Here is a 72,089-nt window from a genome sequence, read left to right on the forward strand (position 1 = left end):
TGTTCTTGCCACCTCTCCTTAATATCTTCTGCTTCTGTTAGGTCCAGACCATTCCTGTCCTTTATCGAGCCCATCTTTGCATGAAATGTTCCCTTGGTATCTCTAATTTTCTTGAAGAGATCTCTAGTCTTTTCCATTCTGTTGTTTTCCTCTATTTCTTTGCATTGATCACCGAGGAAGGCTTTCTAATCTCTTCTTGCTATTCTTTGGTACTCTGCATTCAGATGCTTATATCTTTCCTGTTCTTCTTTGCTTTTTGCTTCTCTTCTTTTCACAGCTATTTGTAAGGCCTCCCCAGACAGCCATTTTGCTTTTTTGCATTTCTTTTCCACAGGGATGGTCTTGATCCCTGTCTCCTGTACAATGTCACAAACCTCCGTCCATAGTTCATCAGGCACTCTATCTATCAGTTCGAGGCCCTAGATCTCACTTCCACTGTATAATCATAAGGGATTTGATTTAGGTCATACCTGAATGGTCTAGTGGTTTTCCCTACTTTCTTCAATTTAAGTCTGAATTTGGCAATAAGGAGTTCATGATCTGAGCCACAGTCAGCTCCTGGTCTTGTTTTTGCTGACTGTATAGAACTTCTCCATCTTTGGCTGCAAAGAATATAATCAATCTGATTTTGGTGATGACCATCTAGTGATGTCCATGTGTAGAGTCTTCTCTTGTGTTGTTGGAAGAGGGTGTTTGCTATGACCGGTGCATTCTCTTGGCAAAACTCTATTAGCCTTTGCCCTGCTTCATTCCGTATTCCAAGGCCAAATTTTCCTGCCACTCCAGGTGTTTCTTCACTTCCTACTTTTGCATTCCAGTCCCCGATAATGAAAATGGCATCTTTTTTGGGTGTTAGTTCTAAAAGGTCTTGTAGGTCTTCATAGAACCGTTCAACTTCAGCTTCTTCAGCATTTCTGGTTGGGGCATAGACTTGGATTACTGTGATATTGAATGGTTTGCTTTGGAAACGAACAGAGATCATTCTGTCATTTTGAGATTGCATCCAAGTACTGCATTTCCGACTGTTGTTGACCATGATGGCTACTCCATTTCTTCTAAGGGATTCCTGCCCACAGTAGTAGATATAATGGTCATCTGAGTTAAATTCACCTATTCCAGTCCATTTTAGTTCGCTGATTCCTAGAATGTCAACCTTCACTCTTGCCATCTCCTGTTTGACCACTTCCAATTTGCCTTGATTCTTGGACCTAACATTGCTGATTCCTATGCAATATTGCTCTTTATAGCATCAGACCTTGCTTCTATCACCAGTCACATCCACAACTGGTTCATTTTCAGTAAATCTTTAATCCAGTTTTCTGCTGATGGATCGGGCTGTGCTCCCTCCCTATTAGTTGTTTGGCCTGAACTGGCCCAGTTGTGGAGTCTGCAGTGTCTATGGTAGGGCAGAGGTTAAAGCATCTGCCTGTAATGCAGGAGACCTGGGTTCGATCCCTGGGTCGGGAAGATCTCCTGGAGAAGGAAATAGCAACCCACTCCAGTATTCTTGCCTGGAGAATCCCATGGATGCAGGAGCCTCGTGGGCTACAGTCCACGGGGTCGCAAAGAGTCAGACATGACTGAGCGACTTCACATTCATTCATTCACAGGCTCTATGGTAGACCTCCAAAAGGACTTATGCCAACACCCCGTGCCTCCCAGGGCTGCTGCTGCCAGTGCCCCTGTCCCCTCTCTGCTTGATTTGTTCAGTCCCAGATTTAAAAAAAATATATTATTGGAGTATAAATGCTTTACAATGTGGTGTTACTTTCTGCTGTACAACAAAGTGAATCAGCAAAAAAAGAAAAAGAAAGAAATACTCATGGAGATTTTGCTATATATGATTGCCAGATTATTTATAGGATGATTAAATTAAGTTCTAGTGTTAATCCTGGACTTCTGCCATTTACTCTTTTCCACATCTGTTCTGATTCTTTCTTTGGTCTTTAAAAAATTACTTCTCATTATTGCTAATTTGTATTTACTCTACAGATATCCTTTCTTCTAATAATTTAAAGATTATTAAAAATAGTCTATTTCAGCGACTTTTGGAAATATGTTTATTGTTGTATTTGTTCCAATTATGACATACAAAAAAATAAATTTGGGCTTGTAGGGGGAAAACAATGGAAGAGCCCCACTTTTAGACCTGTCTTATGTTGGTTTGTACAACACTTTATATTTGATTTGGTGACAGCAGACATCAAATAAAGTATACAGAGATGGAATCTCAGAGAAAGATTATGTTAACAGCAATTTCCAACTCTATGAGAAAGTGCATAAATTCATGGGCTGGCAAGGAAAATTGTCTCCCTTGACTCTTTTGTGGTATAATGAGGACCTTCTACATATTTTAAAAATGAAGCCATTAGAAGCTAGCAACAAAAAGGGATCATTTATATTTTTATGAATGGATATTTTAAATTATTTTTCAAGTTATATAGGATTTTAATATTTCTGTACCTTCATTTTTCAGCCTCCTCTGGAGGAGATGTACAGTTCTTTGTGAATTAAAGGGTTGTATAGAAATGCAAATATTGCAGATTGTAAAATGGTACAAAAAGACTGTCTGGAAATTGAGTTCAAGGCTATAGGGTACATTGTCTGTATGCTTAGACAATAGAGAACTGGAAGCTAACAAAAAAAGAAGAGAGATTTAGGTAAAGAGCTTAATACAGAGAGGCAGGAATGGATACATAGTTTAATAAAAATGAATTTGTATAGAAGTCAGACATCAGATTGTTCAATTTAATTATCCACAAATGGTATATACATTTTTTACTTTCAAACTGTACCAGCTGTATAAAACAGCATTCTTTATTTCAAATGTGGGACACTGTGAGAGATCCGAATATAGGCTATAGTACAGGAATGAATTCATGGCATATATAATATATTAAGAAAAAATTCAGTGTCAGTCAGGGTATATGTACTGATTTAGGAGTTCTACATATGTAAATCAGGCCTATGTTATTAGAATTATTAAGATTATGCTAACAGAGGAAGATAATTTAAAAACTTGTCAGAGGTCTCATTTGAAGGGAGAAGGTGAAAACATGGGTTAGAAGGAAGAGTGATTAGATCTAGGGAGTGCTGATAAGGTTTGGAAAGAGTTCAGTTCAGTTCAGTCGCTCAGTCTTGTCTGACTCTTTGTGACCCCATGAATTGCAGCACACCAGGCCTCCCTGCATCACCAACTCCCAGAGTTCACTCAGACTCATGGCAATCGAATCAGTGATGCCATCCAGCCATCTCATCCTCTGTCATCCCCTTCTTCTCCTGCCCCCAATCCCTCCCAGCATCAGAGTCTTTTCCAATGAGTCAACTCTTCACATGAGGTGGCCAAAGTACTGGAGTTTCAGCTTTAGCATCAGTCCTTCCAAAGAAATCCCAGGGCTGATCTCCTTCATAATGGACTGGTTGGATCTCCTTGCAGTTCAAGGGACTCTCAAGAGTCTTCTCCAACACCACAGTTCAAAAGCATCAATTCTTCGGTGCTCAGCCTTCTTCACAGTCCAACTCTCACATCCATACACGACCACAGGAAAAACCATAGTCTTGACTAGATGGACCTTTGTTGGCAGAGTAATGTCTCTGCTTTTCAATATGCTATCTAGGTTGGTTATAACTTTTCTTCCAAGGAGTAAGCATCTTTTAATTTCATGGCTGCAATCACCATCTGCAGTGATTTTGGAGCCCCAAAAATAAAGTCTGACACTCTTTCCCCATCTATTTCCCATGAAGTGATGGGACCAGATGCCATGATCTTTGTTTTCGGAATGTTGAGCTTTAGGCCAACTTTTTCACTCTCCACTTTCAGTTTCATCAAGAGGCTTTTTAGTTCCTCTTCACTTTCTGCCATAAGGGTGGTGTCATCTGCATATCTGAGGTGCTTGATGTTTCTCCTGGCAATCTTGATTACAGCTTGTGCTTCTTCCAGCCCAGTGTTTCTCATGATGTACTTTACATAGAAGTTAAATAAGCAGGGTGACAATATACAGCCCTGACCTACTCCTTTTCCTATTTGGAACCAGTCTGTTGTTCCATGTCCAGTTCTAACTGTTGCTTCCTGACCTGCATATAGGTTTCTCAAGAGGCAGGTCAGGTGGTCTGGTATTCCCATCTCTTTCAGAATTTTCCATAGTTTATTGTGATCCACACAGTCAAAGGCGTTGGCATAGTCAATAAAGCAGAAATAGATGTTTTTCTGGAACTCTTTTGCTTTTTTGATGATCCAGTGGATGTTGGCAATTTGATCTTTGCTTCCTCTGCCTTTTCTGAAACCAGCTTGAACATCTGGAAATTCATGATTCAGGTATTGCTGAAGCCTAGCTTGGAGAATTTTGAGCATTACTTTACTAGCATATGAGATGAGTACAATTGTGCGGTAGTTTGAGCATTCTTTGGCATTGCCTTTCTTTGGGGTTGGAATGAAAACTGACCTTTTCCAGTCCTGTGGCCACTGCTGAGCTTTCCAAATTTGCTGGCATATTGAGTGCAGCACTTTCACAGCATCATCTTTCAGGATTTGAAATAGCTCACCTGGAATTCTATCACCTTCACAAGCTTTGAGTGAATGCTAGTTTATCTAGTATTCTAGATAAACTTATCTAGAATAAGTTGGGAGAAGGAGCTAGAATAACAGTGCCTCTGTTTCTATTGTCTCAAGTAGTTTGATGGCTTTTGTTGGTTTTCCTAGACAATCGCTGGAGGCAGTTTAAAACTGTGCCTAAACACAGTACATATCACTTGGGGATAATTTGTTGTAGAAAATGAAGGCAGTATGAAATGTACAGTAAGACAAATGGTCCATGGACTTATTACCTGAAGGAAAAAAATAAATGGGAAGTCCATCCAGGAATCTCATTCTGCATTAATGTCTTTAAGATATGTGATCCTTCTCATCACAAGGAGAAATTTTTTTCTTGTCTTTCATCATGTCTATCTGCGATGATGGATGTGTTTGGGGTCATCATTTCATAATATATGTAAATTAAACCACCATGCTGGATGCCTTAAACTTATACAGTAATGTATCTCAATAAAATTAGGGGAAACGATATTATGCAAACAGTGCTACTCACTTAACAAAACTCTATTCTAGGAATCATACTACTCTAGGATTGATAAAGGATAGCTTGTTAGAGTGAATGAAACTACACATGCAAGTGATACAATCTCTCAGCTTTGTGGGACAATTTAGCTATTTTATTAAAATGGTAATCAACAGAAACTTTGGAACAACTCATCTTGGGGTCATTTGGATTTGAACTAGTTGATCCATCTAAGAAGTAACATATAGTCTTAGTTTCTAATCATAAACTTTCTGCAATATATTTAGAGAGATATAGTCGAGATTCAAACCACTGATCCCCATATTATTCAACATACACTGGACTTCTGAACTGCATGAATTATTGTGCTAAGAACAGTGGGATAGTTTCTTTTTTGTGTTAATATTTTTTATTCCTGATTTTAATACTATAGTAATAATCGATCATTCGTTTGAAACTATTTTCTGTGGGGCAGAAGGAAGCAAAAAAGGAAACAAATGATATGGTGAATTCCAGTCAATCAGCAATAAAATAATGACAGTGGGATACTCTCTTAAGGGCAAGAAACTTGCCTATTTTTTCTGACATTGTATCTCTAGCATCTGGCATAATGTATACAATATATACAAAGTACAAAGTGAAGTCACTCAGTCATGTCCGACTCTTTGCTACCCGTGGATGGTAGCCTACCAGGCTCTGGGTCCATGGGATTTTCCAGGCAAGAATACTGGAGTGGGCTGCCATTTCCTTCTCCAGGGGATCTTCCCAACCCAGGGATTGAACCTGGGTCTCCTGCATTGCAGACAGACACTTTACTGTCTGAGCCACTCGGGAAGACATACAATATATAACATATACTTAATATATGCTTGTTGACCCATCAGTGAATGAATGAATGAATAAGGGAGGGGGGTGGCAGACAAAGAGAACTCATTATAATGCTCAGTCGTGTCGACTCTTTGCAACCCCATGGACTGTGGCTACCAGGCTCCTCCATCCATGGGATTTTCCAGGCAAGAGTACCGGAAGGGGTTGCCATTTCCTTCTCCAGGGGATCTTCCCAACCCAGGAATCGAACACAGGTCTCCCACATTGCAGGCAGATGCGTTACCCTCTGAGCCACCAGGGAAGTCCTAATTAAAATGCCAGACAAAGTGAAATAATTGGTGTAAGCTTAGTACTGTGGATACCGAGAGAAAGGTACAGTTAGTCCCAGCTTGGGTGACATTGATCAAGAAAGGCTTCAGGTATAACATAACATTTAAATTAATTCATTTGGAACAAATAAGACAGGAAACACACACACAGAACAGGAGGTGCACTCGAGGCTATAGTAACATCACAAAGACTGTAGCAGTGTAAACGTGTATGCCATTTTTAGGAATGCTGAGAATGCAGGGTGGTTGGAAGGGTGTGGTGGGATGCGACTGGAAAAGAAGGGCAATGCCAAGTCACATAAAGCTCTAAATGTCCTACTAAAAAGTTGCACTCCATTGAAGATTTTAGAAGAGAGCAAGGGTTTATTAAGCACTCAGTAAGTGCCTATGTTTTATACTGTAGGAATTATTTGCCTTTAAAGAAAATACAGAATTTGCAGGTAACTCATTTCCTTCAAGAATTATTTCTTAACCCAAGCCCATCAGTTAGTTCAGCCGCTCAGTCAGGTCCGACTCTTTGTGAGCCCATGGACTGCAGCACATCAGGCTTCCCTGTCCATCACCAACTCCCGGAGCCTACTCAAATTCGTGTCCTTTATGTCAGTGATGCCATCCAACCATCTCATCCTCTGTCAGCCCCTTCTTGTCCCACCTTCAATCTTTCCAAGCATCAGGGTCTTTTCCAATGAGTCAGTTCTTATATCAGGTGGCCAAAGTATTGGAGCTTCAGCTTCAGCATCAGTCCTTCCAGTGAATATTCAGGACTGCTTTTCTTTAGGATGGACTGGTTGGATCGCCTTGCAGTCCGAGGGACTCTCAAGAGTATTATTCAATACCACAGTTCAAAAGCATCAATTCTTCGGCGTTCAACTTTCTTTATAGTCCAGCTCTCACATCCATACTTGACTTCTGGAAAAAACATAGCTTTGACTAGATGGACCTTTGTTGGTGAAATAATGACTCTGCTTTTGAATATGCTGTCTAGATTGGTCATAGCTTTCCTTCAATCCAAGCCCATGGCACTCTGTATTTTCTTCTTCATAGCATTTATCACAATGTGTTACAATTTCTTGCTTAGTTTTTAGTTTCCTGCACTGGACTGGGAGCTCACTAAGTGCAGGAGCAATGTCTACTTTGTTCATCCTTGTAATTCAGTGCTTGTTCATCAGTGCTTGGAACAGTGTCTGGCATATAGTAGATATTCAATAAATATGTATTGAAAATGAAAAAGAAATAAATGAGTACTGAATCATATGATTGTTAATTTGCTGTATCTGCAAAATGCAGGGGAACCATTTTTAGAGCATTTCTATGGTAAGATGAAGGGAACTCATTTGTGAGACTGGAGAGTCTGTGTCCATTAAAGGTGAAAGACTCTTATAAAGATCAGATCTCTGTAAGATAACAGGGACTCAGTTACAAACCCTGAGTTTCTGTTTAGTGTTGGGACTTCTCTGGGATGCTTTAAGTCTCAGAGTTACAGCTCAATAAATGTTGGTAAATGGACTAGATCAGTTACCTACACAAACTGGAGGATTCTAGTAAATATTTGTTGAAGGCCTACATTTATTGTGGCAGATTATATTTTCCAGAATGACCCAGCCCACATATTTATTCCATCTCCTTTGCCGGTGAGAGGTAGAGTCTGTTTTCTCTCTATCCTGAGATTGCGTGAATCTTTATAACTGCTTTCATGGATAGAATACATTAGAAGTAAAGCTATGGGAATTCTGGCTGGGTCACAAAAAATGATATGGCTTCTGCTGGCGTGCACTCTCTGTCTCTCTGGGCTCTTTCTTGGAATGATCACTTGTGGAGGCCAGCTACCATTGTGTAAGGAAGCCCAAACCTGCCCCTAAAGAGGCCACACAAAAAACGCATGTGGAGAGGAAACAAGGGCCCTAACCAATAGTAAGAATGAACCACTGGACGTATGACTGAATGAACTTTCAGGTGACTCCCAGTTGTGGAATCTTCCAGCTGAGACCTCAGATGCTGGAGCAACTACAAGCCCTCCACACTGTACCTTGTCTGAATTCCTGACACACAGAAACCATGAGGGATAAGTTATTATCATTGTTATAAGAAACTAAGTTTTGTGCTAATCTGTAACTCAGCAATAGATAATGAATAATGGGCTTCCTTATGGAATGGTGGCCTGCCTCCACAGGTGATCATTCCAAGAAAGAGTCCAGAGAAACAGAGAGACAGAGAGTACACTCAGCAGAAGCCACATCATTTTTCTGACCTAGCTAGAATTCCCATGTGGCTTCCCTTGTGGCTCAGGTGGTAAAGAATCTGCCTGCAATGTGGGAGACCTGGGTTTGATCCCTGGTTTGGGAAGATCCCCTGGAGAAGGGAAAGGCTACCCACTCCAGTATTCTGGCCTGGAGAATTCCATGGACTGTACAGTCCATGGGGTCGCAAAGAGTTGGACACAACTGAGTTACTTCCACTCACTCTGTAGACCAGATCAGTGGCTTATAACTTAAAAAAAAAATCTTATATCCATCTGAAGATCTGAAAAGATAAGGTGGCCTCCATTTTCCCTGCCTCTTGGTATTTGCTGCCTTGTATATTCCCTTCCTTTTGAACGTGCGTAGTATATGCGGCTTTTGTATAACCAATAGAATATGGCAGAGTTGATGTGCTATCACTCTATGTTTTATTATAATTTATTTTATTATAAGACTCCTTCTTACTATCAGACTGACTCTAGGGTCTTTCTCTTCTTGTTGCTTTTGATGAAGCCAGCTGCCACAAGTCCTACAACCAGAAGGAAGTGAATTCTGCTAGTAAGCAGAGTAAACTAGGAAGGGGACCCTTCCCCAGTCAAATCTGGAGATGACAATGAAATGTTGCGTGATACTTTGGTGGCAACTTCTCAGAGAATCCTGATAAGGCATGAATACATTTGACCAACAGATACAGTAAGATAAATGTGTGTGCTGTTTTATTCCATTGAATTTCTGATAATTTGTTATATGGCATACAAAATGATTACCTTTCTGAAAAAAAATGTACAGAGACTCATATTCACATAGAATTTTTATGCAACATTTTAAGTTGATTATGGACCCCTGATTCCCATGAATGGATCCGAGGTTAAGAACCACTATTCTAGATTGTTTGCCCTATAGTCATAGGCAGAAGTGTGCAAAGCTTAGAAGATTTTGTTTGTAATGTTTTATATTAAACATTTTAATTACTTGACTAGTAGTTCTCTACCTTATACTTGAGCATTATCTACTTCAGGATTGAATTTTCTCTACTTCTGCATCTTTGGAGGTGGATCATTTGTACAGTTTGATATTATTGTTCCACTCAGAAGGAATCCACCCCCCAGTCACTCTCTCCACCTTTTATCCCTCACTTAAAAAAAAATTATTTTTACTTTATTTTGCTTTACAATACTGTATTGGTTTTGCCATACATTGACATGAATCAGCCACGGGTGTACATGAGTTCCCAATCCTGAGAGGCAAAACCAAGAGAAGATCAACAGATTTCAATAAGCAGTAAACAGGGATGGCTGATAGAGTTAGGCTAATGAGCTAATCATTGAGTAAAGGCTAATGAACACATTTCAGTAAATGGTTTACATTTTTCCTATATTTCATTGGGAAGTAAAATGTAAGATACAACAAAGTTAATTCTTTTGATCATAATTAAAATGCAATACAAACAAAATATCTCTCTTTAACCTCATGGTTTAAGCAAATATTTTCTTTACCGTCTTTCTTCATTAATAATTGCTATGCTCTAATAAAATTAGAGGATGTAGAAAATAATACTTATTATGAATTCTCTACCATTGGCATGCAAACATCCTCATTAAAGCCAGTGATCTATGTTTTGTTGTTTCAAAAAATGTCTTTAATTCTTGCCTTTTTTTCTGACTATCCATTTCTTTCCTGAAGAAGCACAATCAAGCTCTGACAGTGTCAACTCCCATCTTTGACGGTACTGAAAGGAGGGGTCAATTTTTCTAAGGGACAAATAGAATTGTAGGGGGAGCTCCAAAGCATTGAGAAGCATAGGACACGTGTCAACTGCTTTCTGTTTTCTCTTCCCCTTCAATTATACTGTTAAGGGTTAATCCAGGGAGAGCAGCAAATAAGTGTCTACAAGGCTCCCTGGAACCAGCTTCTGCACTCGGAACATCCGGCTCATGGAGATGTCCCATCTGCACCACACATGGGAAAGGCAGCGGGCATCTGGGCCAAGTGTGGTTGGCATGGAAGGGTCTACTCGCTTGCTTGCTTGGTAAAATGATGGAGACGCAAGTCACATGTAGGTATGCCAAGTGACTTAATCTTTCTCTACTTCCCCAATCACAAACAATTTGGCTTTGCCTATTAATTTTTGTAGGTACCATTAAAAGGAATACCATAGCTAATGTTATATCAGACCCAATTACGCTAGTGAACTGCTTCTATTTTTTTTCTTTCATGCTGTGGCATTTCCTTTCCCCTGAAAACACTCTTTCACTCAGTCTAGCAATTAACTGCTTGAACAGTATAATAAGGAAGCAATTAAGAGGTGACAGAGAAAAATTAACACTCCATTTCACATTAAAGGCTAAGTGAGTATCCTTGCCATTGTGAGTTAAATGTGTCTTTGAAAACCTGTAGTTTGGATGTATTTTCCTTTTGAATAAGGAACCCAGCTCCATGTTTTTTGTCTAGCATCCCAATCTGAAAATGGATGATAACTAATTGGGTGCTGTCTGCTTAAACAGGCTATATTAATTGCAGTTTGTTCTCCTGTAAGTGTCAAGGAAAACAAAATCTTTGTAATGTGTAGGCATAATGTACGGCTGCCTTCATTTGAATATGCAGGCCATGTCCTAGCGCAAATAAAGCAAACTCCTGGATGCAATGTTGCCATGGCAGGCTGTATTTGCATAATAAATAACAGCTATCATGAGACTTTCTTTATGAAGTTCTCTGTTGTGTTGTCAGCTGTAAGAGCCTCCACTAAAGCAGCCAATATTGAGGAAGTAGAGTGTGTTTTGCTTGCAAATGCAACATCCAAACTGGAGTCACTGTCAAGAATCCATTATTTCAGTGTTGCTGGCTAAATGGGATGAATTGTGTTAAGTGCATATAAGGGATACATGGTGAACTGTATCAACATACATCCACAAGATGACAAGAATATGATTTAACTCCCAGACATTTGGTCGGATTAACTCAGAAACATATTAGCTTGGTTTTCTGCGTCAAGATCTTTCAGCACAATTGTGGTATCCACCATCCTAACAGAGGATGCTCTGTTATCACTTAAGTCTGGGTCAAACAAGTAAGAAAATCTCTCTTGCTTCTGGTGATAGTGATTGAAAAGGTATTTAAAGAGGAGTGGGGTTCTCAATAGTCTTATCCTGTGAGATTCTATTCTTATGCTATATTAAGGCTACTAGAAGTTCCTTGATACTTATTTGTAGGCTTTTCTTTGGGCACTATATTAATTTACTTTAAGTCACACAGGAGACTGGCAAATAAGCAGTTATTTTTCCATGGATTTTATATCTTCCTTCCTTTTCTCTACTTTCAGAAACTTTTCTTCACTGCATATTTCCTGAGACTCAGAAAGATGGAAGGTTCATTGTGTATGTGTGTGTGTTCCCCAACCATTAACTGAAGTTCATGAAATGTGATTAATAAGAGCCTTCCCTGACGTTGACTTACAATTCTGCCAATCTTTTTGGCCTAGATGAGACGCTATAATGTTGTTCCCAAGAAAAGAAATAATGGCCACCATCATCATCACCTTGGCTACTATTTATGGTGTGCTTACGGCACTGGACACTGTGTTAGGTGATATTGTGTGCCTCAGCTCATGTGATCCTTACAATTCATATAGTCCTCATTTTAGGCTTGAGAAAACTGAGGCTCTGAGCCTGGAGTCAGGATTTGAATTTTGTGCTATTTTACTCCAAAGCTCCTGCTCTTTTTACCACTTAATGCCCCAAGGGCAGAATTTTTTTAAGTGAACATTAATGAGACCTTCCTTAAACAATGTCTATTTTAATGACTGCAAACAGCACTGTATTTTTTCTAAGGCCAATGAAAATAGCAATATTCATGACTCTAGGAAAGAAAGGTGCAACAAATCTGGAGCTGATTCTCACCTCTTTATAGCCTGATTTATAAGGGCAAAGAAGTTAGAAGTCTGCTCTAGATGGAGGCCTATTAGGTTGTCTTTATTTCCAAAGAAGAAAAAGAGAACGAAAACTGACAGCAAAACCTCAACAACTCATTTTCAACTTTTAAGAGCTCAGAAAGGTAGTCTAAGCTATTAAAGACTATTTATTGTCTTTTTTTTTTTTTAACATTTCATCATCCTAAATTTTCCTTGATCATGTGAGAACTTGCTGTTCAGGTGTCTTTATAGAGCAATTTTCTATAGCCAAGTTACACATCTTAAAATAATGACTTATAATGGAAATTGGGCATGAGGTGGCTGCAGCATTAGCTAAAGAGCACCATTAGAATATGCTGTATTACAAAAAAATAAACACTTGGGTACTTCAGCTTTTAAAATAAAATCCTTAAAAGCAAGGCATCTGTGACAAATGCAGTCATAATATTTAATAATTGTGGAGAGAGTGGTGAAAATGGCAAAAAGTGACCAACCATTGGAGAACCTGGAAATGTTGTATAGTTAAGATCTGTCCTGAACCTCCCAAAAGGATTTAGGTATAAAAGAGAATCTCTTGCAACCTAATTTTCTTTTTCTTTGTGCTGCTATAATGTCTGATGTGCTGTAGGTTGGGAAGCAAGGTTTTTTCTTCTTTCAATATTTCTTTTAAATGAACACATTCTTTAAGTTATAGCATTGCCTATCCAATGAGGTCATTCTTGGATTATTGAAATTTCTTTCCTCTGCACATTGGTGGAGTTATATTGCCAAAGATTCTGACTTTTTACTCTTGGAAATAAATCTTGCAAAAATAAAATCGCTGTTCCTTTTTATTCTTCTGATAACATGCCAGTCCTTTGATGTGAAGCAGTGACAAATTCATGTTTCATTATTAGGAAGTAGCTAGAATCTTTTACCACTAGTGGACTGGGCAGCATTTTCCCCAGTGTGGGCTCACCCACAATCAATTTCAATGAATGCTTTGAAATTTAACTGTAACAGTACTCATATTTAGAAGTATTGCTAGCCAGTCAGGAGCTTGCACAAATAAGCCCTTGATCTGAATGAGTGGAGGTAGAAAGGATGGAAAATGGAGAGCATCTATGTATGCTCTTATCAAGTGACCCCACTTGTGTCTGAAATCTCAAGTACCATATGCTTGTAGAGGTGTGTTTGTGGAGGGTGGAGTATTTAAAAATATGTGCCTAATAGCCTTTCAAATTTTTCAAGAGAGAGAAAGATCAGGATTCTGTGAAAAGGTCACGGTTGTGGACTGAACGTTTGCCCCTGCAAAGTTCATGTGTTGAAATCCTAATGCCCCATGTGACATATTAGGAAGGAGGGCCTTTGGGAGGTAATTAGGTCATGAGGGTAGAGTCCTCATGAGTGATTAGTGTCCTTATAGAAGAGACCCCAGAGACTCCTCATTTCCATTCCACCACATAAAGACACAGAGAGGACATTCATCATTGAATGAGGGAGTAAGCTCTCACCAGAACCCAACAAAGCTGGCACCCTATATTGGACTTCCAGCCTGCAGAACTGTGAGAAATATATTTCTTTTTGTTATAAGCCACCCAGTCTATCAGGTATGTGTTAACAACAGCCCAAGCAGACTGAGTCACCCCCATGAATGCCAAGTGGCAGAAGCTTATGGGACCTAACTCTTTTGTACATTTAATGCCTTCCAAAGAGGAGAGACTACTTTCTGATACTTGTTCTCCATTTGTCTGCAGTCTGTGGCCCTTGGCAATGCAGGGAGCCCCCAAGTCTCTTACTGCTTCTCACATTCTCTGTCTGGCTCTGGAGACAGCAGACACTCAAAGCTCACCATATCCATCACAAGAGGTTCTCTAAGAAATTCTCTCCACCAGTACCCCCAACTTACCCGAATTTGTCAAGGAAGTTGTTACCAGGACATTTTCTGTTAGCCTTGTCCATTGCCACCATCTAAGACATTAAAGGTGAGGTCCCAAACACTTGCAGGTTAAAGATCCCCTTTTAAAAATGTCAGATAACTCCGCATGATTTTATGATTGACAAAGTACAAAACACCTAAGTAAAACTATGACTTGTGAGTGTACAGCTGATCCTTGAACAACACAAGTTTGAACTGCACAGGTCCAATTACACACTGATTTTTTTTCAGTAGGAAATACTACACTACTACATGACCTGCAGTTGGTTGCATCTGGAGATGCAGAACTGCATTATATGTAGAATTTTGACTGTGTGGAGGGTTGGCACCTCTAACCCCTGTTTGTTCACAGAGAAACTGTCTTTATCTAAAGATGGAGTTTTGTTTTATTAATCACAAAGTGGCATGCAGTTATCTGGAAAAAAAAAGTTGTGGGAAATGGTATATATGTGAGCAGCATTATATATGCTGCTCACATATAATGCATGATGAGGTTTTCTTCCAAGATCCCTGGTCCTCAGGTTAAAACTCTTGAGATTAAAGGAGTTTTTCTCTTTAGCCAAAAAACCATGAGACTCTATTACTTGTCTCTTTTCCTAAATGCCACTTCCCTAGTCATTCAGTACCCTCCTGCCCCTCCAGCCACTTACAGAACAAATTGTATTTCAGTGCAGGATGACCATTCTGAACCTCAAATATGATCTGAAAGTGAAAGTCACAAAGTCGTGTCTGACTCTGTGACCCCATGGACTATATACAGTCCATGGAATTCTCTAGGCCAGAATACTGGAGTGGGTAGCCTTTTCCTTCTCCAGGGGATCTTCCCAACCCAGGAATCGAACCCAGGTCTCCTGCATTGCAGGTGGATTCTTTACCAGCTGAGTCACCAGGGAAGCCCAAATATGATATAGATGGATATATGTGTAATTCACCACTCTGTGATATCAGTCCAATTTGCTCTGGCTGGATGAAAAAAAAACTCTAGCTTTTCAGCTCGTGTTTTCCTCAGCTACTAGTAGAGAGAAAAAGCCAGGTCCTTTCTAGTGACGTTTCTCCACAGTCATCTACTTGCCCTACTTCCTTCCCCCATCACACTCATCCATGCTAGTCACTTTCTCTCCTAAATCCCACATTCTTTGGCATGTGCTCAGCCTAGGAGAGGTTCCATTACCTTTTTTTCTCTTGATGTTCTAAGGTGAATTTAATTCTTTCAGACACTCCTTCCTAATCAAATAGCTTTAAAAATGCATCTCATTGTACTTGCAACATCTCTGCTACCAGATCTGCTCAGTCCCCTTGGGGTGAGTGTGTGAGGGCAGTAAGGCCGAGGAAGAAGTGTTCGTGCTTCTACCCCAGAGCCGTCTTTAGGGCCCTCAGATCTCCTCTTCCCCTTTGTTCTCTTTCCTGCCAGTCAAATTCTGTCTCATTAAGATGAATATTTTCAAGTACCCACATTTACATAGAACATCCATAAGACAACTTTTGTCTACTGCAAAATAAAAAAGGAGGGTGATTACATTTCACATATAATTGAAAATGCGGTTGTTCATCACACACATGAAAACCTCAATCAATTATTTGTAATTTGTCTTTGGTCCTCACATCAGTGCCTCGTTGAAGCCTTTCATTGAATGTGAATGTTACTTACCTTGTGAAAGAACTTTCTGGTGATATATTAGTATTCATTATGTAATTATTGGGAAGAGTATAAGATATTTAGCTCTCTAATTCTGCTGCTGTCAGTAAAGCCTCATGGGGAGCTAAAGCAGAATTTAAAATGTGAGTTATAGAGACTTCAGATAGAAATCCAAAATGCCACTGGGAAAAACCTGAGTCAGCTGGCCTTTATGCTGTAATAGAGTCTTACATTGTATTATCACAAGTTTAAGAAGATCTTAGTGTTTTAGAGCTGGGTGACACTTTGAGATCACCTAGTCCAGCACTCTAATTTGGCAAGTGGGGAAACCATATGATCTAAGCTGCTTTCCTAGTGAGAGAAAGGAAAGTAACTCAGGTCATATGGTCAGTGGCAAGATTCCCAGACACGGAAAGACAGGAACCAAGGTACTCAACATGGCTAAAAATTAGCACTAGAGATGTGGTTAAATTACACAATTTCAACATCCTTTTTGCTCCCAACAAAGTAAAAAACACAGGAGAAAAGTATGAATAGTAGGTTTGTTACTTAGAGCCAGTAGTAATCACTTCTGTACAAAAACGTTTCATTAGATTTGTGACCCCCGGATCTAATCTGGAAACACAGCATGCATCAGTTCATGTGACATAAAGCTACTTAATATAAACTGACTTAGACTGACATTTCCATTGCACTGCATTGCCGTAGAAAGAAATTACACTTTCATTCACAAGTGGATAATTATCTTTGCCAGTTGATACTGTTTTGCTATTTGCAGATATAAATGAAAAGAGGTATGTTCTTTGAGAGTGTATCCTTAAAATAGATACCAGGATAAGGAATTTGTGGGCTATCTATTTGATAGGGTCAAGGGAGTGCAGGCAACAGGAGTGAAAGAAAATACTACGTTTAACAAAAGATTATGTTTGCCTTGAGAAGCCATTTGATATAATATAAAAACTTCCATGGGAAGCAACCTTAAAGTAGAACAGTGATTACAAGCTAAGAGGAGCTAGCTGAAAGTAAAAGACAAATATCTAACCCTTCCTTATAGAGATATCTACAAGGAAGTTACTTGGATGTAGAAAGATAAATGGTTTGACAGAAAAAAACATATTAGTAGCACACACTTACTTACCTTTTGAGCATCGCTCTAAGCAGCTTTTGGGTTTTAAGTCTTTTGTTCATCACAACTACCCTATAAGGCAGTTACTATGATAGTCATTTTACGTTTGGGTTTGGAAACTGAAACCTGAGAGGTGAAGTATGTGAGTTTTCCAGGACTGCTGTAACAAAGGATCACAAACTGGGTGGCTTAACCAAAAGAAATTGATTGCCTTACAGTCTGGAAGTCTGAGGTCAAAGTGTTGGCACAGCTGGTTCTTTCTTAGGGCTGTGAAGGAAGAATCTGTCCCAGACCTGTCTCCTTAGCTTATAGGTAGCTGGTGTTTCATGCATCTCTTCATATCATTTTCTGTCTGTGTATGATCTTCAAGAAAATTAGAGATACCGAGGGAACACTTCATGCAAAGATGGGCACAATAAAGGACAGAAATGGTATGGACTTAACAGAAGCAGAAGATATTAAGAAGAGGTGGCAAGAATACACAGAACTATATAAAAAAGATCTTCATGACCCAGATAACCATGATGGTGTGATCACTCACCTAGAGCCACACATCCTGGAGTCTGAAGTTAAGTGGGACTTAGAAAGCATCCTAACGAACAAAGCTAGTGGAGGTGATGGAATTCCTATTTCAAATCCTACAAGATGATGCTGATAAAGTGCACTCAATATGCCAGCCAATTTGGAAAACTCAGCAGTGGCCACAGGACTGGAAAAGGTCAGTTTTCATTCCAATCCCAAAGAAAGGCAATGCCAAAGAATGTTCAAGCTACCAGACAATTGCACTCATTTCACATGCTAGTAAAGTAATGCTCAAAAATTCTCCAAGCTAGGCTTCAACAGTATGTGAACCGAGAACTTCCAGATGTTCAAGCTGGATTTAGAAAAGGCAGAGGAACCAGAGATCAAATTGCCATCTGGTGGATCATCGAAAAAGCAAGAGGGTTCCAGAAAAACATCTACTTTTGCTTTATTGACTATGCCAAAGCCTTTGCCTGTGTGGATCACAACAAACTGTGGAAAATTATTAAAGAGATGGAAACACCAGAGCACCTTACCTGACTCCTGAGAAATCTGTATATAGGTCAAGAAGCAACAGTTAGAACAAGACATGGAACAACAGACTGTTCCATATTAGGAAAGGAGTATGTCAAGGCTGTATATTGTCACCCTGCTTATTTAACTTATATGCAGAGTACATCATGCAAAATGCCAGGCTGGATGAAGCACAAGCTGGGATCAAGATTGCAGGGAGAAATATCAATAACCCCAGATATGCAAATGATACCACACTTATGCCAGAAAGTGAAGAGGAACTGAAAAGCCTCTTGATGAAAGTGAAAGAGGAGAGTGAAAAAGCTGGCCTGAAGCTCAACATTTAAAAAACTAAGATCATGGCATCTGGTCCCATCACTTCATGGCAAATAGATAGGGAAACGATGGAAATAATGACAGACTTTATTTTCTTGGGCTCCAAAATCACTGCAGATGGTGACTGCAGCCATGAAATTAAAAGATACTTGCTCTTTGGAAGAAAAGCTATGACCAACCTAGGCAGCATATTAAAAAGCAGAGACATTATTTGCTGACAAATGTCCATCTAGTCAAAGCTGTGGTTTTTCCAGTAGTCATGTATGGATGTGAGAGTTGGACCATAAAGAAAGCTGAGCGCCAGAGAATTGATGCTTTTGAACTGTGGTGTTGGAGAAGACTCTTGAAAGTTCCTTAGACTGCAAGGAGATCCAATCAATCAGTCCTAAACGAAATCAGTCCTAAATATTCATTGGAAGGACTGATGCTGAAGCTGAAATTCCAATACTTTGGCCTCCTGATGCAGAGCTACCTCATTGGAAAAGACCCTGATGCTGGGAAAGATTGAAGGCCAAAGGAGAAGGGGATGGCAGAGGATGAGATGGTTGGATGGCATCACCAAGTCAATGGACATGAGTTTGAGCAAGCTCCAGGAGTTGGTGATGGACAGGGAGGCCTGGTGTGCTGCAGTCCATGGGGTCGCAAAGAGTCAGACACGACTGAGCGACTGAACTGAACTGATGCCTTCTATGCATCTTCTGTGCATGTCTGCCTCTGGGTCCAAATTTGCCCTTTTCATAAGGACACTGCTTATATTAGATTAGGGCCCACTGTAATTTTATCTTGATTGTCTCTGTAAAAAACCCTTTCTCCAAATTAGGACACACTATATGGTACTGAGCGTTAAGACTTAAACTTATGAATTTAGGTGAGGCACAATTCAACTCATAACACTAGGTAATGGTTCTAACGAAACCCAGGCTCTGCCCCAGATTCTGCTCTGAACCACTACTTTATCTCTCTCAATTTTGACATCAATATCAATGTTATGCCAAGTGGAACATAACTTGAGAAATTCATGGGGCTTAATGATATAAAGGTGCTTCCTTTCAATCCAAAAGTTACCTGAAATTGAAGCCGGACATTGTCCATGCCTAAAGCAGCATGTGATGGAGATCTCAGCTGGAGGTCAAGCCCCAAGCTGACTTCCCTCCCCTGACTGATCTCACATTATGCACTGCCCACAGCCTATGTTCTAAGCATAGTCATTGCCTTGCCCTGAATGCTTTTATCTGCATTTTCCCACCTCTAGGCCTTTGCCTCTGCTATTCCTTCTAATGGTTTCAAAATTTGATTTGAAATTTTTATGATCCTTTGAGGTTTATCTCCAACCTCACCTCTCTCTTGAGATCCTCAGTGTCAAGTCTTTCCCTCTTTTGAACTCAAAATAACTTTTTGAGGCTATCATAGTAATTCATGTCATAATTTCTCTTAGGACACTTATATCTGTGAATCTTAACCTTCCACTCTTACCTCCACTCTATTCATACACTCCTATAGACAAAACCTTTCATTATCCCTAGTACTTGTTGTTTTTTTTTTTAGCAATTCCAGATACTTTATTTCTAAAAATTTTCCCCAAACATTATTGAGGCATAATTAACAATAAAAATGTATATATTTAAAGTGTAAAATGTGAATTGAGATAGTAGCATTGACATATATACACTACCATGTATAAAACAGATAGCTAGTAGGAAGCAGCTGTATAGCACAGGGAGTTCAACTCAGTGCTCTGTGATAACCTGGAGGAGTGGGATGGGGGGTAGCGAGATGGGAGGGGGGTTCAAGAGGGAGGAGATATATATACACACATAACTGATTCACTTTGTTGTACAACAGAAACTAACACAACATTGTAAAGCAATTATACTCCAATTAAAAACTATTAAAAAAGTGTACAACATGATGTTTCGATATAGGCATTTATTGTGAAATGATTACCAGAGTCAACTTAATTAACACACCCATTACCTCACACAGTTAACTTTTTTTGTGGTGAGGACACAAGATCTACTCTCAACAAATTTCAAGTATACAATATAGTTTTTATTAACTATAATCACTATGCTGTAGATTAGATCCCCAGAGCTTATTCATCCTGCATGACTGAAATTTGGTACTCTTTGACCACTGACTTCCCATTGCCCTCGCCCCTCAGTTCCTGGCAACCAGCATTCTACTCTCTATTTCTGTAGGTCCAACATTTTTAGATTCCACATACGAGTGAGGTCATATGGTATTTACCTTTCTATGTCTGGCTTATTTCACTTAGCATTATGTCCTCAAGGCACATCCATATTGTCACAAGTGATAGGATTTAGATGTTTTTAAAGGCATCCCTACGAGCAAAGCTAGTGGAGGTGATGGAATTCCAGTTGAGCTGTTTCAAATCCTGAAAGATGATGCTGTGAAAGTGCTGAACTCAATATGCCAGCAAATTTGGAAAACTGAGCAGTGGCCACAGGACTGGAAAAGGTCAATTTTCATTCCAATCCCAAAGAAAGGCAATGCCAAAGAATGCTCAAACTACCACACAATTGCACTCATCTCACATGCTAGTAAAGTAATGCTCAAAATTCCCCAAGCCAGGCTTGTAATACGTGAACCGTGAACTCCCTGATGTTCAAGCTGGTTTTAGAAAAGGCAGAGGAACCAGAGATCAAATTGCCAACATCCGCTGGATCATGGAAAAAGCAAGAGAGTTCCAGAAAAACATCTATTTCTGCTTTATTGACTATGCCAACGCCTTTGACTGTGTGGATCACAATAAACTGTGGAAAATTCTGAAAGAGATGGGAATAGCAGACCACCTGACCTGCCTCTTGAGAAATCTGTATGCAGGTCAGGAAGCAACAGTTAGAACTGGACAGGGAACAACAGACTGGTTCCAAATAGGAAAAGGAGTACGTCAAGGCTGTATATTGTCACCCTGCTTATTTAACTTATATGCAGAGTACATCATGAGAAATGCTGGACTGGAAGAAACACAAGCTGGAATCAAGATTGCCAGGAGAAATATCAATAACCTCAGATATGCAGATGACACCACCCTTATGGCAGAAAGTGAAGAGGAACTAAAAAGCCTCTTGATGACAGTGAAAGAGGAGAGTGAAAAAGTTGGCTTAAAGCTCAACATTCAGAAAACAAAGATCATGGCATCTGGTCCCATCACTTCATGGGAAATAGATGGGGAAACAGTGGAAACAGTGTCAGACTTTATTTTTTGGGGCTCCAAAATCACTGCAGATGGTGACTGTAGCCATGAAATTAAAAGACACTTACTCCTTGGAAGAAAAATTATGACCAACCTAGATAGTATATTCAAAAGCAGAGACATTACTTTGCCAACAAAGGTCCATCTAGTCAAGGCTATGGTTTTTCCTGTGGTCATGTATGAACGTGAGAGTTGGATTGTGAAGAAGGCTGAGCACCAAAGAATTGAAGGTTTTGAACTGTGGTGTTGGAGAAGACTCTTGAGAGTCCCTTGGACTGCAAGGAGATCCAACCAGTCCATTATGAAGGAGATCAGCCCTGGGATTTCTTTGGAAGGAATGATGCTAAAGCTGAAACTCCAGTACTTTGGCCACCTCATGTGAAGAGTTGACTCATTGGAAAAGACTCTGATGCTGAGAGGGGTTGGGGGCAGGAGGAGAAGGGGATGACCGAGGATGAGATGGCTGGATGGCATCACTGACTCGATGGACATGAGTCTGAGTGAACTCCGGGAGATGGTAATGGACAGGGAGGCCTGGCGTGCTGCGATTCATGGGGTCGCAAAGAGTCAGACACAACTGAGCGACTGAACTGAACTGAACTGAACATTTTTAGATTCCACATACGAGTGAGGTCATATGGTATTTACCTTTCTGTGTCTGGCTTATTTCACTTAGCATTATATCCTCAAGGCACATCCATATTGTCACAAGTGATAGGATTTAGATATTTTTAAAGGCTGAATATCATATATATATAATCTTTTTCCATTCATTAATTAATCTTTATACAATTATATTGCTTCCAAATCTTAGCTATTGTGAAAACCACTGCAGTGACTATGGGAGTACAGATATCTCAAGATACTGATTTCATTTCCTTTCAATATACACCCAAAATGGGATTACTAGATCATATGGTAATTCTAGTTTTAGTTTTGTTTTTTAAAATTAATTAATTAATTTTAATTGGAGGCTAATTACTTTACAATATTGTAGTGGTTTTTGCCATACATTCACATGAATCAGCCATGGGTGTACATGTGTTCCCCATCCTGAACCCCCCTCTCACCTTCCCTTCATACTGTTTTCCACAGTGGCTGCACCAATTTGCATTCCCACTAGCAGTGTGCAAGGGTTTCTTTTTCTCCACATCCTCTCCAACATTTGTTATTTGTAGTCTTTTTGATGATAGCCATTCTGACAGGAGTGAGGTGACTTCTCATTGTGGTTTTGATTTGTATTTCCCTGGTAATTAGTGATGCTGAGAATCTTTACGTAACTACTGGCCATTTGCATATCTTCTTTGAAAAACTACCTATTCAGGCCATTTACTCATTTATTTAATCAGATTCTTTCTTTTTCTTTCTTTTTTTTGCTGTTGAATTGATTTCTTTATATATTTTAAATATTATTCTTTTATAAGATGTATGGTTTGTTAAGTATTTTCTCCCATCGTTTAGGTTGTTTCTTCACTCTGATGTTTGCTTATAGTTTGATGCAATCACACTTGCTTAGTTTTGCTTTTGTTGTCTCTGTTTTTGGGGTCATATCTGAAAAATTTACTGCCCAGACCAGTGTCAAAGAGATTTCTCATATTTTTTTTTTCTAGTAGCTTTACAGATTTAGGTCTAACTTTTAAGTCTTTAATCTATTTTGAGTTGATATTTATATCTTATGTGAGATAAGGGTCCAGTTTCATTCTTCTGTATGTGAATATACAGTTTTCAAGCACCATTTGTTAAACAGACTGTCTTTTTGTTGTTTGTTCTTGGCTTGTTTGTCAAATGTCAGTTGACTGTAAACGCATGGATTTATTTCTAGACTCTCTATATTGTTACATTGGTCCATATGTCTGTTTTTATGACACTGCCATACTGTTTTGATTACTGTAGATTCTTCTTTTTGACTGTGCTGGGTCTTTGTTGCTGCACCAGACTTCCTCTAATTGTAGCGAGCAGGAGCTATTTCGGCTTCTCGTTGCAGAGACCAGGATCTAGAGTGTGCAGGCTTCAGTAGTTGTAGCACATGGGCTTAGTTGCCTGGTGGCATGTGAACTCCTCCCAGACCAGGAATCAAACTCATGACCTCTATATTGGCAGGCAGATTCTTAACCACTGGACCACCAGGGAAGTCCTGTAGCTTTTAAATATATATTGAAATCAGGAATTGTGATGCCTCTAACTTTGTACTTGCTCAAGATCGTTTTGGCTATTGAGGATCTTTGGTGGTTCCATACAAATTTTACGATTGTTTTTTTTCCTATTTCTGTGAAAACTACCATTTGGATTCTGATAGAGATTGCATTGAATCTGTAGATTAATTGCATTGAATTTGTAGGTGCTGTGGGTAGAATGAACATTTTAACAATATTCATTCTTCTGATCCATGAACACATTATATCTTTCCATTTATTTGTGTCTTCTTCAATTTCTTTCATCAGTCTTGTAGTTTTCAGTCTACAGATCTTTCATCTCCTTAATTGAATTAATTTCCAAGTATTTTATTAATTTTGATGCTACTGTAGAAGAGATTGTTATCTTAATTTCATTTCTTTTGGCTAGTTCATTGTAAATGTATAGAAACATAACTAAGTTTTGTGTGTTGATTTATACCTTATAACTTTACTAAATTTATTAGTTCTAACAGTTTTTTTGTTGAGTCTTTAGGGTTTTCTACATATAACATCACGCCATATGCAAATAGAGACAACTTTACTTCTTCCTTTCCAATCTGAATGCCTTTTTTTTTCTTGCTCTAATTGCTCTGGCTAGGACTTCCAGTACTATGCTAAATATAAATAGTTAGAGTGAGAATCCTTGTGCCTGATCACAGAAGAAAAGCTTTTAGTTTTTCCACATTGAGAATGATATTAGCTGTGGGTTTGTCATATATAGCCTTTATTATGTTGAGATACATCCTTTCTATGTCCAGATTATTGATGGTCTTTATTATGAAAGGATGTTGAATTTTGTCAAATGCTTTTTCTGCCTCCATTGAGATGATCATATAATTTTTATTCTTCATTCCATTAATGTATCATAGTATATATCATATATTAGATTCATATGTTGAACCATCCTTGCATCCCAGGAATAAATCTCACTTGATCATAGTGTATAATCCTCTTAATGTGCTGTTGAAATTGGTTTGCTAATATTTTGTTGAGGATTTTTGCATCTGTGTTCATCAGGGAGACGGTCTGTAATTTTCTTTTAGTGTTCTTATTTGGCATTGGTATTAGGATAATGGTGGTCTTGTAAAATACATTTGGATGTTTATCCTCTTCTATTTTTCTGGAAACATTTGAGAATGATTGCTCTTCATTCTTTTTTAACTGGTGACATTCACCAGTGAAGCCATATGGTTCAGGACTTTTTCTTTGTTAATTTTTTGATTCAATCTCTTAACTTGTTATTAGTCTGTTCAAATTTTCTATTCATTCATGTTTCAGTCTTGGTAGGTTGTATGTTTCTAGGAATGTATACATTTCTTCTAGGTTATCCAATTTGTTGGTGTATAATTATTCATAGTAGACTCTTATTTTTTGTATTTCTATGGTATCAGTGGTAACATCTCCTCTTTCATTTCTAGTTTTATTCATTTGAGTCTTCTCTTTTTATCTGAGTCTAGCTAAAAGTTTGCTAATTTTGTTCATCTTTCAAAAAACTAGCTCTTAATTTCATTAATCTTTTCTATTCTAGTTTCTATTTCACTGAATTCTGCTCTAATTAATCTTTATTATTTCTTTCGTGTTGTTAACTTTGAACTTACTTTGATTCTTCTTTTTCTAGTTTCTAGAAGTTTAAAGTTAGATTATTTAATTGAGGTCTTCCTTTTCTTAAATGCAGATACTTTTGCCAAAAAATTCCATCTTAGAAATGCTTTGGCTGCATTCCATAAATTTGGGTGTGTTGTATTTGTATTTTCATTTGTCTCAGTAAATTTTTAAAAATTTCCCTTTTGATTTCTCCTTTGATCCACTAGTTGTTTTGGAGTGTGTTTTTTAGTTGCCACATATTTGTGAATGTTTCAGTTTTCTTACTGTTACTGATTTCTCATTTCCTATCATATGATTGGAAAGGTATGATTTCTATCTTCTTAAACTTTTTAAGGAGCTTCCCTGGTGGCTTAGATGGTAAAGAATCCACATGCAATGTGGGAGACCTAGGTTTGATCTCTGTGTTGGGAAGATCCCCTGGAGAAGGGAACAGAGCTACCCACTCCTCTTGCCTGGAGAATTCCATGGACAGAGGAGCTGGGCAGGCTACAGTCCATGCAGTCACAATTTTGACCTAACACCTGCTATACCCTGAAGAGTATTCTGTACACTTTAGAGGAATGTGTATTCTATTGCTGTTGAAAGGACTATTCTACCTGTGTTATATCCATTTTGGCTATATTGTTGTTCAAGTCCTCTGTTTCCTTCTTGGTTTTCTGTTTGGATGACTAATCCAGTCTTGAAAAGGGAATATTGAAGTCTCCTACTATTTCTGTATTGCTGTCTGCTTGTCCCTTCAGTTCTGTTAATATTTGCTTTATCTATTATTGTTGCTGTTAAGTCATTATGTCATGTCCAAACCCTTGAGACCCCATGGACTGCAGCATGCCAGGCTTCACTGTCCTTCACCATCTCCCAGAGTTTGCTCAAACTCATGTCCATTGAGAAGGTGATGCCATCCAATGATCTCATATGAGCAGGAAGGGGCTTCCCATACTCTAAAGGAGTATGTGAAAATTGGCATATATAAAGAGAAACAGAACTGGAAGAGTGGGCAGTATTATTTCAAAAAGCCCTTGTCCTATACTACATGACATCCCAGATTGTCATGTGGATCAACTGTTTCAGAAAATGTACACTATAAACTTAAAATATTTTTTTCATTACAACACAAATGGCATCTGTAACAAAATCCGCTATTGCAAAGATCCTAAAGGCCCTTCTTCGTAAAAGGATACTGTCCCTCCTGTTTGAGAAGCCCTATATACCTTGAAATATTTCTCCATTTGATTTATTTACAACCAGTCTTGAAGCTTCTTGAAGAAATGATATTTCTTATTTTTAAATATTTACTTCCTTTATAGTTCCCAATACATAGAATTGCACATAATAAAAGTTTTAGAAATTCCCATTGAGTGTAACTGAAATATAACTCCTGCTCAAGGAATCTGATACTGGTGTGTTTAAAAATCCCAAATAAATTCTTTCCTATAAATGGAATAGTTTAATTTCCCAGTTATACGGGTTGATTCTTTAGTGTGGTAAAACTCGCTGCTCAATATTTTTATGCTAAATTTTTCTTGCTTAAATAATTTAGGCCACAACTTTGATCATGACATGAACTAGAATAATCATTTGTGTTTGAGTTCATGAGTCAGACCTTGCCTGGTTTGCATAGTACCAAGGTCTTCCAGAAGGTGTAGTCTGACCTCGTTGTGTTTATAGGTATATGGAAAATAGCTCAAACCAATTCCTTTGCTTGTAGATTAAACCAGTGGAAAGTGATTTTCAAGGAGCTACAAATATATGGGGAGATAGAAAGGGTACTTGAACCAGTTGTGGAACATTGGCCAGTCACAACTGCATCTAGACATTCTGCAATTCTACCCCTTGAGGTACACTGTATTTTGGATTAAGAACACCCCTGATGAAGTACATCAGAATTTTGAGATCAGAGCAGGAGTGTAGGAACATGCATGTGTAGGTTGAAAAAGTCCCCCAGGTGATTCTGATACCAAGCTCACTATATGCCACCGTTGAGAACTGGCAGAAAACAAGCCAAAGAGTAAATACTGTACTGAAGGATCAATGGATTGTTTGCCCACTCTTCGAAAATTATGCCGTTGTTTGCTTTGACTCATCCATAAATATGATCTGGGGATACATAAAAGGCCACCACACATGTTTGCACATATTGTTCACTGCACAAGGGCTTCTGGTCAACATGGTGAATGGGGCCTGAAATCCAGCCCATGCTCTACTTACCAGACTTCCCTGGTGGCTCAGACGGTAAAGCGTTTGTCTACAACGTGGGAGACCTGGGTTTGATCCCTGGGTCTGGAAGATCCACTGGAGAAGGAAATGGCAATACACTCCAGTACTATTGCCTGGAAAATCCTATGGACAGAGCTCTACTTACCAAGCTACCTAATCTGGTTAGGGGGCTGTAATTACCTGATGGAAGGATCCCACGTGGGTTAGGGATGGCAGTCCTGAGCATGATATAATCATTTTTGAGTATATTACATCTTTCAGGGAACCATAGTTTCTCCTAGGATAGTAAGGAGTGCTTCAGTGATCTCTAGGTTATTTGATCCTAATGTGATCGAACTTACCTCCAATCAGAAGCACTGGTGTCTCTTGTTTATTTGTTTGCTCATAACTTTTATATTTTTAGAGATCATGTGAAATCCAACTACTTTTTGTCATAGTATCTTGAAATTCCCTTATGAAGGGCATGTTTGCAGTAGATATGAATATTCATTTAATCCTATGACAGGCTCTGTTTTAGACATTGAGGTAAATAAGATATAGTCTCTGCCCTCAACAAGCTTCTAGGCCAATGATCAAAGCAGAGAAGTAATCACATCATGGTAGGAAGTGTGACAAGTGCCATGACAAAGAGATACCCTGAAGATACTGAGAGTACTAAGAAGGAGCCCCAGCCTTGACTATTTTGGGTGTGTATATGTGAACATGCGCATGTATACATGTATGTTGGGGAGAAGACTGAGGCTCACCAGAGGGAAGGTGATGACTGAGCTGAGTCTTGAAGGAGGGGAAGTTTGAGCAACCCTTTAAGTATGGAAGTGAAGTAGGGAAGAGTCATCCAAGCAGGAGATGTCTGAAAACAAGATCTAGGAGACTAAAGAATGTGTGTATGCAGGAAAACAAACATGTTGATCTCACTTGTATGGGATGTCTAAAATAGTCAAGGAGAAGGAAATGGTAACCCACTCCAGTGTTCTTGCCTGGAGAATCCCAGGGACAGGGGAGCTTGGTGGGCTGCCGTCTATGGGATCGCACAGAGTCAGACATGACTGAAGCGACTTAGCAGCAGCAGCAGCAAGAGAGTCAAATGTGTAGGAGCGGAGAGTGGAATGGTAATTGCCAGGTGCAAGTGGGTTTGGGGGAAGAGGGTAAAGGAGAAATGTTGATGAAAGGGCACCGATTTCGATTATGCATGATGAATGAGTAACATATAGCATGCTGATGATAGCAGGATTATATTGTATATGTGAAATTTGGTAGGAGGATAGATCTTCAATATTCTCACCATAACTCCCCCCACATGGTAATTCTACAGAGATGATGGAGAAGTTAGTTAGCTTGACTGTGGTGATCTTTTAACAATGTATACATATATCAAAACATCAAGCTGTACATTTTAAATATATCCATTTTTATGTGTCAAAGATGTGTTAATAAAGTTGTTTAAAATATAAAGATGTGAAAAAAGGATGCATGTGGTGGGGGGCATACCTGTTGGGGTTAATGATTGGAGTCAGGTTTGGAAACATAGTGAGGATGAGGAGATGATGGGAAACTATGGCCCAGTTCTAAGGAGGGAAACTGTTACTATTGATCTATAAGGGGCAGAGTGGAGAGATGACAAGTATAAATGGAAGGAGATGGGTAAAAGGATTATAGGAGTACTCGTACTCTGTGTTAGAATGGATGAGTGCTTCAGTTAGAGCAGGGGTCAGCAAACTATAGCCCATTGGCTAAATCTGGCTGATCACCTGCTTGTTTATATAAATAAAGTTTTATTGGAAAAAGTCACACCCATTTATTTACATATTGCCAATGGCTGCTTTCGTGCTACAATGGCAGAGTTGAATAGTTCTTACAGAGAATATACAGCCTATGTACTCTAAAATGTATACTATCTGACCCTATATGGGAAAATTTTGCTAACCTGTAAATTAGGTCAATGGTTGGGAATGAAGAGAAGTAGATGATTCTAGAACTATCATAGATGGACTTTTTACCCTCTGTTTATTCTCTTTCTTTATTTTACTTATTAAAATTTTCAAACAAGAAGAAAACTAGAGAGAATAGTACAATGAATACCCATCATCTAAATGTAAAAATTCTTAATATTTTGTCATAGTTGTTGTCATTTAGTCAGTAAGTCGTGTCTAACTCTTTTGCGACCCCATGGACTATAGCCTGCCAGGCTCCTCTGTCCATGGGGTTTCCCAGGCAAGAATACCAGAATGGATGCTATTTCCTTTGCCAGGGGATCTTCCTGATGCAGGGAATCCTTGGCCCTTGCATCTCCTGCATTGAACAGGCAGATTCTTTACCACATAGCCGCACTTTGCTGACAAAGATCCACATAGTCAAAACTATGGTTTTGCCATTCGTCATATATGGATGTGAGAGTTGGACCATAAAGAAGGTTGAGCACTGGAGAATTGATGCTTTCAAACTGGTGCTGGAGAAGACTCTTGAGAGTCCCTTGGACAGCAAGGAGATCCCTCCTAAAGGAAATCAACCCTGAATATTCATTGGTAGGACTGATGCTGAAGCTGAAGTTCCAATACTTTGGCCACTTGATACAAAGAGCCGACTCATTGGAAAAGATTCTGATGCTGGGAAAGACTGAAGTTAAAAGGAGAAGGGGACAGCAGAGGATGAGATGGTTAGATAGCATCACTGACTCAAGGGGCATGAATTTGAGCAAATTCCAACAAAATTTTGTCATATATGCATCATCTATTTTTCCCTGGAAATACAAAGTAAATTAGATATTTAGACCATAAATACATCCATATGAATCTCCAAAAAATTTAAGAACATTTTGTCAAATCTCCATAATGTACTTTACACACCTAACAAAATTAGTTTCCTGATATCATGTATTGGGTTGGCCAAAAAGTTCATTTGAGTGTTTCCGTACCAACTTATGGTAACAAGGGCATCATTTCCTATGCATAGGTCCCAGCTAAATCAGTCCTTCATCCGTTCCTGCCCAGGCACTAGATACGTGAGCGATGAAGGCAGCTTTGAAGTGCATCCCCCAGCCCCAGCTATTGTAGCCCTCAGCTGTTCATATTGCTCCACAAGTCATTTGGATCATGGAGCTGACCCTCAAGCCATCATGAAGTAGAGAGAAATTAACCCTGCTGTCTCCTTTCCAAATTCTTGACCCACAGAATCAGTGAGTATAAGAAAATGGTTGCTGTTTTATGCCACTCAGTTGTGAAATTGTTTCTGACACAACCTGATAATCAGAATAAGTATAAATATAAAGATGTATAAGATATGGCCTTTGCCTTCCAAGATCTAACAATACAGGGAGGGAAGTGAGAGAGATACAAAGATGAAAAATAGAGATGAAAGATAGAAAAGATGCAAAATAAAAGTCATATATGCATGTTAATAGTTGTATAAGCCTCACTTTTTGAAAATACTGGGCAAAGGCACTTCCTAATGGCAATAGCACTTTCTGCCTGTGCTCTGTAAGTATTTTACATACCAAATGAATAAAGTCTCATGCGGTTACTCCTTTCGACAGGCCTGTGAGACATAGCCACTTACTGTGCCTGTTTTTTAGATGAGAAAAATTAAGGCACCGAGAAGGTAAGTACCTTGCCTAAAGTCTCAACAGTATGGATTTAAACCCATATACTTTGCCTTCTGAGTCCTTGCCTAGTATCCCTATAGTGTATAGACGTCTTCTTTTAGTCATGAGATATTAGTCATGGACTAATAGGGAATCTGAGAACCTGTGCTCACACCCCAGGTTATCTTCCATAGAAAATTTTGATTGGTTTTTCATGGACAGGGGATTATGGAAAACTGCAATCCTCAAGGTAATTCGATAAATTACAAATTCTCAAAATTCCCCTTTCTTCTTTTCCTCTGCATGGCTTTCCTCTTCACACATTTTGTCTGTCTTTGGTTAAAACTCCATGTTTTCTTTCAAAATAAACTTCATTCCACACTCCTCTCAGTTTCTGCATACATGCAGAAATGAATGGAGCGTTTCCTGGGACCAGCATCCTACAGCTACAAAGCAGCAGCAGCATCTTGTGGCTTCTAAAGAGAAAGGCACTTTGGGATTATTCCACACACCTTCTCTTTTGCTGGATCACACCTGCAAACTTGCCTTCTTAGAACATTCTCCCTGATTGTGGATTTAATTCTATTCTTGGCCCCCAAATATACTTGACTTGAGCAGAGATGGTCAGATAGAAATATGATTACTTTATTCCACCAGGACTCCCACGGCTGCTCAACAATCTTTTTGATTAATTTGGATTTCTTAGGACACTCCTGCTCATAACATTCCAGACTCCCTTGCTTTCTTCATGACTGCAGCCCCATCCCTAACCTCCTATTGCATGATTATATGAGCTTTCTCTTCTACTTCAACACAGATCCCCATGTAGCTGTTCTCGTAATCACTTCTCAACTCATCTCAGAGATTGTGCTTCCTCCCTCCCAGTCTCCCTGTGCCTCTGGGTGTTCCTAATCCCCCTGTGTGTCACTACCTTCAAAACTGTGCTTCTCTGGTTACCCCTTGGTCTGCTATATTCCGTATCTCTGACAAAATAAAATTTAAAAGACACAGGTCACCTCTGTCTTGAAATAGACAAGCAATCCTACCCCCCAGGTTAGTATCAGGTTTGTTTTGGTTTATTTTTCTCATTCTCTTTCAACCCCTTTCTGTATAAGTCTGATTTCCCTTCCAGCCCACTCCACTTCTCCTTGAAGCCTATTACTGAGCACTCTACTCTGTTTGTCAGACACGGCTTAGTGTACTCTTCAAAGTCCAATGACCTCCCAAACTCCAGTCAACTGGTCTTGTCCTTGTTCCCTTGAATCTCTCGCAAGCTCTTTATAACACTTCTTAAAAACTTTCATTCCTTGCAAATTTGGGATGTACAGGCAGGCTGAATCTCCTCCTTTCTCAATCATAGCACTTTCTGTGATTCCTTTGCTATTGTCCCTCTGCTTCCAGCTCAACTTTTCCCCACTGTGGCCATTCCCTGAGATTCATTTTACGTTCTCCATGGAAGACAGAGAACTCCAGTGCTCAAGACTGGGCATTTTCACTGCGTTCATCCTTCTGCATCAACTCCAAATCAACATGTCTAAAGCTTTGTCCTCCCTTGAAGCTACTTCTCTTCCTAATAATGACTCTGAACTTCAGAGTGGCCTTTGACTTCTCCCTCTTTCTGCCACCGATTATGTGCTTGAGGCATAGAAATCCACGCGAATATTAGCATAAGAAAAAGTAATTAGGAGGCTACACCTGCCACACATACACACAAATCACATAGTGAATTCTCAGAACCAAATCTAAGTGATTTTTGAATTATTTACTGTTTCAGCATAATGTGTGCTCAGGCTTGGATTGTTGAGAGTGTACATTAACAGGCCCTTCCAGAGTTACAGCCTGGCATCCTAATAGGGTTACATTGTGGAACAGCCATCTTATTTAATGGTTTGAAATTTGGGATCTTCCTTTCTTCAAACCCAGAAGAAAGTAATGTTCAAACCATGTTAATTGATGTGTTTTGATCAAGAAGAAACCAAGGTTAGTATAAGGCTTATTTCCACAGTGACTAAGTGGAAGAGTCAACACATCAGTCTTTCCGAGCCCACCACAGAACTCTCATTTCCATTCTTCTGTCCAACAACTGACACTCTAAGTAGCTCAGATTCAAATGCAAATGCAAGCCCAAGAATGCAGACACACTTTGAAATCAATAACATCGTTTTGTCAGGCAATTCATTTAGTATTTCTAAAAACCAGTGAAGTTTAAAAAACAAGGGAGTTGAAAGCTGGCTCTCCCGTTCCTCGAGTTTTAATGAGCCTATTCCTCACTCTGGGACAGAGAAGCCCTCATTATAACTTGTCAATAGAACATTAGCACCCAAGATGGAGGGAGCCCTGTGATCCCAGTTAATTTTCTTTCTTTTTTCCCCCATCTGGATATAGTTGAAAACTCTTCTAATGGAAAAACTCACCATTTATTTGAACTGCCTCTTTCTAAACCATAGATTCATCTCCTTAAGCATAGCATGTTACTCTTACCATGTTGGTAAAAATGTTTTTGACTGAGACTTTCTATGCGGAGATATTATGTGCTCATAAATAACAGGCAGCTTTCTCCTCTCTCAAATGAGCTCCGGGAGGCTCTATGGAGAGACTTCAGGCAGAACACAGAGCACTCCGTGCTGTCGGAGCACTTTGCTGCCCTCCTCCCCCATACCTCGTCTCGGCCTTCAGAAACGGGGAAATCAGATTTCAGATTCCGTGTTAGGGAGACTCTTGGAGTTAGAGGTGAACACGGGGAGAGTGGGCAGCGGAGGGAGCAACTCACCTATTCCCTGATGTTTTCACTTGATGTTGCAGCCCTTGAAACCGTCAACAAATGTGAGACAAAGAAAAGTCACCCTGGTTTCCGTTGCTGTGCCTCATAGGTGGTTACATGTGCTACCAAGTTATATGAGTTAGGTTTGGCTGTTTTTAATCATGAGATCTCATTGATCATTGTGTATTGCTGTGATATAAAGTTTTAGGGGAAAAAATCTTGCTGCTTTTTCTCCATCTGTTGTATAGTCCCTGATTCGTGTAACAGACCCTTTAATCACATCGTGCCCTTTTGCTCCCCAGATACTGCACTTCTAACAGCCAAGCCTAGTATTCAAAACTGAAGCAACCAGGCTCATGTTCTGTGTCTTCAGGTGGAGTAGTCTAAGAGACTTCTAGAAATTGAACTGGCTGTCCTTGTTCGTTTCCAACAGTTGAGTCTTGTTTTTAATATTTTTTTTTTTTATTTGACTGTACCAGTTCTTAGTTGCGACACACTTGAACTCTGATTTCAGTTGAGGCACGTGGGATCTAGTTCCCCAACCAGGGAATGAACCCAGGGCCTCTGCTTTGGGAGTCTTAGCTACTGGACCACCAGGGAAGTCCCCCAACAGCTGTTTAAAGTAGTCAAATAATCCCAGAGACTAGAATTTTCATGGTCATTCATTTTCTACCAAAGTCCCCATTTGGTTTGGTTTCTAAGATGGTCTAAGTCCTGCCAATATAGCTATAGGACATTCACTCAGTAAACAAGCATTCAGTTCCACAAGTCTTTTAATGAGCATCTATTTATGTCAGGCACTGTGCTTGGCACCAGGAATATGAAGGAGAAAAAAAACAAGATCCTTACTCTTTAGGGAAACTATATTCTGTTTAAAAGGAAAGATTTATGAACAAAAATCAATTACACTAAGGTGTGCTAAGCATTCAAATAGAAGGAGAAAACAAAAAACTGGGTGCCATGAGGAATAACTAACAGATAACCCAAGGCTATCTTGGCTCAAGTTCTTTTCTTTTCCATTAGTTCCTTTTGCCCTCACTGACTTTAGACAATTGTGTGTCCAAAGCCCTTTGCATGTATCTTTGCAACAAAAATTTCTGACCAACAACTGCTGCTGCTGCTGCTGCTAAGTTGCTTCAGTCATGTCCGACTCTGTGTGACCTCATAGATGGCAGCCCACCAGACTCCCTTGTCCCTGGGATTCTCCAGGCAAGAACACTGGAGTGGGTTGCCATTTCCTTCTCCAGTGCATGAAAGTGAAAAGTGAAAATGAAGTTGCTCAGTCATGTCCTACTGTTAGCGACCCCATGGACTGCAGCCTACCAGGCTCCTCCACCCATGGGATTTTCCAGGCAAGAGTACTGGAGTGGGTTGCCATTGCCTTCTCTGCTGACTAACAAAGGGATCATCAAATTCATGGAATTAGCCTGCTTAATGAGGCAATATTCTCCACAAAAATATTGAATTATGTTTACTTCATTTGGAGAAGCTTTTTCTCCTTATGAGACTCCAGGTTCTACAATGTTAGTCAAAGTTTCAAATACAGCCTGGCAGGATGCTTAAGAGCATACTCCTGACTCAGTACTTTCATCTTCTTCACCTCATTCTAGAAGCAGGATGAAAATATGCTTTACAATCACATTGGTCTGCTTTAGAATTCGGGCTCTGATTCTTGCTCTTTGTGTAACCCTGAGCAAGTTACTTTGTCTCTCAGTTTCTGCATCTGTAAAATGGGAATAATAATAGTATGAGTTAATGCATGGAAAGGGTTTATCTTTGTACCTGAGGTATAGTGCTCAGCAAATAACAGCTCTTACTTTTATAAACTCAGCATTCAAAAAACAAAGATCTTGACATCTGGTCCCATCGCTTCATGGCACTTAAATGAGGAAACAATGGAACCAGTGAGAGACTTTATTTTCTTGGTCTCCAAAATCACTGCAGGTGGTGACTGCAGCCATGAAATTAAAAGACACTTGCTCCTTGGAAGAAAAGCTATGACAAATGTAGACATCATATTAATAAGCAGAGACATTACTTTGCTGACAAAGGTCTGTCTAGTCAAAGCTATGGTTTTTCCAGTAGTCATGTATGGATGTGAGAGTTGGATCATAAAGAAAGCTGAGTGCTGAAGAATTGATGCTTTTGAACTGTGGTGTTGGAGAAGGCTCTTGAGAGTCCCTTGGACTGCAAGGAGATCCAACCAGTCCATCCTAAAGGAAATTAGTCCTGAATATTCATTGGAAGGACTGGTGCTGAAGCTGAACCTGCAATGCTTTGTCCACCGGATGTGAAGAACTGACTCATTGGAAAAGACCCTGATGCTAGGAAACATTGAAGGCAGGAGGAGAAGAGGACGAGAGAAGGGGACAATGAGATGGTTGGATGGCATCACTGACTCGATGGACAAGAGTTTGAGCAAGCTCCGGGAACTGGTGATGAACAGGGAGGCCTGGCGTACTGCAGTCCATGGGGTTGCAAAGAGTTGGACACGACTGAGCGACTGAACTGACTAACTGACTTTTATAATCTCTGATACCTAGGTTCTAGGCCAGGTTGGGACTAGCCCCATGGTTTGGAGTCAACTGCTAGTGTTTATGTTCCCACCTGCACTATAATGACAGTCCCGCTAAATGAGTTCCTCTGTTCCTTTTCGTGCTGACAGTCTGCTCTGGGCTCCTTGCTTGGAGTAGCATTGTGAGCTCCTGGGCATGACTGTCACCCTGGATGTCCTGCAGGGTCTAGGAGCACCCCACTTCCTGAGCAGTATCAAGATAATGCTCTGCTTCCAGAAAGAGGTTCCAAAGGCAGCAAAATGATGTCCCAGAAGGCTTGGTAATGATTTGTTACCCAGAGTTTTAAATGGAATATGTAACTGCTGAGGAGGCAAAGTCTTCTATTAACCCCATAGGGGTTCTCTTAACTGTGTAGAACTAAAGAGACTGTCACTCAAAAGAGATCTTAATTCTAGGGTTTATTCAGTTATGCTTTTTTTTTTCTAGTAAAGACGATGAAAATGAAAAAAGAAAGGAGGAAAGATCGAGTATTTTGCTATTGTTGTTCAAAATTTCTTTGAACTTGTTAACCCTGTGGTATTTCCCAGAATCATTTGAGTGCTTGTTATAAACCTCCCCCACATTTCTTTTACACCTTGAGTATAAGCAACTCCAAGCACTTTACGATATCATGAAATCTCATCCTATCTCTGAATTATTTCTTTTTTTTTTTTGAGGCAACAGTATTTTTATTGTATCTCTGAGGCAACATTTAACTCCTGTGGGAAATACATTTGCAATAACTGTCAATATATAGTATGGTCATTTCTTAATTATCATACAGACAATTGGACTCAGAGACAAAGTCCATTGCAGATGCTTTTCTTAGAGAACATTTCTTGAGCGCTTTCCTTGGTCCTCAATCTGAGCGCTTCCTGCAACAGATGGCTTCCTTTGAAGCAGCCTTCTTCTGTGTCCTCTTTGACCAGTCAAGGACCAGGGTGTGTACTCCTTGGTTGCTAAAACTTATAAATAACTGCTTTATCTTCTTTTTGGAATTCCAGATGAGGAGTTCTTGCCGAGGGTCTCAAGTCAAAACTGCTTTCATTAAAATTCACTTTTATTTTTAACCTGCTCCTTTTACAAAATTCACTTTCTATGTAGTTTGGAGGCAGTCTAATCCACTCATTTGGAGTCATTAAATGCCTTGAATTAGAAATTCCTGGGAATCTGGAATGCAGTTTGGCCTTCTCAACCTCTTTAAATTCTTTCATTGTATATATTTTGCCAGTCTCACACTGAAGAAGAATTCTTTTCCCATCATCTTTGTCATATTGTGCCTTTTTCAAAGGGTCACGAAATGGTGGGATGGTAACCTTAATTATATAATTTTCTCTATATAATATTGATTGAATAGCTGCATCAACATCTTCCTTAGCTAATACCTCCATAAAAGAAAGTGGTTGTGGCTCTAGCCATTCTCTTGAGCTCTTGAGCTTGGGAAGCTTGTCAGTTACCAGATCATTCTCATAACTTTTCATTGTGGTCCCAAGTAACAGATTCCCCGGTGAGCAAGGTGCGCGCGGCCTCCGCCGCGGAAAAGTTGAATGGCCGCGACTGGTACCTCAGCGCCCTTCAAAAGTGGCAGAGCCTTCGGCTCCTCTGGATCACACGAGAGCCGGACCCGACAGCCTACAGTGCCAGAGCTGTCGGCTGAGGCGGGAGAGCCCGCCGCACCTGCGGCTCAATGAGCTAGAGCCCTATCTCTGAATTATTTCTGTGCAAAGAAGCAAGTGCCATGTCAGCCATGAGTCAAATTAGTCACTTTACACTGCTAGCCACAGAGGATCACATCTCAGTGACCCTTCTCTCTATTGCCAACACTCTTTGATGTTGTTTGAATTTCCACGAGGTTTGAGTCAAGGTGTCATTTACACTAGGATCTATTTGATGACACTCCTCTGTCTGCCAGCGTCAGAGTGAGCTGACCCTCATTTGGCTTTTTCCTAGACCAAACAAGAAACAAAAATGAGGTATGGTTGGAGGGTCTCCAAGGTGGAAATACCTTGTTCCACTTTCATAGTTCAGCCCATGAAAATCACTTCCATATGGTTTTATTCAGAAGGTTCACGCTTTGGAATTATGCAACTGAATGATTGTGCTAGATCATCTCTAAAAGGTGCCACTCCCAAGCCAGTTAATTCCCAGGCTGTGTTCTGTGTAGCCATCATCTAACTAGTTCCTGTTTTTTTTTTCCTCTCAAAGCTGCTTCCAGCTAACAAGAATGTTGCGATGAAACGCTAACAACAACCTCAGGACTCAGTCAGACTTTATCAGTATGGTTTCCTCTATTGCCATGACCCACACTCACAATCCATATCCTAACTGTACTGAAATTTTGGTTTCTAGGGATGACTTATGCTCTCTAAGCAAGATGCACACACACACACACCCCATGAATAGCACTTGTATTTTAGATCTCAAGTTAAATTTAACTCCAGGAAGCATTCGTCTCCCATAAATGACTCTGCTCTGTGCTCTATAATGTCCTGTCCTTTGTCCAAACTTAGCACCAATCATATAGTTACCATTTTGCTTTCTTCCATTAGACTTGCAGGCACTCTGCAAGTAAGGATGTTGTCCACCCAACTGTTGTACCACCAATGCCTAATGCAGTGCATCACAACTGTCTGTTGAGTAAATTAAGGGATTGATTATTTTACTTTCAAATATTTATTCTGGCATTTCACATTTAACCTCATCAAATACCACAGCATTTGTTAGATAATCACTCAAAGATCTTTAAGTCTTTTATAAACCATACCTGTAGATTCCCAGTCTTTTGGGGCCTTCATATCCTAATCACATCACCATGAATGTGTGGTGCAAACATTTAGCTCATTTCAATCCCTTCTACTTCCATACTGAAACGTTTTCCAGGTTAAACTGCTATGATACTAAATGGTTGCATACCCAGCTCAGATTACAACTAGTTTGCCAAGGGAAATCATAGAAACTGGCTACTAAATGTCATATGTAAATGTCTATCTCTCTATAGTAATGATGGATCTGAACATTAATAAATCTCCCCACTTTTCTATCACCACTACAAACGCTCTGATGAATGTAAAATTTTGCAGATGAACTAGCCAATTGAAGATTAAGATATGCTTGCTGTCGGTTTTGTCACCTTGCAGTTGACTCTTCTAGCTTTCTAGAATGAAACTGCATGAAACTTGTTTTTTTTTTTTTATTTAGAGGAATACCTGTTCATCCAATTATCACCTGAAGTATTTATGCTTGAGCATATTGGGAACAGTTGTAATATTTGTTGGGCAAAGTGTGAATAGAAGTGAATAAAAACATAGGCTCCAAACTGTATGCTTATCATCCATCCATATCATTCTGTACAAGAGAGTGAAGAAAAATGTTGGCATGTCACCACCTGCTCAGTTGGGTCACCCCACCTGGCTTTCTCTGCCCCTTACTCCTTATTTCTGCCTACCTAAATTCTATCTTTAAAAGATATACTTAAATTTATCCTCACTGACAACCTCCTCTCCCCACCACCACCAGGGAAAGGGATCTCATTTTCACAAAGGAACTTGAAAATCAGTTAACTCAGTGGTTCTCAACCTTGGCAAAATGTTAGAATTGCTGGAGGGAATTTATAGAAAATACCAAAGTCTGGATTCCAGATGAGGTCAATTAAATCAGAATCTCCTGGTCTGAGGTGCAGCCTGAGGATCAAGACGTCTCAGTGTGCCCGGTGATTCAAGTGTGTGGCCAGAGTTGATAGCCACTGCCCCGCAAGTCCACTGTGGCTGGATCACAAAGGGTGGGGGTTTCAGGTGGCAGCAAGGAGGAGAGAAGGTTGGAAAAGCTCAGCTATGCAGGCCTTACAATCCATGCCAAGGAGTTTGGCCTCTGTCCTGGAGGCCATGGGAGCCCCAAAAGGGTTTTAACTGCGAAGCAGTGTAGTTACTTTGGTGTTCAAGGAATTAAAGTTCTTTCATTTCTCTGAGCTTTCTTTCAATAATCATTTAAGCTGTGAGTGGAGTAGCTGACTTCCAATGACCTTTCTCATCTAACAGAAAATTATTGGCAGAGTCATCATTCCTAATAGAAATGCTAGAACTAATGCCTCCTATAAACAGACTCTTCACCTTCACCTGCCTGCAGGTTTGTGCAAAACAGTAATTCTTTTAGAGGGAAGATGCTTCTAAGGGATTTTTAGAGGGCTTGGCTGCTAGCAATCAGCTTCTGCATCACCAAGGAACTGACCTTGATGGGATAGAGGGCCTGTTAATTAACAGACAAAGCCGTGCAGGCCAAAGCTTACAGAAAGATCTCTCCTTGCTCTGGAAACAAAACTGGCTGCTGTGGGAAACTAGGTCCAGACCCTTCTTTGCTCTTATAAGTATGGGGCAAGAGTCCAACACGGATATTTGTTGAAATGAATTGAACACTGCTTTTTAACATCACACTTGAAATAATTGTGAGCAGACAGGCCTTTGTTTGCTGATTCTCTAATTCTTGGCTATATCATGGGTAAGTGAGGCTCCCAGAGAGGTGACCTCTGAACATGACATTATGTGTACATGCATATAGAGACATTTACAATTATGGTCAGTGATTCATTATTGTGATTTTTTTTTGAAGGGCTAGGGAAACATTACCAGCTGAAATAATGTAAACTGAATCTGGATAAGCTCTCTCCAGTGGCATTTCAGGTCACCTTTCCTAATACTAATAATGCCTGCCATTTGCACTGGGCTGGGAAACAGTCTGTGTGGTAAGTATTGGCGGTGTTTGTAGGTAGCTGCTTGGGCATGGGCAGACTTCATTGTGAGGCAGAGCTGGACATGCATGTGGATCAAGTTCAGAATACGCCCTACAGATCCATGCTCTGTGCATTGAAGTGCTGGAGTCTCATCTTCCCTGCCTTCAGCCAATGCCAGCTTTTTTCCCCCCCTTTCAGATTCACAGAAAAACCAGCACATCTGTTTGAAATTATATTTACTTTTCATTGTCATCTGGAAGAAAAGGCTTTTGCTAATGAAACTGGTGAATTAATATGGAGTGCTTGGGACTAAATATGATAGATACTCTTTGGCAAACACCTGCACCATTAAAGGCAATTTTCTGAGACCAAATGCTGTTTTAGGGAAGATAGAAGCTACTGTAATTGAAGTCTTAGGGAAACGTGACCCTTTATGCCTTCCGTTGCACAGAAATCATCACATGTTGTTATGTTGTGGTAAGCATAAAATTTCAATTACATTTTGGGATCTGAAAATGAGAATGCCCTAGTTTGCCCCCATTTAATTCTCTGGCTATATCAGCTGTTTATCCCTTCCTTTGCTGGGTAAGAAAGAATTAGGGATTAAAAAAAAGAAACCACCAGAAACAAGAAATCTTAATCCATGTAATTACTCTAATTGGCTAATGGGAGTCTTTTCTCAATAGCAGACAATTCCTTGCAGTTTACGGACACGTGTTTACATTTCGAGAGGATTCAGTAAGAGGGGTTCACTTTTCTGTCTCTTGCGACATGGATGAGTAGAAACCATGAACGTGCACGGTGCAAATTCTTGGCAAACAGACACAGCCCTTGAAATTTTCCTCCAAACAACTTATTTTTCTTAAGTTCCCACTCCAATTGTTTGTTGAGATGATGCCTAATGAAGTATTCACTGATGGCAGCATCACCAATAAAACATAAATCAAATTGGGCTCTACATAGCATTCATATGCTAGAAAGAAGCAGCAGTGTGAGCTGGCGCCTGTTTCCAGCTGTTTTCTTGTCATTAGCTTTTAATTTCAACAGCTACCTACTTGGGCCGCCCCTCTCTTTTCTCAGCTCAGGTATTTGTGCTGTTAGTGTGATTGTCAGTTCTGTTCTGCTTGAAAGGTTTCAGTGTACGTTGCTATGGTTACAGGTGCCAGAATTGGAAAGAAATGAAGAGGGTATCAAGGGTTTGACGTAGCGGTGATGAAGGCTTAGTGCTGAAATGTTAGCTATTACTTTGGTGGATTCTGTGTTATTTGACAATGAATCCGTTTTAATAGAATATTTAAATGCATCCTTGAATATATGGTACATCAGAATGGAAATATGGATAACTGGATTTAAAGTAAATGAATATTTTAAAACAGTTTTGAGTGCATACCCTATGGGACACTCAGGAACTAAATGAACACTGTTAATGTAATATGTAGTAACACCTGAGTAAGTAACATGGGCAATTTTATTAGCTCCTGCAACTCCTTATCATACCACTGTCTTCTTGTTTTCTCTTCATTTGTTTTCTTTCTTTTCTCAAGCAGAGCTTGAATTCTGTGATTTGATATTTTGGAGATGAGTGCTGCAGTTGTTAAGGTACCTGGGGAGAGGTACTGGTTCTGAGGTTTCACAAAAATCCCTTTCCAGTTTGCTGCTGGAAATGTTAGAGGAAGGTTGGCGCCGGGGGTGGGGGTGGGTGGGGGCTGGCTGTCCTCCTTCTTTCCAACGGGAGACACTCGGGAAAGCTGACTACAAGATGTCACCCTCGATCTGGCTGTGATACTTTCTCTATGTGACCACTTTGCTGTTGAAGGTGATCATTCCTTCCTTTTAAAGCTGTCAAAGATGCTGTTGTTCCCTCTCGCCAATCTTTTCCCCAAACCCCATCCTTTGTGTCTCGGGGCATTGCTTCTCTTCTCTTTACTTCCATGGTCTCCAAGGGGGCCTCCCCAGCTTCCCACAGCATTCACTCCAAGCTTTTGCTGCCCTACTGTGTTTGGTATCCTTTTCCATTTGCTCAGAGATTTCAGGGAATGAAGACCCTTGTTTCTTAGAAAATAATTTTGATTTGGACAAACCTTGGAGTGATCCTACTGTTTTCTTACTACCTTCCACATGAGGAAAACCACCCCATTACCATTCTTGATGTCTACAACATGCTTGGAATAGAGCGTGGTGGGTAAGAACATGGATAGGACATTGGAGCCCAATGTCTTGTTTCAAATCCCATGTCACCATATACTAGCTCCGTGGCCTTGGGGAAATTGTTATTCAATGTCTGTGGGTCTCAGTATCCTCATCTGTAAATTGGGATTAAAAATTGAAACTAATCTACACAGTTTTCATTATATCTATATACATACACAGAGAGAGACATAAATAGAGACACACAGAGAGAGAGACAGACAGTCTTAGAATATTAGACAGGCACACCTTAAGTATTAATAGCATATAAATAATTGCTTTTATTCAATAAGTGTTTATTTCCTACTATGTGCCAAGCTCTGTACTTGATCCTGGGCATAGAACAGAGCAGGGAACAAAATAGATGTGGTCTCATAAAGCTTATATCTAGTGGAGAAGGCAAGCAGGAAGGAAATAATTATAATAAAAGATGATAAGAGTTAACAATTCTTGCAACCCACAGTTTTCAGAACTGTCTAAACATGTCATCTCATGAAAAACACCTGTATAGCCATGACAAGGAGTGCTCTGCTCTCTGAAGTGTTTTGGGTCTACCTAGACAGATTCGTGAATGAGGAAAGGTAGTTGGATTTTCAAGAACTCCCACAGAGGGTTCAGACTGGAGGGGCCGTGTGACTGACAGCAATAAAAGTTTCACTTAAGCCAGGGTCTGGCCGGGACTTTCTCGCTTTTACAAACAACACAAAGGACCTAATTCTCTAATAAGCAGAGCTACCAACAGCAGTCTGTACAATAACTTTTAGAAACCTGACCTTGTGACCCAGGGGCCATCCTGAAACCACTGCACCCGCCTCCCCTTCTTCCCCCCTCACTCAATAAACGTCCAGCCTGATCTATTGTCCCGTGCAAGAGAAGGCCCATGAAATAATGAACAATTCTCTCTCTGTTCTGCAATACTTACTCCAAACGTTGACCATTCAGAGGCTCTGGAAAGACTAAGCAAAGATGATGTTCTTACCAGGTGATTAGATGACAAAGAGCCCGCTGCCAGTCTTCCGGAGCCCCGTTGAATACAGACCATGCCTCAGCATTCCTGGAAGCAGTGTAATTAAGAGCTGGCCCTTGTTAAAGGACTAACTTCTTCCCACCCTAGAGGCTTGTCTGGTTACAACAGGACTACTAAAAAAAAAAACTGCGACTATGCCTTGTTTTGAGTCTCTCTATTGAAAGATTTAAAGCTGTGGGTTGTGCTAATGCTTCTAGTTACAAGGGAATGGTTTAGCAGTCAATGTACCACTATGGTAACTTTCTATTGAAAAAAAAAAGCCCTATTATGTAGGTTGGTGGAGCTCTTTGCTTTTAACCTGTCCTTGCAGAAATTTCTGAGCAGTAATTTTGATTGGTGGGAAATAGGAGAAGTGGAGGTTTAGAGTTCTAAAAGGAAAGGCTTGGGCTTTGTTTGGTTCTTAGTGCCAGGGCTGAGAAAAATCCCACAGACTGTGGTCAGGTAGATGGAGAGAATGGGCTGGGTTAGCTTGGAGAATTGCCCAGAGCAGCAGAATCTATCTTAACAGAAGAATGGAGCCACAGGTCAGGACCAGAGGGACAGCATCTATTTTCACAGCCATAGTCAAGTATGAGGCCACAGTGAAGAGTTGACACAAAAGATCAGAAGCTGAGAATATAAGAACAAGAAGAACGTAAAAACAGTGAAGGAGCATGACCTCAGCATAGGCTACCTGTGTGCTTGCGTGCTAAGTTGCTTTGGTCATGTCCAACTCTTTGGGACCCCAGGGACTGTAGCCCACTGGGCTCCTCTGTCCATGGGATTCTCCAGGCAAGGAAACTGGAGTGGGTTGCCATTTCCTCCTCCAGGGGATCTTCCCAACCCAGGGATCAAACCCACGTCTCTTAGGTCTCCTGCATTGGCAGGCGAGTTGTTTACCAGTAGCATTACCTGGGTAGCCCTGATAGGCTACCTGGGTGGGTGTAAATCTGGGCTTTGCCACTTCCTTGCTGTGTGTGTGACAGTTTCTTAACTGTTTTGTGTTCCTGTTTCCTCATCTGTAAAATAGAAGAATAATGCTACGTGCATGTGCTATTCATTTATCTGCTTGGTCTTAGATTTATTTCTTGTCCTTCATCTGCCTCATAGGATTGTTAGAAGACCAATAAAGCTTTTGCAAACAAAGTACTTGAAATAGTGCAGGCTCAATAGTAAGTGCTCAAGACATAGTGGTATTTGAAAAGTTATGGTCTAAAAAGGGCTTCCCTGGTGGCTCAGACAGTAAAGAATCTTCCTGCAATGTGGGAGACCTGGGTTCAATCCCTGGGTTGGGAAGATTCCCTGAAGGAGGGCATGGCAACCCACTCCAGTATTCTTGCCTGGAGAATCCCATGGACAGAGGAGCCTGGCAGGCTACAGTCCATGGGGTCACACAGAGTCAGACATGACTGAGTGACTAAGCACAACACAGCACATGGTCTAAAAAATAAGTAAAAGAGAGCTGGACAATATGAGTGAATATGATTAAGAGATTACACATGGAAGCATAGTCACATTGCTACCTACTACCCCCAGGTGAAAGAAAGTGAAATTGAAAGTCATTCAGTTGCTCTTTGCAACCCCACAGACTATACAGTCCATGGAATTCTCCAGACCAGAATACCAGAGTGGTTAGCCTTTCCCTTCTCCAAGGTCTCTTCCCAACCCAGGGATTGAATTGGGGTCTCCCTCATTGTAGGCAGATTCTTTACCAGCTGAGCCAACAGGGAAGCCCAAGAATACTGGAGTCAGTAGCCTATCCCTTCTCCAGCGGATCTTCCCAACCCAGGAATCGAACCAGGGTGTTCTGCATTGCAGGCAGATTCTTTACACTGAACTATCAGGGAAGCCCACTACCCCCAGGACCATCTCCAAACAGCTCCTTGAGCAGGTATCTCCCCAGGCTGTTGGGACACTTTTCTGGTGCCTGCCACCATACAGAAAAGAATCTGGGAGAGAGGAAGAGATCATTGTCCAAAACACCAGGCTTCTCTGAGGGGTGGCATTTGGCTTTCACTTCTTTTTCACCACCCTCATCCTATCACTAAAAGAACTTATAGGTGGTGCAGGCAGCCATTCAAAACCATTTTTTACTGCAGCCAAATACATGCTATGAACAAGTTATGTGATGCAGTACTGAGCAGAATGCATTCATTTTAAAATCTGATACAACAAGATTTCAATTCCTGTATTGTCTCTTTCTGGCCATATAATCATGGACAAGCCACAAATGTTCTCTGCACCTCAATTTCCTTATCTTTAAAATGAGTGATGGTACTAGTTATTGCATTGTTGTGAAGATTAAATAGAACATGTGTAAAGCAGCTGGCACACTGCCTGGCTTAGAATCACTGCTCAACAATAAATGCCACTTTCTATCCCTCCTTCTCCTGGAGAAATTACAGACACAATCATGACCTTGTGCTACTCAGTTTGCTTAACTTGGGGTGAAATATCACTCGCTAAGTTGGCTATCATATTATCTCCTGTCAGCCATTGTTCCTCCTTGCTGGTTTACCTCCTTGTCCAGGGCTGAGCTGCTTAACACATCTACTTGGAACTTTGGCCAAGTCCTTTTCTGTCCATGCACTGACTGAATTCAATCTAAATCATGGTGGACAGAGAGAAAAAGTGGGCTTGGGTTCCCTCCAGACCAGTGTTGCTGTCCAAAGAAGCCCAGTGGGATATGACACCAGACAGTTATGATCCTTGAGGTGAGAAAAGAGGGAGGAAAGAGTTCAGGGTAGTCTGGTTTGCTGGAATAGGAGCCCAGACTGTGGCTGGAGAACCTGGAGCAGTGTCCATCCTCTAGTGAGGAGGGCTCACAGGTGCATGGTCGGGGGTCATGGTTCGAGCCAAATGAGCTGCAATTCAAGGCAGGTCTACTGCCCTGCAGGATAGTAGTAGAAGTTCTTAATTGACATGGTGACATAGATTTATGGCATGTGTTCTACATGGCCGTGGATGAGACTTGAGCATGACAATGTCTGAGCTTAGGGTAGTAAGACTTATAACAGGCTCTACCAGCTAGTGGGGCTGAATCCTTTGGGCTCTGCAGATATTGCCTCTAGCTGCTAGGGCTGGGGGGAGATTTCTCTCCTGCCAGACTTTCTGTGTTGAACAATCAGTTTCTGCCATTCCCACAGCCCTATTCTCTTATCATTACCTTGTTTCACAGCCCATGCTAATGGGCCAGTCCTAAGTAGCCAGGTTTTATGCCCCATGATCTCATCCTTACCTGTCTCTCCATCCAGATACTACAGCTTATTGAAGGTAGAAACCTGGCTGAAGAGCAGCCTTCCATTAAACCTGCCATTAGCCTATGAGGTGGCCTGGCACTGACAACTCTAGTCAACAGGAATAAACTAGACCTTCAGGTTCTAGCTACCAGAAATATGAAGAGAACTAGACAGCAGTGGGATTCTAAGGTGTGAAAGGCCCAAGGAGAAGGGCTCATGAGGGCCCAGGAGCAAGCTGAAGTCATAAGGCAACAAGAACTATGAGTAGGCTGTAGCTATGTCATTGACAAAAATAGAGAAAAGTGGGAAGAAAGCCAGAAGAAAGTGAGACAAGTGAGAACGAACACAAAGATCAGATTATACCTGAGTCAGATTAATCATATAGCACTAGAGAAAAAAATCCAAGAATTCCAGCTCTCGAGGTTCCCGGAGCTGTCTTTGATCCAGTTCCAGTGATTGTAAGGCCTGGTCAGAGTGTGGTCTCTGGATATGTCAGTTAAGGGACAGATAGCATTCTCAGTGGCTTAATACAATTACCCTTTCTCACGCGCTTCACGTCTAACACAGGTGCTTCCAGTGATGTGTCTTTCCACCTGTGCACACTCAGGGACTGAGGCTCCTTACGTCTCATGGCTGTGCATTCTTCTAGGTCCTTGGAGTCCCGCTCCTCCCCATTCAGCTGGTGGATGGGGAAAGAGACCAGGAGGAAGGCACATCTCCTGTTTATCTACTTTGGCCTGCACATCGGTTTCTCCACATTCCATTTGTGAAAACTAGTTTCATGGCTCTATGTAGGTTCAAGGTGTCTGGGAACTAGACTCACTGGCTGGGCCGCTTCATTCCAATCACAGTCCTACACTTTGGAAGGAGAGCACCAGTGTTTGTCAGCTGACCTTCCCTTCCATGTAGTTCTTGAATTCCCTTGAATTTTCTGTCTCCCTAATAAGGGAGACATATCCATATCTATAATATCTTCCCTTTCCCTATCCTTCTTACTTCAGCTAAGCTGAGCAGGCGTGTCCGACTCTTTGCGAGCCCTTGGACTGTAGCCTACCAGACTCCTCTGTCCATGGAATTCTCCAGGCAAGAATACTGGAGTGGGTTGCCACTCCCTTTTCCAGGGGATCTTCCCAACCCAGGGGTTGAACCCAGATTTCCTCATTGCAGTACTCTTGCCTGGAAAATCCCGTGGATGGTGGAGCCTGGTGGGCTGCAGTCCATCGGGTCACTAGGAATCAGGCATGACTGAGCGACTTCACTTTCACTTTTCACTTTCATGCATTGGAGAAAGAAATGGCAGCCCACTCCATTGTTCTTGCCTGGAGAATCCCAGGGACGGGGGAGCCTGGTGGGCTGCCGTCTATGGGGTCGCACAGAGTCGGACACGACTGAAGCGACTTAGCAGCAGCAGCAGCAGCAGGCAGATTGTTTACCATCTGAGCCACCAAGGAAGCCTGATACATTGTGAAATAATCACCACAATAAGTCTCCTTACCATTCATCATCATACAACGTTATTTATTGTCTTGGCAACTTTCCAGTATACTGTAAAATATTATTGGCTATAGTCATCATGCTGTTTATCATATCCCTGTGACTTATCTATGACTGGAAGTTTGTGCCTCTTGACACCCTTCACCTGTTTTGCCCACACCCCAGGCCCCTCACCTCTGTCAGTCAACATTCTGTTCTATGTATCCATGATTTTTTTGCTTTGTTTTGTTTGCTTTTTAGCCACAAAAGACTTTGTGTCTTATAACAAAAAATAATCATGCAGAACTAATAATAAAAATAGAAATAAAAATGGAAAATTCAGTCTAAGAAAAGAAAATCCCTCAAATACTCCCAAGCATGAGAGCCAATATAATTTCTGTGGTTGAGCTTCAAATTTGGTTTTTAACTTTTGAGTGGTGAAGGTACAGAAGGAAACCCAGTCATTAGTATAGTTCTCACTATTGCTAAGTGGGAAGCGTACATACTCATTATTAGAAACCAAACATTTTCTCTCCAGTCATTTCTCACATCAGACTTCATATGAGGGACAGTAAATTTGGACAGAGGTATAGAATCAAGCAGATTTGGTTTCATATTCCACTTCCATACTCAGTATTTGCTCATGTCATCTAGGCTATCTAATCTGTGGGTCTATAATTGATCAGAGTATTCTCTTATAATATGTATCTGTAAGGTCTGTAGTAAGGTGCCTACTTCCACTTCTGAGTTTAGTTATTAATATTTTTATATACTCTCTCTTTTTTAGTCATTCTAACTAAAAGTTTGTCCATTGTATTGCTCTTTTCAAAAAAAAACAACTTTTATTTTTTTATCTCTGTTGTTTTTCTATTCTCTGTTTCATGTATACAACTGTAATCTATTGCTTCTTTCCTTCTGGTAGCTTACGGTTCAGCTTGCTCTGCTTTTTATCATTGCTTAAGGTGCAAAGTTAGGTTATTGATATGATATTTCTTCTTTTTAATATAGGCATTTACATCTGAAAATTTCCCTCTGAGTTTTTATTTCAATGTATCACATACACTTATGTGTTTATTTTTTTCTGTTTTCACACACCTCTAAATATTTTCTAATTCCTCCAGGGATTTCTCTTTTGATCTCTTGGTAAAGAATATAGTATTTCATTTCTCCATATTTGTGAATATTCTGGTTTTCCTTGTTATTGATTTCAACCTTTATTTTATGTGGTCTTGAATCTCCCAGTTTTCCTTGTTATTGATTTCTAGATTTATTCCATCTGGTCAGAGAAGATATTTTGTATGATTTTCATCTTTTTAAATTTGTTGGATCTTATTTTGTGGGTATGGGTATTTAGTACAGTAAAAATTTGGGGTCTCTTTAGTGAAGATCAATATACCAGCAAATTTGGAAAACTCAGCAGTGGCCACAGAACTTGAAAATGTCAGTTTTCATTTCAATCCCAAAGAAAGGCAATGCCAAAGAATGCTCAAACTACCGCACAATTGCACTCATCTCACACACTAGTAAAGTAATGCTCAAAATTCTCGAAGCTAGGCTTCAGCAATACATGAACCATGAACTTTCAGATGTTCAAGCTGGTTTTAGAAAAGGCAAAGGAACCACAGATCAAATTACCAATGTCCGCTGGATCATTGAAAAAGCAAGAGAGTTCCAGAAAAACATCTATTTCTGCTTTATTGACTATGCCAAAGCCTTTGACTGTGTGGATCACAACAAACTGTGGAAAATTCTAAAGAGATGGGAATACCAGACCACCTGATCTGCCTCCTGAGAAATATGTATGCAGATCAAGAAGCAACAGTTAGAACTGGACATGGAACAACAGACTGGTTCCAAATCAGGAAAGGAGTACATCAAGGCTGTATATTGTCACCCTGCTGATTTAACTTCTATGCAGAGTATATCATGAGAAATGCTGGACTGGAAGAAACACAAGTTGGAATCAAGATTGCTGGGAGAAATATCAATAACCTCAGATATGCAGATGACACCACCCTTATGGCAGAAAGTGAAGAACTAAAGAGTCTCTTGATGAAAGTGAAAGAGGAGAGTGAAAAAGTTGGCTTAAAGCTCAACATTCAGAAAACTAAGATCATGGCATCTGGTCCCATCATTTCATGGGAAATAGATAGGGAAACAATGGAAGCAGTGTCAGACTTTATTTTTGGGGGGCTCCAAAATCACTGCAGATGGTGACTGAAGCCATAAAATTAAAAGACGCTTACTCCTTGGAAGAAAAGTTATGACCCACCTAGACAGCATATTCAAAAGCAGAGACATTACTTTGCCGACTAAGGTCCTTCTAGTCAAGGCTATGGTTTTTCCAGTGGTCATGTATGGATGTGAGAGTTGGACTATAAAAGAAGGCTGAATGCTGAAGAATTTTGCTTTTGAACTGTGGTGTTGGAGAAGACTGTTGAGAGTCCCTTGGACTGCAAGGAGATCCAACCAGTCCATCCTAAAGGAAATCAGTCCTGAATATTCATTGGAAGTACTGATGCTAAAGCTGAAACTCCAATACTTTGGCTACTTGATGTGAAGAGCTGACTCATTGTAAAAAACCCTGATGCTGGGAAAGATTGAAGGCAGGAGGAGAAGGGGACAACAGAGGATGAGATGATTGGATGGCATTACCAACTCAATGGACATGAGTTTGAGTAAGCTCTGGGAGTTGGTGATGGACAGGGAGGCCTGGCATGCTGCAGTTCATGGGGTCGCAAAGAGTTGGACATGACTGAGCGACTGAACTGAACTTGGTAAAGATCAACTTGCTAGTAAATATGAAAAATAAATTCACTTACCATGTCTTTTGTGCAATCTCACTTTCTAATATCATTGTTTTAATTCGTAACATTGAAGATGAAGGCATTTTAATATGGTAGTTAAAACATGGTCTTGAGTAAAAGGATATAGGAATTAATATGAACTCTATTATTTACCATCTGTACATTATCTCACTAATTCTCACAATTAACTTGCTAAGGGTGTATTATTTACTCCCACTCTTACAGATGGAAAAATAGAGGATCATAGAAGCCTAGCAAATTGCCAAAAGTCGGACAGCTAGCAAGCAGCAGGAATGGTGTTCATTCCTAGATCATTGCAGAGCTTATAATCCTCCTATTTAAAAATGTTACCTCCAGTGTTATAAAGTTTTGCACAGCATAATGATAACTCAGAATGAAATAACCTTAAATTCTCTTTAGAGAAGTTCTTATAATTTAGATGATGAGCTCAGAATTCCATTCATTAAAATAAAATAAATTATATAAATTACTTAAAATCTATTCATTGTCTTTTAAATTATTAAAACCACCTTTTAATATTAGCTTGTTATCTTCTACTTTTTCAGTATTTTGTTTGAATCTCGATGAAAATGTTGACAACATTCTCAAATTAAAGAAAAGTATTTGGAAGAAATGGAAACTAGGAAATTGTAAAATAATTTTCATTAAAAGGAGGCATGTAATTTCCCTGAGGAATAGAATACTGTTTTGTAGTTTAGTTATGTCATTAGCCATCTAACAGTGCTTCCCTGCTGTAAAAATATTCTCTGTGAGCAATATCCGTTTAGCTGTTGCTGACATTGTTTGTTATTCTAAATATGATTGACATAATATTTATTAGCCTGTTACGTGGTGAACAAACAAGATTGTAGAAAGACTGTTGCTGTAGTTATTCAGATTTTATTTCTTCATTCATATCTCTTTTGCCTCTTCACCATCCCATCAGAAATAGCTGTAAAGTTCGGAAGCTCAACAGTGTCCACTAGTGGGTGAATAAAAGAATAACATGTGATAGGCAGAAAAGACTTTCTCTAAAGACTGCCGTATATGTTACCAAAATGACATTTCCCAGTAATGTCCAGATTTTGTAATAGGCTAGAAAATAAAGTTTTGGAGGGAAAAGCTTGGTTATGTATTTGTTTAATGAAGACACACTTATTCCACATTGAACCCAGGTAACAATATTAAAAAGTTTCTAAAATTGTTGAAACTTCTGATTTTCACTATTAGAATATCATTGAAAATCAAAAGTGTCTTTATTTTTGAAGTCCCATCTTGTCCTTAATCCTTACTTGCAATTCCAACTCTTTTAGAAACACTTTAAGGATATAAAAGGCAAATGTGTATTGGATCTCCTGGGGCAGTTATTCTCAAACTTTAGCATGTGTCAGAACCACCTGGAGAGTTTGATTAAAATGTAGAAGTAATGAACGCTCTGCTACTGCCACCAGCTCCCCCCTCCCGCCCCCCACAACAAGGAAGGCTAACTTTGTCTCCGTAGTTGCTAAGCTGGGCAGATGTAAAGGCAGCCATTTTCCCTGATACACGAAGAAAGCTTGTTTGAAGAGTAGAGAGTACTCAGAAGGAAGCAGAGTAAAGAGATGCAGTAAAAGAGAGGGAAAGACCAAATTCTGAATATAGCATCTCAAGATTTCTGCTGAGATATTTGATGATAGCCTTATGAGAGTTTTCTTGTATGTGAGAAATTTCTTTTATTTTGCTACTCTCAAAATTCTTTTTTCTTTGATTTTTAACAGTTTTATTATAATGTGCCTCATCGAAAACCACACTGTGTTGAATCTTTAAGAGCTTCATATAACTGGATGTCCATATTGCTCCCTAGGTCTGGAAAGTTTTCAGCCATTATTCATTTTGAAATGTTTTTGGCTCATTTTTCTCTCACTTCTCCTTCTGGGATTCCCATAATGTATGTATTGTTTTCCCCCAGCATTAAAAATAGAATTACCATATGATCCAGCAATACCATTTCTGGGTATATAACCAAAGGAAGCAAAATCAGTATCTTGAATGGACATTTGCACTCCATGTTCATTGCAGCCTTATTCATAACAGCCAAGATATTGAAGCAACCTAAGTGACTATCAGTGGATGAAAGGATAAACAAAATGTGGTGTATATACAATGGAATATTATCAACCATAAAAAGGAAGGGCATCTTGGTAATACTATGGATGGACCTGGAGGGCATTATGCTAAGTGAAATAAACTAGACACATAATGACAAATACTTTATGATCCCATTTATATGTAGAATGAAAAAAGAAAAATCCAAACTCATAGAAACAGAGAATAAAAAGGTCAGTGTGGTTACCAGGGGTTGGGAGGTGGGGGAAATGGGAAGATATTGCTCAAAGCATATAAACTTCCAGTACTAAGATGAATAAGTTCGGAGGATATAAAATTCATGCTGACTATAATTAATAATACTGTATTGTATACTTGAAATTAGCTAAGAGAGTAGATGTTAAGCATTCTAACCACAGAAAAGGTAACTGTGAGATGATGGATGTATTAATAACCTGCTGTGCTAATCACTTATACATATAACTATCACATTTTCACTGTAAATATGTCAAATTTTATTTGTCAATTATAAGTCAATAAAACTGAGGAAAAAACATTAGCTATGCCACATGCAACATAAGATATTCTGATCAACTTTGACACTTCATGAAAATTTGCTTTCACTTATTGTCAGAGCAAATTCTAGGTGCTTCCAGAGATCCAGCATTATGAATACTGAAGTTCTTCTAGGTGGTTCTGATAGAGAAAGGATTAGATGGCAGTATAATGATCTCCCCAAAATGTCCATGTTCTAATCTGCAGCTTCTATGAGTATATTACTTTTATGTGGCAGTAAGGATTTTGCAGGTGTGACCAAGTTAAAGATCTTGGGATGGAGAGATTATCCTGGATTATCTGTGTCAGCCCAATCTAACCACATCCTTGTAACTGGAAAGCAGGAAAGTCTGAGTAACAGATAGATTTGAAAATGCAATGTTGATTTCCGGGTTGGTAACCAAGTGGAGATTTGGGGAGAATGGCAGCCGGGAAAGAGCCCTCTCCTCTCAGACCTTGCCCTCTGCACCTCTCCTATGTGGCTGTTTCTGAGTTTAATCTTTTATAATGAGCCAGAGATCTAGACTTCAAGCCCGAGAGGCAGCATCTCCAGTGACCCTGAGAGAACTGCTCCAAGGAGGTAAAGGAGGAGCTGGATTATATAGAAGTTTCGCAACAAAGGGCAGGTAATCAGAACATCAAAAGATGATTGTTAATTAAAGAAAACCAGATAACCCAAGCAACTTACAGGGACAGAAGACAGGGGCCCTCGACCCTGAGGAGAAAGTGTTTGTCTTTAATTTGTTCACTAAGAATCTTCCATGCCTCACTGGCTGAGTCCAGGACAGACTGGAAAACAGAAAAGAGATCAAGCCCTGAGCTTTGGAGTGGGAGCACTGACCCCAAGACCCTAGACTACCAGAGAGATAACCCTAGGGTGTATCAAATAGTGAGAACTCACACAAAGGAAACCACTTGAACACAAGACCCAGCATCACCCAACCACCAATAGCACCCTGTGCAGGACGCCTCATCTAAACAACAAAGAAACCAGAAATATAAACACAATCATCAGCAGACTGGAGGACCACCTCACTCAGCCTTGACCGCCAGAGGAAAAACAAAACAAAACAAAAAAAAAAACAAAAACTCAGCACAAATCTCACCCTATAGAAAGCTCACACAAACCACTGGACCAACCTTAAGAGGGCAGAAACCAAAAGGAAGAAAGAATTCAACCTTCTTCAAAACTTTCCTTGAAGCCTGGGAAAAGGAGACCTCCAACACAATAAGTTAAAAAAAAATAATGAAAAGGCACAGAAATGCTATACAAATGAAGGAATAAACTAGAAAATGCAATGTTGCTGAATTCAAAGATGGAGGAAGAAGGCCATGCACCAAGAAATGTGAGCAGCCTCTAGAAGCTGGAAAGGCAAAGAAATGGATTCTTCCCTAGGGCTTCCAGAAGCAGCATAACCCTAAAGACACCTTGATTTTCACCCAGTGAGACCCATTTTGTAATTTTGACCTCCACTATCGTCAGATAATAAATTTGTTGCTTAAAGACACTAACTTTGTGGTAATCTGTTATAGTGGCAATAGGAAACTAATACAACCCTAAAGATTATGATGTGAAGGCTGCAATAGTTCCCTGGAGCTCCCTGTTCTGCTTAACGTATCTGGGAAGCTGAGAATCTGATGAATGTTTCTTCCTGATTATCTCAGAAGATCTGGCCCTCTGACTCTAACAGTGATTTTATTTTGGGCTCTGTGTGTGAAACTGTATTCATTCCTTTGTCATATATTTTGCAGGCATCTACTCTATATCCAGTAGCACCTTGGGTTCTGAGAATGAGGATAAAATACATGATTCTACCCTTAGGGAGCAACCTGTCTAATATGTAAGTCAATTTAGTAATCTAGGCTTACAATTACATCAGTGTGATCAGGTGCTAAGACAAGCAAGGTGAAGGCCCTGAGGGAGGGAGAGGGCCACCTCACCAAGCCTATGCTTAGTCAGGAAGGTTCCTGGAGGGAAGGGAAATCAAAGCTGAAGGTTTGATTGCAGGTTGGCGGGGCTTCCCTGGTGGCTCAGACAGGGGCAGTAGTAAGCAATGTGGTAAGGGAGGAGGTGGGAAAAAGAGACTGAACAGAAAGTAGATGTGCCCCTAAGCACCAAATCAGCTGCAGTTCTAGTGTGGGGAAGAAATCCCTCTTTCTTAGTTCAAAATCATTTGGCTTTCAGAGTGTTTGTTCAAGGCTCCAAGAACGTCAGGGCGTTGGGGAGAGAGAGTCATACAGGCATCATCATATGCAAAAGTAAGTTTTCAGGCCATTAGGTCAGGATTTTTGATTGCAAACAACAAACTGTCTCTGGTGGGGTTAAGAAAGAAAGAATTTACGAGAAAGATGTTGGAAGTCAATGTCAATGCTGGCAAACCAGGGTGGGAGAAGACCCGAGTGGAGCTCAGTGGTCAGAGTCCCAGCTAACATAGGAGTGGAGTGTAGATGCTGAGCAGTCTACACTTCCCCTGCTGCCCAGTACATGGCAGAGTGGTACATTATAGGTTTCCATCCAGATAAGACAGAGGATGACGGGAATGTGGGTAGTGGGTATTGGTTGGCTACAGTCACTGGATGGATTTCTCAAGCTGAACTCTTCAGGGGTGACTTGTGACTGACAGGGCTGCTCAGGCACAGGTGTTCATCTAGCACAACCTTTTAAGGTCACATTCAGGAACCAGCTGGTTAGGGAGATGCTCTCATTGCTGATGTTCTTGCTACTGCTCCCACCATTGGGTAGTTTCCAAAATGCCTGTTTCTTTGTGCTATTTGCTTGAGAGACTGAGAATACTTGATTGGTCTAGTACAGAGTAAATGGCTATGACTTGGTCCCATGGGCAGAATGAGCGATTATTTTGCCCTTTCAGTTTCCTTTATGCCAGGGGTCCCCCACTTCCAGGATCGAATGCCTAATGTTCAGAGGTGGAACTGAGGTAATAATAATAAAAATAAAGTGCACAATAAATGTGATGTGTTTGAATCACCCCCAAACCATCCCTGGGCAGTGGGAAAATTGTCTTCCACAGAACCGATCCCTGGTGCCAAAAAGGTTGGGGTCCACTGTTTAATGGGATCTGGAGCCCTGCCTCTAACCAAGGCTAATGGTGAAAGATTCTCCAATCATGAGAGTGTAATGTGGATATTAAGTGCCAACTGTCCCCTTGCTGCTTACATAAACAGTGAGATGAAACACTGTAAGTTTCTAGTCACAAGGTCAATGATGATAGGAATGTGGATGGTGACACTATTCACTCAGAGCAATCCCTCAAGCTGAGCTATACAAGGGTGGCTTGTGACTGGCAGGTTCCTCCTGCCCCAAACACAGACATCACCCCACCCATGGATGAGGGCTGACATGAGCTACCAAGTTGGTCAACCCTCCAGAATCCAGGGTAGATCCAGCCATTCTCAGTATAATTGGCAGCCAACATATGGATTGGAAAGTTTGGAAAGTAGATGCAGCCTGGATCAAGGACTGAAGTGCCCTGGTTCTCTGATGCTGGATGGCTGTGATATTTCTTAGAATCAGCTGTACGGGGACTGTATGCCCCAGGTGATCTGTTCTACATGGTCTCACACATGTCAAGCATGTAGCATAGGACAGAAACTTCCCTTCTCATAGGTAGAGCCATCAGCTGACTCTGTCAGTTATGTTTTCCTAAGCAGTGTCATCAAACAACTCCCAAGTTGACCAGCAGGAATTTTAAACTTGTTATTAATAAAGAGGAGAGGTTAAGAACATGTGATTTGAAGTCAGAAAGATTTGGGTTTGAGTCTCTACTCTGCCATTTATTAGCTGTGTTATCTTGGGTGTATTACCCAATCTCTCTGATCCTCACTTTCTGCATCTGTCAAATGAGGATACTCATAATAGCTACCTGGTAGAATTTTTGTGAGGGTTAAATAAAAACAATAATAAATGTTAAGTGCTTAAACTGTGCTTGGCACATAGCGAGCAATTATTAGCTATTGTTATTATTATTAACAATTTTTTAATCTGTTAAGTACAGTGTAAATTTCTTCCTTTCCAGTCCCACCACCACCACCACCAAATCACGTTTTCTAGGTGTCCATAAACAAGTGATGCTGCTTAAAACAATCAGTCAGTCAGTTCAGTCGCTCAGTCACATCTGACTCTTTGCCACCCCATGGACTGCTGCACGCCAGGCTTCCCTGTCCATCACCAACTCCCAGAGCTTGCTCAAACTCATGTCCATCGAGTGGGTGATGCCATCCAACCATCTCATTCTCTTGTCATCCCCTTTCCTCCTGCCTTCAATCTTTTTGAGCATTAGGGTCTTTTCCAGTGAGTCAGTTCTTTGCATCAGGTGGCCAAAGTATTGGAGCTTCAGCTTCAGCATCAATCCTTCCAATGAGTATTCAGGACTGATTTCCTTTAGGATTGATTTGTTGGATCCCCTTGCGGTCCAAGGGACTCTCAAGACTCTTCCAAAACCACAGTTCAAAAGCATCAATTTTTCGGCACTCAGCTTTCTTTATAGTCCAACTCTCACAACCATACATGACTACTGGAAAAACCATAGCTTTGACTACACAGTCCTTTGTTAGCAAAGTAATGTCTCTGCTTTTTAATGTGCTGTCTAGATTGGTCATAGCTTTTCTTCCAAGAAGCAAGTGTCTTTTAATTTCATGTCTGCAGTCATCATCTGCAGTGATTTTGGAGCCCAAGAAAAGAAAGTCTGTCACTGTTTCCATTGTTTCCCCATCTAAAAAAAATTTTAACAACAAAAAAATTGTCTTTAATTCTCAACTCTATCACTTCCTAGTCATATGATTTTGTCAAATTTCTTAAACTTTCTGGAGCTTTGTACTCTAATCTGCTTAGTGGGCACAATAACATGAAGTGTGTGAAAGTCACTCAGTTATGTCTAACTCTGTGACCCCATGGACTATACAGTCCATGGAATTCTCCAGGCCAGAATACTGGAGTGGGTAGCCTTTCCCTTCTCCAGGGGCTCTTCCCAACCCAGGGATCGATAGAGGCAGTTTAACTATTAATATGTTGCCCCTATTTTTCTTTCTACAGGAAAGCAGAACAGAACTGAGGCTGCATCAGCCCTCAACAGCTCAGGGTAAACAGCTTTGCCCTCCTCACCAAACTGATGAGAGAATTTCGGCACCTGCTCTAGAGGTCTGTGTTTTTTCATCACTTCCATGTTCACCAGGCTCAGGGATTAGAAGGCAGCTGTCAGCTTATTTTTGTTGCTATGGTAACAAGAGTTCTGTGGAATTAGTTGTTCACAGAAATTTTCCAAAGCTCTTTCTCACAGCGAGTGAAGCTAGTTATCCAAACTAGTGGTTCTGGGTCAGGGGACTGGTTTGGGTCTGGAGCAGGAAGAGCTAGTGGTATAGGTCCCATTGTCAAAGCACATGATCAGGGTCGAGAGCCAGGCACACTGGAGGGTAGAGGCAAATTCTTCTGTTCAAAGTGACAGACACCAGACCATAAACAGGAGAGGAGACTGCAGAAGAATTGTCCACAAAGTAAGTTCTGACAACATTGGAAACGGATTGGCTTAAAGTGGAAGAAAGCTGAAAGCAAGGGACAGGGCTTTGCAATCACCTTCTCCTACAGAAACATGTTTCTGAGTCATTTTGCCCCTAGACTTTGTGGGCTTTTTGATTTGAGCTATTTCAAATCCTGAAAGATGATGCTGTGAAAGTGCTGAACTCAATATGCCAGCAAATTTGGAAAACTCAGCAGTGGCCACAGGATTAGAAAAGGTCAGTTTTCATTCCAATCCCAAAGAAAGGCAATGCCAAACAATGCTCAAACTACCACACAAGTGCACTCATCTCACACACTAGTAAAGTAATGCTCAAAATTCTCCAAGCCAGGCTTCAGCAATACGTGAACAGTGAACTTCCAGATGTTCAAGCTGGATCATGGAAAAAGGGAGAGAGTTCCAGAAAAAACATCTATTTCTGCTTTATTGACTATGCCAAAACCTTTGACTGTGTGGATCACAATAAACTGTGGAAAATTCTGAAAGAGATGGGAATACCAGACCACCTGACCTGCCTCTTGAGAAACCTATATGCAGGTCAGGAAGCAACAGTTAGAACTGGACATGGAACAACAGACCGGTTCCAAATAGGAAAAGGAGTATGTCAAGGCTGTATATTGTCACCCTGCTTATTTAACTTATATGCAGAGTACATCATGAGAAACACTGGGCTGGAAGAAGCACAAGCTGGAATCAAGATTGCCGGGAGAAATATCAATAACCTCAAATATGCAGATGACACCACTCTTATGGCAGAAAGCGAAGAGGAACTAAAAAGCCTCTTGATGAAAGTGAAAGAGGAGAGTGAAAAAGTTGGCTTAAAGCTCAACATTCAGAAAACTAAGATCATGGCATCTGGTCCCATCACTTCATGGGAAATAGATGGGGAAACGGTGGAAACAGTGTCAGACTTTATATTTTTGGGCTCCAAAATCACTGCAGATGGTGACTGCAGCCTTGAAATTAAAAGACGCTTACTCCTTGGAAGGAAAGTTATGACCAACCTAGATAGCATATTCAAAAGCAGAGACATTACTTTGCCAACAAAGGTCCATCTAGTCAAGGCTATGGTTTTTCCCGTGGTCATGTATGGATGTGGGAGTTGGACTGTGAAGAAAGCTGAGTGCCGAAGAATTGATGCTTTTGAAGTGTGGTGTTGGAGAAGACTCTTGAGAGTTCCTTGGACTGCAAGGAGATCAACCAGTCCATCCTAAAGGAGATCAGTCCTGGGTGTTCTTTGGAAGGACTGATGCTAAAGCTGAAACTCCAATACTTTGGCCACCTCATGAGAAGAGTTGATTCACTGGAAAAGACCCTGATGCTGGGAGGGATTGGGGGCAGGAGGAGAAGGAGACAACAGAGGATGAGATGGCTGGATGGCATCACCGACTTGATGCACATGAGTTTGGGTAAACTCGAGGAATTGGTGATGGACAGGGAGGCCTGGCGTGCTGCGATTCATGGGGTTGCAAACAGTCGGACACAACTGAGCAACTGAACTGAACTGAGGGAAGTCTGGTGTGCTGCCGTCCATGGGGTTGCAAAGAGTTGGACACAACTGAATGACTGAACTGATGGGATGCTAAAGCACCAGGAATTTATAACTGTGGGAAGCCCTTTCATCTCTAAGCCTGAAGGGACAGATGGAAGGAATGGAATGACCAGAACTGGAGAGAACTTGGAACCACACAGTAGATGCTACCAGCAGGATTTATAACTAATTATGAATGTAGTCAGTACCAGAAGCATGAATGAGAGAGGAATGTAGTTGGCTTCTTTTTTCTTTCACCCTTGTATCTCATCCCAGCACTTCCCATTGGCCAAACTCAAATGAAAGCCAGAGAGCAAAGGAAGCCCAAGTTTTGCAATCTCTGATCAGCTTCCCAGGACACAAAGCTGACTGTCCTCAGGCTTGAGGGTCGATAGGGACAGGGACATGTAAACAGTGTTGCCATATTTAGCAACTCAAAATACAGGATGTGCAGTTAAGTTTGAATTTCAGGTAAACAGTGAAAACTGTAGTGTAAGTTTATTCTATGCAATATTTGATACATACTTGTATTTTAAAAATTATTCATTGTTTCTCTGATTTTCAAATTCTACTTGGGGTCTCTATGTTATCTGGCAACTCTAATTAGAGAATAACCATGCAGAGATGTTTTTAGTATTCAGGCTTGTGACTAAACAATGACTTTATTACTTTAAACACCTCTGTGTGTATCTCAGTGAGATTACATTTTTTTCATTTATCAGAAGAGTTGATCTTTGACCCAGACCCTATCCTCAAGCCCATCCCCAGATAAGCTCACTGGATCCACTGAGGTGAAGGACAATTTCTCTGAAGGAACTTGCTAGATTTTAGTGAGTATGGGAAGACTGCCACATGTGAGGCATTTCAACCGAACAGCGAATAGGTGGCAGTCTTGATCAGTTTATCAAAGGGAATAACATCTGCTCTTTGAAAATAAAACTGTGACAATAAAGGGAAAATTATATAGATAGCTGAATATAAAATAAGACATTTTGATTAATTTCGATATGACTCAGGATTGACACATTGTACTATAGTGAGACTTCATTTGTGTCTTAATGAGTTGTTTTTTCCAAGTTATTTTTAAAATTAGAACTGACTTTATCCTCCAACTTCCAAGCAGTCATGCTTGAAACTAAAGGGCAATGATGAGCCATAGGTAAGAGAACTGTGTGTTTAGCCAGGGTAGCTTCACCCTGGCTTTACAATACAGCAGGGTGGCAAGAGAGCACACAGCCAATCTCGTCAATTCACTCAAAAACATAGGTGCTTGTCAGGGCCAGACATTGAGCTAGGTGCCTGGGGTGCATAGGAATCAAGGTCGGTTACTTTCTGCAAGAAGCCTACAATTTAAGATTATGATACAAAGTGGGAAATTGGCATTGATTAAGTTAGCCAGCTGCTTTGCATGTATTACTTCAGGTAATCTTCACAACAATCCTATTGGTAGAAACTAGATTGTCCCATTTTTCAAAAGATAAAGTGACTTACCCAATCTCATATAGCTAGGAAGTAGCAAGAACAGGTTCTGAACCCATATACAAATAACAGTAGGATGTACCAGTATCAATGCTTTTTTATGAACTCAGTGTGCTTCAGATCAAATGGCAGAGTAATCCCTTTCTTTGCATATAATCAGGGGAAAGTTTAACGGAGGAAGAAATATTTGAACTGGGTTTTCCTTGAAAAAGAACAGATTTTGTAGAATGATGGAGGTAACAAGTTTTAAAGAGTGGAGATTAGGAGAGAACAGCAAGTGGACCGGTTTGATTGCAATGTGGCAATAATGTAAGCTGGGAGAGACAGAGGAACTCAAAAGAAAGTTGCTAAGATAGATTGAAGCCTGAGTGGGATGGGCTTTGAATGCCATAGATAGCTCCTTTTTCAAGTAAGTATGATGAAGTCATTGTAACTCTGAGCAGAGTAACAACACAATCAGATTGATGTTTTAGGAATGGATGATACTTAAGGACAACTTGGAAAGAGGAGACAACGTAGGCATAAGGTATGTTAGAGATTGTTGCAATAGATCAAATAAGAGGACTGGAAAGAGAATGTTAAACAATGCATTGTTTGCCTGGAAAAATCAAGGATGAAGTTAGTTTTCAAAACTTATATACTGAAATTAGTATAAAAGCGTTGTTCTAATTGATACTAGGAAGCAGAGAGCAGCTGGGTAGAAATTGTTCTACATAAGAACATTGTCTCAGTCCATTCAGGCTGCTATAACAGAAAAATATAGATTGGGTAATTTATAAAGAGCAAACACTTTTTTCTCATAGTTCTGGAGACTGGGAAGTCCAAGATCAAGGCACTAGCTAATTCTGGTGAAAGCCCACTTCCTGGTTCACAGATGGCTGTTATCTCTGTGTCCTCACACAGCCAAAAGGCTAAGGGAGCTCTCCATGGTCTCTTTTATATGGGCACTAATCCCATTCATGAGGGCTCCACCCGCATTATCCAGTCATCTCTCAATAGCCTACCTCCAAATACCCTCACATTGGGCATTAGGTTTCTAGGTTTCTACATATGAATTGTGGGGAGACACAATCTATAGCAAACACCCTCATCAGTGATCTGTAAGACCTAAACCTCAAATGCTGTTTTGAATCTAATCCAGTTCTCTGCAACAGCATTACCCAGCATGGGTTCCAAAGAACTGTTGTCCCATGTGCTGATCCAAAACCAAAGAGTTCTGAGATCAAATAAGTGTGGAAAATGCTGTGTATTCTTGACTCTTGAAAAGTCACAATACATACGAACATAGGGAAGGTTCTAAGAGTTTCTGTACCAAGGGAAATAGTTAAACTTTTCTTGGCTGTTAATTTCCCATACTTATTTGATCCCTGCTGCTGCTGCTGCTGCTGCTGCTAGGTCGCTTCAGTCATGTCTGACTCTGTGCGACCCCATGGACTGTGGCCTACCAGGCTCCTCTGTCCCTAGGATTCTCCAGGCAAGAATACTGGAGTGGGTTGCCATTTCCTTCTCCAATGCATGAAAATGAAAAGTGAACGTGAAGTTGCTCAGTCGTGCCCAACTCTTAGCGACCCCATGGACTACAGCCTACCAGGCTCCTCTGTCTCTGGGATTCTCCAGGCAAGAATACTGGAGTGGGTTGCCATTTCCTCCTCCCGTTTGATCCCAGAACCCTTTTTAAATGTTGAAATGAATAACGCCTGGCAGAAACTGTGTTTTGTGAGATTCAAACCAGTGTTATCATCTTCATCTGTGATGCATTCCCTCTAATGGACCTTAGAAAGCAGTCCCTTCTTTCAAACTTAGTTCAAATAAAGCTGAATGTCAATGTTAATGTTTGGTGGACACTGCCAGAAGTAACCTCTGGTGCAGCAGGTATTGATCCTGTTGTTGACAGCTGGTGTCACATTAAAAAAAAAGGATGATGTTGATGTCACCAGGGTAGATGTTGGTCATCAGACTGGGAGTCCAGCTCCCAGAAGTTGTCAATTAACTTTCTCTTCAAAGTTGTTTTCGTCAGTTGATTATTCATGTGAACCAACTCCAGTAGCTTTCTAATTTTTCTCCTGACCCTAGCAGTTTTAGTGATGGTAGAAAACATGTCTGAGTGATTTTGAAGTTTCATTATCTCATAATAAAATTCAAAATATTTAGTTAATCCCATCATTCCCTTTCTCAAAATCTTCCCCAGACCCCTATCACAGAAGTGAAGATCAAAATTATTTGCATGGACATCATGGTTCTCCATGATCTGACCCCAGTACACATGCACACACATGTGTGGGAGAACACACACACACACACACACACACACACACAATTTATCACTTACCAGTAAGAACGTCTTGCTTTCTTCCTTTCTTGTAGTTGCTCTTCTCTGTGACTGAAATATCCTTTCCCTTGACTGTCAAAATCTCAGTTAGCCTCAAGGTCTATATCAAATACTTCCTTCTCTTAAGAGCTTTCTCAGTTTCCTCCAGTTGAAATTAGTCCCAATTGCACTTTCTGTACTTTTTACATAACCTTTATCAGAGATTAACTGCAAACTAACTTTGTATGAATAAATCTTTCCCACTAGATGTCAGTATCTTGAAGGTAGAGAATATTGTATTAACTCTGGTAATCACTGTTATCAATTAATCAATCCATCAATGAGTATTTGAGTATCTGCTCTGAGTCAGGTATAAAGTCTTATACACAGTAGGGGCTCTCTTGATATTTATGGACTCTAAACACAAGTACTAGAGGTGGAAGTGGGCTCTCTGATGAAAAGGCCTCTGGAGATGATTCATGAAACCACCATCAAACATGATTGATGGAACCACAGGGCAAGTGTTGTTGTGGCCACCTTAGGTGTGATTCTGGTGTGAGAAGCCTTGGGAGGTGTACAAGAGGAGCTTGCAATTCTTCTGGGAATGCTGGTCAACTCTAAACAAACCAAAGAGGAAGAGGGGCATTTGTAATTATCTTAGAGATTCCTGTTGAGGACAGTCTCTGCCATGTTTCTGTAGTTGGATTAGCATCTTTACACTGCCACCATTTGAGGAAAAGGTGAAAAAGATCAGGGTCCTTGTATTTGGCTCTTCCTTTTTCTTTCATCTATGGAAACTCTGAACCTTGTTTAGTAATGACTACTACCCTGATGAATGAGACACTGCACCCACATCTGTATGACTCTGATACCAACACTAAGGCGTTGTTATTGCTATTGTTGTACTCATTCTATAGATCAGGAGAGTGTACATCAGAGAGAGAAAGTGCTCTCATACTTTTATCAAAGAAAAGTGGATACATTAGTGAGCCAAGCCACTTTGTGCCTGAATTCTGTGGACCCTTTCACTCTCATGCATATGCACCAAGTTGCTTCAGTCATGTCTAACTCTTTGTGATCCTATGGACTGTAGCCTGCCAGGCTCCTCTGTCCATGGAATTCTCCAGGCAAGAATACTGGAGGGGGTTGCCATGCCCTCTTCCAGGGGATCTTCCTGGTCCAGGAACTGAACCCGTGTCTCTTACATGTCCTGCACTGGCAATGGGTTCTTTACCACTAGTGCCACCTGGGAAGCCCCTTTTCACTCTCAGCTGATCATTATTAATAACAGCTAGCATGTATGAGTACATGCTATGTTCAAGGCACTCTCCCAAGTCTTATTTTATTAGAAACTTGTCAAAAATCTTTTGAAGTTCCTTGCATTTTAAAGACAAAGAAAATGAGGCTTAGAGAAGGTCAGTGACTTGTCTAGTGTCACACAAGAGGTAAGGCCAGAATACAGATTCAAACCTGTCCAACATCACACTCTTCACTCTTTCCCACTGTAATACATGGTCTCCTCTTATAAAGTGATGAACAGGCTCGGGAGCTGCTACCTGAAGAGTAAATACCTTATTGTTGGAATCTAAGTGACTGTATTCTGTACAGAATGGTTCCATGTTCGTGATTCAGTCTCAAATCTTACTTATGCTCCTCCACACCGTCCCTGTTACCCACTTGGGTCAGTTGACCCCCCTTGTCATCTCATCTGCAGGGTCTCCCTGAGCTTCCTTGCCGTCACAGCCTGTGTCTTCCATGGTTTCATTGAGGCAGAGCCATTTCCTTTTGCATCGTTAGTGTCTAGAAAAACAAATCCCTTTCCCAGGCTCCTCATCAATTTCCCTGAACAGTATGTTCAGGGTGCTGTCCATAGCACCGAATCCATCTCATCTCTTCTGGGCACGTAGCTCCATACTCAGCTCTCTTTAGCTGCTCCTAATGGGAATAGTCCACCAAGGAAGGACAGCCTTTCTGCCTTTGATGTTTTCTAAGTCCCAAGCCCTTTCTTAGCTCATATCCCTACACTTCCTTGATCTCTTGGACCTTGTCTGTTTTGTTTGAAAACTACTGGCAGGTTCTAATAGAAAGTACATGTGTGAATCCCACCTCAACCACTGACTTGCTGTCTGACCTCGGACAAATTACTTCTCCTTTTGAGCCTCAGTGATGTTATCTGTAAAAGGTAGAAGTGAGATGATCCTTGAGGTTCCTTGTAGCTCTGAAGTTCTATGTCTCAAAACTTCAATGCCAATGGACAGTACTCCATGAACACAGTCTGGAGATATTACCCATTCTCACTTGACTGCCCTAGGAAGGGCATTTTACAATGGATATAAACTCCTACAAGTCTCCACTTACCTCCCAAGTCTGCAAATATGTACCAAAGAAGGGGGGCTTCCCAGGTGGCACTAGTTGTAAAGAACCCACCTGCCAAATGCTGGCAATTTAAGAGATGCAGGTTTGATTCCTGGGCCAGGAAGATCCCCTGGAGGAGGGCATGGCAACCCAAGTATTCTTGCCTGGAGAATTCCATAGACAGAGTAGTCTGGCGGACTATAGCCTATAGGGTTGCAAAGAGTCAGACATGACTAAAGTGACTTAACATGCATACATGCACCACAGAAGGAGGAAAAAAATTTAATTATTCATGACCCAATTATTTAGACTTATCCAAAATTAAAGTAGTGTACTTGCTGAGAACTTTAGTCCTGCCACTGATGGAATGGATACAGAAACCACTTTTTCAAATCTGAAATTAAGACACAAGTATATGAATTGGACAGAACACTCACAAAGGGAATTCTCCTGGAAAATCCAGGGTGCATGGTCTCCCCTCTGGGTAAGCTAGAACTTCAGAATTCTGACTGTAGGGTGTGAACTGGACAACGAGGCCCAAGGCCGGACAAGAGTGTCATTACATTGGCGTGGCAGCAGCTGCTGCTCCAGCTGCCTCTTGTCACCTTCTGTCACTCCCAAAGGAAGTGTGTCGCTTTCGCTCAGCCTAGTTGGAGAATTAGGAGGGAATGATGGTCTTTTTCATTCTGTTTGCATTTAGCATACCCACTGAAGGGAAAGTTAGCAACTTCAAACAACACCTTGGCAATGACGAACAGCGAAGTTAATGCACGCTTTCATATCCCCGGAACACACTCTGACTAAAACAAAGGGTTCTGGCTCAGAAGGGGGTCCCCCAGACCAAATGAAAGAGCAGTTTCCAAATGGATAGCAAAACCCAGAGGAAGAAAGAGAAATGAAGGCTTGGGGATGAGACTGTTTACTTGGAATTTGATCGTTCACACTCAGCCCAGCAACCCCTGTGGTCTTGAGCTTGCTTTGAAAACACAACTCCGCTAAAAAGATCAGGATTCGATGGGAACTTTCACACTTGAACATTTGCCCAACTCTTCAGAGAAGTGCTGAAATCAGTGGGAGAGGCTCCAGCACCTCTGTGCTTACACTATCGTGGCCAAGCCCAGATTCCTTGTCCAGGGATGTCTTCGAAAACATTTCCAAGCTCAAGCACTTAAGCTTGATTTGGTGAGGCCTAAGAAATCCAAGCTATTCAAGCCTCTGATGGTGCACTGAAGTCACAGTTTATGCAGAAATCAAAGGAGTGGTGGAAAGTATTTAAATTTATTTGTTTGCTGAATTCTACGTAAGCAGTGTTCGCCCAAGGTTCTTAACATAGAAAAAGCCCTGATCTTTACTCAGAGAGGAGGGAGGTAGAAACAAATAACCACAAAAAGTCTGTTTTCATATCTCTGTGTTTTTATCTTCTGGGGTTGAAAAAACACAGAATGGTGATAAACTTGGAAGGCCCTCTATAGATGATCTTATTCAAAGTCTCAGTTTACAAATAGGGCAACAGAAGACAAAGGATTTGTCTGGTGTCCCACAGCTAGTGAGTGAGTGGCAGGACTGAGAGCAGGAACCAGGGCTTCTGACTTCCTGTTCTGGGTTCTCATTGACTCATGCATTCATAGCACATGTATGAAAACTGGGACCTTGGCTAGCTAATATTCACTACTTCCTCCTAGCTCTCCAACCCCCAACTTGTGTTGATTATCCTTCCATCCAGTGGAATTTTAGGACTGAAATATTTTCACCATCACATACTTTGTCAGCCTCCCTCCTTTCTAGGATGCCAGCTCCTACTGAAGTGCATCTCATAGTCTTCTCTGTCACTGAACTTCCTCCCCCTGGCTGGTTGCAGAGGCTCAGTTTTCTCTCCTTGATTACTTTGTGGTCCAAGTTCCACTCCTATCAACGCGGACCCCCCGCCCCCACCTTGTATTGCTCTCCTTCTTGTCTATGAGTATGAAGCAGAGGTTAGCGTGAGCCCATAGAACATGTGCTGGCTATCTTGAGCTCAGCAAGTCTTTCTCTTACATCGAATGTCATGGCAAATTTCTATGGACAATGCTTTCTCTTATTTCACTGTGTGACTTTAATACTAGACTCTACATTTATCAAAAAATGCTCGTAGCACTTCTCAGGAACATTTTAAGGTTGAACCCCTGAAAAATACAAGCAAACACCTTATTCCTTTGTCTTGAAAGTTAAAACAAAATAGAATGACACATCATGATGTTTAGGCTTAAGTTCCAAAAATAAACTACATCAAATATAGATCAGTAGAAAACAAACAACCCTTAATCAAAGGAATTTCTGGATCCTTGTGGATATTATTCAACTAAAAATAGATCCCTTAGAAGAAAGCCAAATATGTAGAAACCACAATGAGCTGTTTCAGTTTTCATCAGTGCTTAAAGGTAGTGGTCATATTGCATTGTGACCTGACTTGTTTAATAAAACATACACTTGTAAACTGTATAAAAATGAAAACAGCTAGTATTATTGAGCACTACTATGAGCCAAGTGCTATATTCTATTAATAGATGCTTTGTAAATTATATCCCCTTACTCTTCTTGATAATTCTAAAGTGTAGGTGATGTTTTCCCTACTCTGATAGGACAAAACTGAGGCTCACATTGAAAAGTAGAATGCCTCTCTTAGTAGTATGTTATTGTTTAGTGGCTAAGTTGTGTCTGACTCTTCCACCCTATGGACAGTAGCCACCAGGCTCCTCTGTCCATGGGATTTTCCAGGCAGGAATGCTGGAGTGGATTGCCATTTCCTTCTCCAGGAGATCTTGATCCAGGAATCGAACCCACATCTCCTGCACTGGCAAGCAGGTTTTTTACCACTGAACCACCAGGGAAGTCCTTGGTATTAATATTATACAGCTGGTAAAAACAGCTGGGTGGGACTTACATGCTTATACTTGAGACACTAATGCTTTTAAAAAGCTAATATCTAGTCATAAAGGAGAATTGTAGGTGATACTTAGAGTTAAGTGATTCTTGCTAGAATAATAACCCTAAAAGAGTAAAAACTGTTATTTTAGAGTGACAATCCAGTCAGTGTTTTTATCAGCATTTAAAAAAACTGATCTTAAAAGTTTAGAATTTGTGACAAAGAGCCGCAACTGGGAATGTAGGCCCGCTGTAGTTCATTTAAGGTCTGAACTTGCAAAAGCAATCCCACAGCCAACTGTTAATTGCTTTTTAGAAAATCATGTCCATTTTGGTGAAGCACTCATTCTAGGCAAGTACACAAAACATCTAAACACCTGCACTGTACTCCTTTGTTTGGATGAGAGTATCTGTAGCGTTTCATTATCTTGACTTGAAGCAACAATCACTGGTAATGCATGATCTTCAGAAACTTGTTTACACTCAGAGTATCAGGAAACTGTTTGACATCAATATTTAATGCAAGTTTATTGATTTTTTTTTAAACTGGAGAATGCTGTCATAAGCACTTTTGAAGTACATGTGGTTCATATAAAGTGTTTATGCACTCACTGTTTCCAGAAGAAAGTTCAGGCTGTTCCAACAAACATCTCTTTGGGGATAGTTTTGACATATCAGAATAATGTGTGGGAAACCAAACTCCAGTACTAGTACTAATCACCAAAGAAAGATGGAAATGTTCTCTCTTGGGTAGTAGTACTTGTGGTCCTAGAGATATTAGCTGGAAGGAGAGGAGAGAGTGTGAAAAATGGAAGCACCAAATTTAATAGTTTCTGTCCTCAGCTCCATCACTCTGGACAGCTTTCCCTTCAGACAGATGCATCTGAGATATAGCTAAAACCTCAAAACCTGTCTATGTCAGATGTAGTCTTTACTCTCCAAGTATAGAGACAGTTGAGCTACCCCTTCCAGCGTGTATCATCTTGGTGTGTTTCAGGGCATAGTCATACCATGGAGCAGGGCAGAAATCAGATGGATCTTGGGGTCAGAAGGCAAAGCTTTGGGGTATGACCAGCATTGGTAAACTGATAGATAGGCCTGCCAGGAGTGCTACAGGCTCTAAAGGGGCAGTCCAGACGTTAGACTCTCAGGGCAACGTCTAGTGCCTTTTTCCCAACTCTCTTTTTGGATGACAGTGTACATGCCTGTGTGTACACACACTTCTCTTCCTCTCCCGTTTCCCTTTTGTAGCCGCAGCCACCAGAGGCCCAGCCTGTTGTCCTCAGTCATTGAAACTTGTTTTGTCCTGAGGTTGTTCCCTCCTTTGTCACTTTTTCATGGCTCCTCCAATTCCTTGTTCAACAGATTTTCTGGATTTTTCACTCACTGTGCCATTTCAA

The 72,089-nt window shown here is 40.5% G+C and overlaps 1 protein-coding gene across 1 annotated transcript; it reads right to left on the reverse strand.

The window, feature by feature from the left end:
• Positions 1-37,184: 37,184 nt before the first annotated feature.
• Positions 37,185-38,114, reverse strand: LOC120881729 (protein FAM228B-like). The gene has a single exon (XM_040265378.1). The coding sequence runs from the start codon at positions 37,988-37,990 to the stop codon at positions 37,469-37,471; it is 522 nt and encodes a 173-aa protein (XP_040121312.1). The 5' UTR covers positions 37,991-38,114; the 3' UTR covers positions 37,185-37,468.
• Between the last annotated feature and the right edge of the window lie 33,975 nt (positions 38,115-72,089).

The sequence above is a fragment of the Oryx dammah genome, unplaced genomic scaffold, assembly GCF_014754425.2.
Source record: "Oryx dammah isolate SB20612 unplaced genomic scaffold, SCBI_Odam_1.1 HiC_scaffold_23, whole genome shotgun sequence".
NCBI lineage: Eukaryota > Metazoa > Chordata > Mammalia > Artiodactyla > Bovidae > Oryx > Oryx dammah.

Bases quoted from the DNA above. Each gene is read 5' to 3' on its own strand.
- LOC120881729 (XM_040265378.1), bottom strand. From the start codon at position 37,990: ATGAAAAGTTATGAGAATGATCTGGTAACTGACAAGCTTCCCAAGCTC.